The 72,089-nt window shown below is 40.9% G+C and overlaps 1 pseudogene and 2 gene segments (V, D, J or C); all 3 read left to right on the forward strand.

The window, feature by feature from the left end:
- Window positions 1-17,410: 17,410 nt before the first annotated feature.
- LOC120096972 (T cell receptor alpha variable 19-like) lies at window positions 17,411-18,778 on the forward strand. The segment is given in 2 exon segments: window positions 17,411-17,568; window positions 17,752-18,778. Coding segments are annotated over 2 exon segments (453 nt in total).
- A 10,365-nt stretch (window positions 18,779-29,143) lies between these two features.
- Window positions 29,144-30,033, forward strand: LOC108353000 (T cell receptor alpha variable 22-like). The segment is given in 3 exon segments: window positions 29,144-29,195; window positions 29,376-29,704; window positions 29,941-30,033. Coding segments are annotated over 3 exon segments (474 nt in total).
- An 8,841-nt stretch (window positions 30,034-38,874) lies between these two features.
- On the forward strand, window positions 38,875-39,432 carry LOC134482041 (T cell receptor alpha variable 23/delta variable 6-like; annotated as a pseudogene).
- Window positions 39,433-72,089: the final 32,657 nt, after the last annotated feature.

Consider the following 72,089-nt stretch of genomic DNA (forward strand, 5'->3'; position numbering starts at 1 on the left):
GCAAGGGGGTAGGGTAGTGTTCAGGGTCAATGCAGGAAGAATGACCATCTCTCCATCTGAGGATCCCCTGAGTGAGGGAGCTGAGTTCTCCTCTCGCCTGAGTCACAAGTGCAGAGTTGGACACAACCTGAGACTTGCAGAGTAGGAGACCAGGGTCCCAGCCTCAGGCACTTTCAGTGATATAACATGATCACTGAAGGCAGCAGTCAGAGAAAGTGGAATCTTGGGAAGTGCTTCATTCTTCTGGGATAGACAGTTGGCATTGTTTCTCATTTTGCAAAGGAAGGGTCTGATTCCAGAAGGACAACATTTTAACCCAACTCAAGATTCGACCCCAATTATCCTTCAGGAGCCTCCTCAGTGATGGGCTGAGGTGAGTAAGGTTGCCTGTGAGCTAATTTTCAGCAAATTCTTGTGTTGCTTTACATTGCTAGTCTCATTTCTCAATCAATTATATCTATAATAAAACTTTAAAGCACACTTCTCTGCTGTTAGGAATGCACAATACATTATTTCCAGTGGTCACCAAGTGCCAACTGCGCACTACCACAGTCCCCTGTCACTTTGATATGCAGCACTCCTGCATTAGTTTGCCCCATTCTGCTTTCTTCTTATGGGTGGAGAGGGGCATTTAACAGTCAAATGTAACACAAACCCTTATTATAATTAAAATATCTATTAAAATAAACATTGTGAGTGTCTGAACACATTCGTAATAGCCTCAGTGTACCCAAAATATTTCAATGTTGCTCTTTGAAAAAGAAATTAAAAAGCACTCTTTGGTATAATTTAAGAGAAAGCCTGGTTGTGAATTCTTTGCTCCTCCTTCCCTGTGATTTCTGTTATTCCAGGTCTCTGTCTGTCTGTTGTGTGAGTTATACCTGTGTCTCCTAAGCATGTTATCTCATTTGTTCCTGTGTCTATGAAGGTCTATCTCCCACAAAGGACTTCTGTTCTATATTGAACAGCACAGAAAGCATCACATGGGGAAAGAATGAGGGATACTTTACATAATTTTTAAAAGAATTTTACAAACATCATTGACTCCAACCTATACCAAATGGTCCAGATAACAAACAAGCAAACACTATTACATGATGTCTATGTGTTGTCTTTAATAGTCGTGGCAGATATTATTTTATGATTGATTTCAATGTATGTTTGCTATTTTAGGCACTTATCATCACAGCATACATACACACATGCCTTACTCTGGGTCAGGGGCATTGAAGTATACATGGTTTAATATCACAGCTGTGCATTAGCATACATTGTAAAACTTGACCAAGAGGGGAAACCAGAGCAAATAAGTTGGTTCTTAAACTGTTCTTTTAAAGGCAGGTTAAAAAAACAGGTTGAGTCTACTCTAGGGTAGCAGCCCTCAGCGAAAGGTCCAGTCTCTTAGACTGTAAGGTATTTTTATAACAACGCATTTGCCACAAGATATATTTCATCCATTCCAAGAATATGAAATCATTAAAAACAGTTAGATGTGTTTTACTTTCCATGATTGAAATGCTTCTCACGTTATTTAATTCATAGGTCAGTAAAGATTCTTCAGTTTCAGATACATCTGTTTCCTGGCATAAATATTTAAGTTGTTTCTTTTTTTTTTTCTTAGTGTTCTTTAGTCTCCTGTTATAGAGCTGAGACAATTTTCCTCAAAGATCATCCACAGAGCTAAAATACCACGGTCATCTCAAAAGGTCCCTCTCCACTCCACTGTGCTCCATCCAGACTCTCAGCCAGTCTGGGTTTGGGAGGAGCTTCAGGCTCTGAAGTCAGGGAGGGAACTCAGCAGGGTGTGGTCTGGCAGGGTTCCTGGGTGGAGCTGACTGGTTGCAGAAGGAGGACAGAATAGTTCAACAGCCACACTGACAGGGGTTGGTTACTTGCTTCTGTCTCCAGCAGCCACACCAGCACCATGAAGAGGCTGCTGTGTTCTCTGCTGTGTCTTCTGTGCACCCGAGTTTGCTGTGAGTCTGGCTGTCAGCATTCAGGGCACCTGAGAGGATCTGGCTCAGCACATGGAGGGGCGGGGGTGCACCTTAGGAGTCCTGCAGAGCTCCCACCTTCTCAGAGGACATGGGTGTACTCAGGGCTCTGTGGACACTGCAATGACAGTCATCTGTGTCTCTTTCTCTGTTTCTAATCAGGGGTGAAAGGACAGCAAGTGCAGCAGAGTCCTGTGTCCTTGGTTCTGCAGCAGGGAGAGACAGCAGAGCTGCAGTGCAGCTTTTCTACAGGTTTGAACAGTATGCAGTGGTTTTACCAGAGTCCTGGGGGAAGCCTGGTCAGCCTGTTTTACAATCCTTCTGGGACAAAGAAGAGTGGAAGACTGACATCCACGACAGTCACAAAAGAACGTCGAAGCTCTTTGCACATCTCCTCCTCCCAGACCACAGACTCAGGCACTTATTTCTGTGCTATGGATGCACAGTGCTCCCCACACACCTGCAGCCTGTACACAAACCCTCAGCTGGGTGGGTGTGGCCCTTTGCAGTCAAAAGAGATCAGGAAGCTGCCACAGAACATCTATCTAGTTCAATGTCTCTTTCCAGAGTTGGCAGTGTTTCTCCCTCAGTCAAGCTTTTGGCCTTGTTGGGTTCAGGAGTTTGGTGTTAATACTCATTTCTCAATATATGTTCCCTCCTGAAACACAAATGTTCATCTTGAAATGAACAGAGAATCTGATGGGAGGAATGAGTCAACATGAAATTTGGATACATCAACAAAGCTTGTGTGTGTGTGTGTGTGTGTGTGTGTGTGTGTGTGTGTGTGTGTGCAGCTAAGTCTCAGGTAAAAATATAGAGAGGGGGCAGAAAGATCATAAGAGCCAAAAGATTAGGAAGATCGCTGTGAGATTGTGCCTCCTTCTAACATCTGTTAACATCAGAAAGATAAATCTCACCAAAATGACTGCTCAAACACGAGATGAACAAGAATGACATCAATACACATTCTAAACTGAACTGGGGAAAGCCTGCAGCATTTAAGCCACATGTCCTGAACTCCTAAAAGTTATGGAGCAAAAGGATGATTGCAAAAGCTGTCATCTGACATTGATGTCTCAAGCACCATCACTCCTGGCCCCAGTGGCCCACAGCAAGGGCAGACACATGTGTCCGACCTACTGATGGAGCAGGAAAACATCCTCAGATGTTTCTATGCTGTTAAGTAGACTCGAGGGGCACTTAGGGTTATTTTCCCTCCCTTGGGGTCTTGTTCATATCCGTGGAGTGTCTCTGGATTAGCACCTGTGTACAGCACTCTTCTTAGAAACAAGCATGTTCATAAGAATGATAATTTCCTAATACCCCTTCCCTAACACACTCAGGGGAGAATGCCATGCTTGATGCTACAACCCTTGCCACAGCCCTGTGTGACTAGATAGACAGCCCATTTCCCAACACCTATATGGCAGCTAATGTCATCTGTACCTCTAGGTTCAGAGAACCCAACAGCCATGGGCTCCGTGGACACTGAATACATGTGGGGCATAGATATACATGGAGGCAAAAACACTCATTCATATACAAATAAAAATAAATGCATGTTTATAAAACAAAGCACATGGCTGGCCATCCACCTTTTACCACAGGCCCTTGAGTGAAACACACCATTCTTATTTTACTACATTTTGCCCTCAGACTGTGATCTAAATGTGTGAGTTTATGTCCACAGTCTTGTCTTCGCAGTGGGCAGCAGTCAACGAAGACATCAAACTGGTTAAAGTACTGAGAATGAAACACTGAGTGTGCAACCCTAATGAATGCCTTTACCAAGCCCACGAAGGTGCAAGGGGCATTGAGGAAGAAAGGGCAGAAAGAATGTGTGTGACAAAATGCACAGGGAGTGCTGTGAAATGCTGTCTTCTGCGCATGAGGGTCTGTCATACTAGTGAACTCACAGTAGCTATGGTTACATGCAAAACCTATACAAGACCAAGCCAACCAAAATTTGTACATAAATGGGAAAAAGGCCCAGTCCTTACTGAGGACCTATTGGGTGTTGATGTTTGCTGAGGGAGGAGATTCTTCTTTAAGGAAGTGGTTACTGGTAGATGTGCAGTGCTACAGTGGATTGCTCCACACCCATCCAAATGTGGACAGAAAGAATTGGACTTAGTGGGATATAGAAAGAGAAAAAGAAACAATAAAGTGGAGAGAGAGAGAGAGAGAGAAAGAGAGAGAGAGAGAGAGAGAGAGAGAGAGAGATATGTTTGGTATAGAGAAGGAAATAAAAGGGTTTATGAAATGCTCAAGGAGTAACAATAATTCTTAAAAAATACAAGCTTTTAAAATATAAAGAAAAACCCTGATAAATGTGTAGTTTAAGAAGGAAATCAGAACCAGAAGATAGGTGCACTGAAGCTGCAGGTCCCCTGAGCCCCAGACACTGCCGGAACCTGAAGGGACCGGATCAACAGTTCTCTGTACCCAAATCCCATGGGAGGGAGAGCTAAACCTTCAGAGAGGCAGACACGCCTAGCAAGTCAGAAGAGACTACACTCTGCCCACATTTCTGACTCCTGACTCCAGAGGGAAACAGCAAACACCATCTGGGACCCTGGTGCACTGGGGCTCCCGGAAAAGGCAGCGCAGGTCCTCCTGGTTGCTGCCCTCACGGAGAGCTCATAAGCAACACCCCACGAGAAAACTTGAACCTCGGGACCACAGCTAAGACCAACTTTTCTGTTCCAAGTGACCTGTCTGTTGAACTCAGAAAACAGGCCTACAGGAACAGCTGAAGACCTGTAGACAGGAAAAACTACAAGCCCAAAAGCAAAACACTCTGTTCCCATAACTGGCTGACAGAAAACAGGAAAACAGGTCTACATTACTCCTGACACACAGGCCTATAGGACAGTCTAGCCAGTGTCAGAAATAGCAGAACAAAGTAACACCAGAGATAATCTGATGTCGAGAGGCAAGTGCAGGAACCCAAGCAACAGAAACCAAGACTACATGGGATCATTGGAGCCCAATTCGCCCACCAAAGCAAACATTGAATATCCAAACACACCAGAAAAGCAAGATCTAGATTTAAAATCAAATTTGATCATGATGCTGGAGGACTTCAAGAAAGACTTGAAGAACTCCCTTACAGAAATGCAGGAAAACATAAATACATAAGTAGAAACCTATAAAGAAGAGTTACAAAAATTCCTGAAAGAATTCCAGGAAAACACAATGATACAGTTGAAGGAAATAAAAATGGAAATAGAAGCAATGAAGAAAGAACACAGGGAAACAACCCTGGATATAGAAAACCAAAGGAAGAGACAAGGAGCTGTAGATACACACATCACCAACAGAATACAAGGGATAGAAGAGAGAATCTCAGGAGCAGAAGATTCCATAGAAATCATTGACATAACTGTCAGAGATAATGTAAAATGGAAAAAGCTACTGGTCGAAAACCTACAAGAAATCCAGGACTCAGTGAGAAGATCAAACCTAAGGATAATAGGTATAGAAGAGAGTGAAGACTCCCAGCTCAAAGGACCAGTAAATATCTTCAACAAAATCATAGAAGAAAATTTCCCTAACCTAAAGAAAGAGATGCACATAAGCATACAAGAAGCCTACAGAACTCCAAATAGATTGGACCAGAAAAGAAACTCCTCCTGTCACATAATAGTCAAAACACCAAATGCACAAAATAAAGAAAGAATATTAAAAGCAGTAAGGGAAAAAAAAGTCAAGTAACATATAAAGGCAGACATAACAGAATCACACCAGACTTCTCGCCAGAGATTATGAAAGCCAGAAGATCCTGGACAGATGTCATACAGACTCTAAGAGAACACAAATTCCAGCTCAGGCTACTGTATCCTGAAAAACTCTCTATTAACATAGATGGAGAAGCCAAGATATTCCATGACAAAACCAAATTTACACAATATCTTTCTACAAATCCAGCACTACAAAGGATAATAAATGGTAAAGCCCAACATAAGGAGGCAAGCTACACCCTAGAAAAAGCAAGAAACTAATCGTATTGGAAACAAAACAAAGGGAAGAAAAGCACACAAACATAACCTCACATCCAAATATGAATATAACAGGAAGAAATAATCACTATTCCTTAATATCTCTCAACATCAATGGTTTCAACTCCCCAATAAAAAGACATAGATTAACAAACTGGATACGCAATGAGGACCCTGCATTCTGCTGCCTACAGGAAACAGACCTCAGAGACAAAGACAGACACTACCTCAGAGTGAAAGGCTGGAAAACAACTTTCCAAGCAAATGGTCTGAAGAAGCAAGCTGGAGTAGCCATTCTAATATCAAATAAAATCAATTCTCAACTAAAAGTCATCAAAAAGGATAAGGAAGGGCACTTCATATTCATCAAAGGAAAAATCCACTAAGATAACTCTCAATCCTAAATATCTATGCTCCAAATTCAAGGGCACCTACATACATAAAAGAAACCTTACTAAAGCTCAAAACACACATTGTACCTCACACAATAATAGTAGGAGATTTCAACACCCCACTCTCATCAATGGAAAGGTCATGGAAACAGATATTAAACAGAGACGTAGACAGACTAAGAGAAGTCATGAACCAAGTGGACTTAACAGGTATTTATAGAACATTCTATCCTAAAGCAAAAGAATATACCTTCTTCTCAGCACCTCATGGTACTTTCTCCAAAATTGACCATATAATTGGTCAAAAAACAGGCCTCAAAAGATACAGAAAGATAGAAATAATCCCATGCATCCTATCAGACCACCATGGGCTAAAGCTGGTCTTCAATAACAATAAGGGAAGAATGCCCACATATATATGAAGTTGAACAATGCTCTACTCAACGATACCCTAGTCAAGGAAGAAACAAAGAAAGAAATTAAAGACTTCTTAGAATTTAATGAAAATGAAGGTACAACATACCCAAACTTATGGGACACAATGAAAGCTGTGCTAAGAGGAAAACTCATAGCTCTGAGTGCCTGCAGAAAGAAACAGGAGAGAGCATATGTCACCAGCTTGACAGCACACCTAAAAGCTCTAGAACAAAAAGAAGCAAATACACCCAGGAGGAGTAGAAGGCAGGAAATAATCAAACTCAGAGCGGAAATCAACCAAGTAGAAACAAAAAGAACCATAGAAAGAATCAACAGAACCAAAAGTTGGTTCTTTGAGAAAATCAACAAGATAGGTAAACCCTTAGCCAGACTAACAAGAGGACACAGACAGTATACAAATTAACAAAATCAGAAATGAAAAGGGAGACATAACTACAGATTCAGAGGAAATTCAAAAAATCATCAGATCCTACTATAAAAGTCTATATTCAACAAAACTTGACTGTAGGAAATGGACAATTTCCTAGACAGATACCAGGTACCAAAGTTAAATCAGGAACAGATAAACCAGTGAAACAACCCCATAACTCCCAAGGAAATAGAAGCAGTCAATAAAGGTCTCCCAACCAAAAAAAGCTCAGGTCCAGACGGGTTTAGTGTAGAATTCTATCAGACCTTCATAGAAGACCTCATACCAATACTATTCAAAGTATTCCACAAAATTGAAACAGATGGAGCACTACCGAATTCCTTCTATGAAGCCACAATTACTCTTATACCTAAACCACACAAAGACACAACAAAGAAAGAGAACTTCAGACCAATTTCCCTTAGGAATATAGACGCAAAAATACTCAATAAAATTCTGGCAAACCGAATCCAAGAGCACATCAAACAATCATCCACCATGGTCAAGTAGGCTTCATCCAAGGAATGCAGGGATGGTTTAATATACAGAAAACCATCAATGTGATCCATTAAATAAACAAACTGAAAGAACATAACCACATGATCATTTCATTAGATGCCGAGAAAGCATTTGACAAAATTCAACACCCCTGCAAAGAATAGGAATTCAAGGCCCATACCTAAACATAGTAAAAGCCATATACGGCAAACAAGTTGCTAACATTAAACTAAATAGAGAGAAACTTGAAGCAATCCCACTAAAATCTGGGACTAGACAAGGCTGCCCACTCTCTCCCTACTTATTCAATATAGTTCTTGAAGTTCTAGCCAGAGCAATCAGACAACAAAAGGAGATAAAGGGGTACAGATTGGAAAAGAAGAAGTCAAAATATCACTATTTGCAGATGATAAGATAGTGTATTTAAGTGAACCCAAAAGTTCCACCAGAGAACTACTAAACCTGATAAACAACTTCAGCAAAGTGGCTGGGTATAAAATTAACTCAAATAAATCAGTAGCCTTCCTCTACACAAAAGAGAAACAAGCTGAGAAAGAAACTAGGAAAACGAAACCCTTCATAATAGATCGAAATAATATAAAGTACCTCGGTGTGACTTTAACCAAGCAAGTAAAAGATCTGTACAATAAAACTTCAAGACACTGAAGAAAGAAATTGAAGAAGACCTCAGAAGATGGAAAGATCTCCCATGCTCATGGATTGGCAGGATTAATATAGTAAAAATGGCCATTTTACCAAAAGCAATCTACAGATTCAATGCAATCCCTATCAAAATACCAATCCAATTCTTCAAAGAGTTAGACAGAACCATTTGCAAATTCATCTGGAATAACAAAAAACCCAGGATAGCTAAAACTATCCTCACAAATAAAAGGACTTCTAGGGGAACCACTATCCCTGAACTCAAGCAGTATTACAGAGCAATAGTGATAAAAACTGCGTGGTATTGATACAGAGACAGACAGATAGACCAATGGAATAGAATTGAAGACCCCAAAATGAACCCACACACCTATGGGCACTTGATTTTTGACAAAGGAGCCAAAACCATCCAATGGAAAAACGATAGCAAATGGTGCTGTTTCAACTGGAGGTCAACATGTAGAAGAATGCAGATCGATTCATGCTTATCACCCTGTACAAAGCTTAAGTCCAAGTGGATCAACGACCTCCACATCAAACCAGATACACTCAAACTAATAGAAGAAAAAGTGGGGAAGCATCTCGAACACATGGGCACTGGAGAAAATTTCCTGAACAAAACACCAATGGCTTATGCTCTAAGATCAAGAATCGACAAATGGGATCTCATAAAACTGCAAAGCTTCTTTAAGGCAAAGGACACTGCGGTTAGGACAAAACTGCAACCAACAGATTGGGAAAAGAAATCAGTCTGGAGGTTCCTCAGAAAATTGGACATTGAACTACCCGAGGACCCAGCTATCCCTCTCTTGGGCATATACCCAAAAGATGCCCCAACATATAACAAAGACATGTGCTCCACTATGTTCATAGCAGCCTTATTTATAATAGCCAGAAGCTGGAAAGAACCCAGATGCCCTTCAGCAGAGGAATGGATACAGAAAATGTGGTACATCTACACAATGGAATACTACTCAACTATCAAAAACAATGACTTTATGAAATTCATAGGCAAATGGAGGGAACTGGAATATATCATCTTGTGTGAGGTAACCCAGTCACAGAAAAACACACATGGTATGCACTCATTGATAAGTGGCTATTAGCCCAAATGCTTGAATTTCCCTAGGTGCACATAACACATGAAACTCAAGACGGAATATCAAAATGTGAATGCTTCACTCCTTCTTTAAAAGGGGAACAAGAATACCCTTGTCAGGGAATAGGGAGGCAAAGATTAAAACAGAGGCAGAAGGAACACCCATTCAGAGACTGCCCCACATGTGGCCCATACATATACAGCCACCCAATTAGACAAGATGATGAAGCAAAGAAGTGCAGGCTGACAGTTACCGGATGTAGATCTCTCCAGAGAGACATAGCCAGAGTACAGCAAATACATAGGCGAATGCCAGCAGCAAACCACTGAATTGAGAACGGGACCCCAGTTGAAGGAATCAGAGGAAGGACTGGAAGATCTTGAAGGGGCTCGAGACCCCATATAACCAGAGCTTCCAGGGACTAAGCCACTACCCAAAGACTATATATGGACTGACTCTGGGCTCCAACCTCATAGGTAGCAATGAATATCCTAGTAAGAGCACCAGTGGAAGGGGAAGCCCCTGGCCCTGCTAAGACTGAACCCCCAGTGAACGTGATTGTTGGGGGAAGGGCGGTAATGGGGGGAGGATTGGGAGGGGAACACCCATATAGAAGGGGAGAGGGTGGGGTAAAGGGGATGTTGCCCGGGAAACTGGGAAAGGGAATAACAATCAAAATTTAAATCAGAAATTCTCAAGTTAATTAAAAAAAAAAACAATTACAGTGGGGGTTGGGGATTTAGCTCAGTGGTAGCATGCTTGCCTAGCAAGCACAAGACCCTGGGTTCTGTCCTCAGATCTGGAAAAAAAAAGAAATGAACAGAAATAAAAATTGTTGGTAACATGGGGAAGTGAGATCCCCTCATGCACAGACTGTTGGGCAAAGAACAAATTATAGTTCTACCTTCTCCATAACGTTAGCTCTTTTCACATTTCTTAGTTTTCTATGGACAGGCACGGCTCTACCTTGGGTTTCATCTAACACTGACTGTCCTAGACTCTTCTCCAGCACTGTCTAATCACACCTGCCCCACTCAACAGTCCCTCCCTTTCCTTTATCCTCCCCTTGTTTTTATTTCCTTTCTTTCCCTCTCCCATCATTTTTTCATACACAGAATATCTTAAATCCAAGCTCGCACATTACTGACACACTGTGGAGGATCTTGCCCCCATTCACATGGCTCTGCATGAAGATCCCTTTCCTGCAGCAATAACAGAGTTGGCAACATGCCCTAGTATGGTGGAACCCTATCTGTCTCATCAGTAACTCTCCACATATCTGGAGAGGTAGCACTGCCCCACCATTGCTCGCATCATTATCTGTTACAAGGATGCAGGGGCTTCTGCGGGTAGATCTCAACCTACCTTGAAGGCCTGACTGGAACACCTGTTCTTCACCACCCCTACCTTTCCTGCCACAGAACCTGAAAATCTTAGATATGCGGTACTTGCAAAACCTAGTTCCGTGGCATTCATGTGCTGAAACCTGAATGCCCAGTACCTCAAACATGGCTGACCTTAGATATTTGTGTCTTTGTCAAAGAGGACTTAGGGACACAAACAAATGGAGGGGGAAATGACCATGTGAGAACAGTGAGAAGGTGATAATTTTCCAGTCAAGGAGAAAAGCCCCAGGAGAAGCTGAGGCTGCTAAACTTTGATTTTAAACACAAGGTCATCAGAACTATGAGACCACACATTTTTGTCATTTAACCTGCCCAGGCTATGGTATTTTGCTATAGCTGTGCTGGCATAAACAACATTGCGAAGCTCCAGCTGCCTGGATGTGAGCACATGGCCTAGACCCTAGTGTCAGATGCATTGTTGGCCAACTGTGACTTTTAAGTTCCTCACACAAACAGACACAATTAAGAGATTCCTTTTGTAGGCAGCTTTAATTTCACCAAGATGAAGAAGAAGGCAGGACTGTGGACTGAGGCTGCACATAAGGTCTTTTGTGAGAGGCTTTGCACACACGGCTTGGAGTCTGCAGCTCAGCCTACAGCCAATGGATCCTCTTAGAAATGGTCTGTGTTATGATTTGTGCTGTTCCTGTCTATGAGGCTGTTGATCCTCATTCTGAGACCCTGAGAATTTTGTGAAAATGGACTTTTAGACCCTCATCCTAGCTCCCTGGAAGCCAGTCTTTGCCTCGCTGCCTTATGCCGGAACGCTGCCATGTTCCTGCTATGAGGAGAATGGACTGAACCTCTGAACCTGTTGTAGATTTTGAGCGTAACCTATTGTTAATTTATTTTATTCATTTTCTACTTAATCTAATAAGCGTCTATTTCTTCTACACACCAGTAAGATACTTCACTTACACACAATATCATTCAAGCATTGGGCAGAACAATCTTTTTATCTTTGTTTTTTTTAGGAAATTCACAGGTACATTTTAATTTGTGTATTTTACTTATTATTAGTGCATGTCTGTGCCATGTTTTATGTGGAGGTCAGAGGACAACATCCTAGAGTTGGTGCTGTTCATCCATTGTGGGTCTATAGAATGAACTCAAGCCATCAGGTTTGCATAGCAAACACTACCCAGTGAGCCGTCCTTCTGTCTTCTCAGGTACACTTTCAGGAATTGCACTGAATTGCTTAGTGTGATGGTTTGAATATTCTTGGCCCAGGGGGTGGCCCTAGTAGGAAGTGTGGCCTTGTTGGAGTAGGTGTGGCCTTGTTGGAAGAAGTGAGAAGTGTGTCATTGTGATCATGGGCTTTAAGACCTTCAACCTATCTCCCTGGAAGCCAATCCGTACCTAGCTGCCTCTGGGACAGCTCTTCCTGCACCATGCCTGCCTGGACACCGCCATGTTTGTGCCTTGATGATCATGGACTGAACCTCTGAACCTGGAAGCCAGTCTTTATAATTTTGTCTTTTTAAGAGTTGCCTTGATCATGGTGTCTGTTCACAGCAGTAAATCCTTTACTAAGACCCTTAGGTACTCTAACAGGGCTGTTCAGGAGTATTCTGTAAATCCTGGCCTTCGGTATTCCTCTCCACTGAGCTCTCACCAGAACTAATCTATGCATTCTCTCACTCTGTGCCAGAAGAAGGCAAAGTAAATCAGGCTTGTTACTGCCGCAGCCAGCTCTGCACAGGTCTCCATTCCAGAACCCTTGGGTTCCAGCGGCAGAATGCTGTGCCCACCACCAGATGGCAGTGCATCTCCGCTAGAAAGATGGGAGTCGCAGTTAGGGTTGGGTGAGGGTGCTGAAGCAAGCCTGTCTCTGATTGGCTAGGCAAAAACCTGAGACTCAGAGGGACAAAAGATAAAATAATAAACTCATCATCCAGAACTGACTCCTCTGCCCTAGGAGCCAGGCTACACTTCAGGGTGCAGCACAGCGTTTCCTGTGGTGTCAATAAAGCAAGAAGAATGAACGAATTCCTGGGAGTATCTTTGGTGACTCTATGGTTCCAAGTGGCCTGTGAGTTGGGGCTGGTAGTGATAGGCATGAGGAGATCTGAGTTCAGAGGCCACGTGGATGAGAAGTGTTTATCTGGAAATCCAGTTTGAAAACATATCCACTGACTATTGTTCTCTGGTATGTTTCTATGTAGGGGTGAATAGCCAACGGGGAGAAGAGAATCGTCTGGCTCTGAGCACCCAGGAGGGTGACAATGTCACCATGAACTGCACTTACAAGACTTATACAACTGCTGTACAGTGGTACAGACAGGACTCGGGCAGAGGTCCTGCCCTGCTAGTGTTAATACGTTCCAATGAGAGAGAGAAGCACAGTGGGAGACTAAGAGCCACCCTTGACACCTCCAGCCAGAGCATCTCCCTGTCCATCAGTGCTGCTCAGTCTGCAGACACTGCTGTATACTTCTGTGCTACAGATGCACAGTGTGAGGCAGCCACCTGCAGCCCTGACACAAACCCTCAGGGCTGCTTCCTAGACCCCAACTGTGAGTGAAATACGGATTATGTCACTCCAGGAGTGTCTCCTGGTAACTGGAAAAAGAACCTCTTTAAATGTGTCGTTTCTGATTGTTCATCTTTGGCTTTGTAAGCTGGGTCAGAGGGCAGCAGGATGCTGAAATGACAGGCTTTGTTCTGCGTGTGTCCTCAAGCTCATCGTCATTGTGACCTCTCCAGTTTCTCCATGTAAAATCAGAGCCAGTGAGCCTGAGGTGACTTCAGGCTTAGGTTTTTAATAAGCCTGGTGTCCTTCTGCAGGATGAGGGAAGGTCCCATCTGTCCCTTGTGCAGCCCTGAGGTCTGGTTGGCCCCTTGAGAGGCCAAGATCATTCTTACATCTCTCTAGTTCCAGGTCAGTGAGCATGTGCCTGACATTACACTAAGAAGCCCTCCGCACGTTACCTCAGCCTCTCAGTTTACAACTGGGGCATGGGGCCACTGCGTAGCAGGGAGGCAAAGATTTGAATCTCTAAGACAAAGAAACAAACATCTAAATCTGGTTCTGCCTTTAAGCGGACTGTGGTTTTTAAGACCCTGATTTACACACTAGGAAAAGGAAAACTTATACAAAGTCAGTTCCCCTTCCAAGCAGGGGAGCCTGCTCCCCGCTGCCCCATTCTGATGTGCTCTATAGAAGGAAGGATACTGAGAAGGGGAGGGCATGTAAGAAAAGTGCTCTTAGTGATAAGAAATGAAATCAGTTTTGGCTAGCATATGAGCTAGAATAGCAGCACACCCTCAATGAGGAAATTACCTCGTCTAGGAAGGAGCAAGTAGGATCCAGGTGAACAGAAGTCTTGTGTGTGGTGACAAGATCCATCATCCATCCTTGCCTAGATCACAGCATTCACTCTTTAAGAACCAGTTTTTCCCATCATCTTATGACAGTCCCCATTCATCACAGTTACATACAATCCTGGAACCCTTCCAAGAGGTGGCAGCCCAAACAAAGCTTGGCCTTCCCATAGCAATCAATATTCAGGAAGAAGTACCACACACTTGGTTACAGATCAAGCTGATGGGAACAAATTTTCAGTTGAGGATACCTCTTTCCAGGTGATGCTAGTGTGTGTCTTGTTGAAAAAAATGCTACAGCATATAAATATATATATAAATATATATATATATATATAGCATTTATTTTACTAATTTATGTGTTATTAAGGTTCAGTGAGATGTTCCCATACATGCATACAGTATATCCACTGATCAAACCTCCTCTCTCCTCTGTATGCACACATCCCAAGCCTTCTAGGCTTTCAGGTGAACACAGGATACTTGTGTGCTTTATTTGTTTGTTTATTTATTTATTTACTGTTTAGTTTAGTTTTTTCAGGGTAGCACAGGGGTAGGAATTTAAGTCTGGCTTTTTTCATTTAATGTCCTCCAGGTCATCGGTTTTCCTGAAAATGACAGTTTTATTCTACCTTTTCCTGAGTAGTGTTCTTCTTTGTGATGCTGCACTTCTGTCTGCCCATTTGCTGATGGTAACCTAAGTTGACTTCCAATCTAAGCTGCTATGACTAAAGGTACATAAACCTGTGGGTAACTATGGCGTGCCAATTTCGTCTTCTCTGAGTTTATTTCCAGAAAGAGAATAAACACTAGCTTTGCTTTTGATTTTCTAAGCTTTTCACAAGGCTCGCTGCAGTGGTCCTCTTGATAAACACCCTCTGCCCATCAGCATTCCTGAATCCCATTACCATGCACCCTCATCAGCCCTCATGGCTTCCACACAGTGAGTGATCTGCTGTCTAATACTTGGTTTTGTTTTGCATTCCACCAAAGGCCAATGACACCAAGCATGCCTCATCTGCTTCTTGGCTGTGTTTCCTTCCTCCTCTGTTCAGATCTTTTGTCCATTGTTTAATTTGTAACTTCCCTTTTTGTTCTTGTTTCCAAATCACCCCTGTGACAGATGAATAGGTGGAAAATAAGTTCTCCTATTCTGTAGGTTGTCTCTTCAGTATAAAAATTCTTTGATTTCTAAATAAAACCTTGTTAATCTGATATAATCTGTTCCCTCATTTTTCACATAAAATTGTATTTCTAATTACTTGGACGACCAGTTTGTAACAGAGCATCCTCCTTGATTCGGGCCTTCTATTTTATAACTTCAGCAAACTAAGGACAAGTGGGATGATAACATTGACAATCCACACATCCTGGATGTTTCATAGCATCATAAGTTCATAATAGCACGAGTATGACTTTGGTTATGACCTACACAAGGGCAAACTCCAAGGAATTTGCATTAACAATGTCATGATAGTCTTCCCATTGGAAGAGCATTTTCACTATTTGTATGTATATACTTGAAATTCAATAGACACACAATGATGTTACAGGCACAGTATAGTTTCCTGAGGTGACCCTTTGTGGCTCTGCTACATAGTAAAATTTTGTGCAGGTTTATTAAAGAACTCTTGGGGTTAATTTAAAAATTGCAACCCCCCCCCATCAGAAATAGTCATGACGCAGTTAATAGGCAAAACAAGAGACAGACGAAAGCATCTAATCAAGGGGTCCATCCTGGGCTCCAGGGAAACGGTGACCAGACGTCAAGAGATCTCAGAACAGCCTTTGTCATGCTCACAGTGAGCTGGGAGATGTTTATAAAGAGAAGTAGTATAGACATTACATTTGAGGACTGGGGAAACATAGGAAGCCCTCTTTCCCTCACATGTCAAACAGTTAACAAAGCTAAAGCCCACTTTTGAAGACTGAGATACCCTGATAAACTCTGCAGAACGTTTTTGGTGTAGCATTCTTGCATTCCCATGCAGATCACAATGTTACAACTTAATGATCCAGGACAAATTACCACACATAGAAAGTCACGCTGCAGTACAGACAGGAACCACAAGGGGGAGCTACCCCTCTATGCTATTGATAAATACAAATTCACCCAGTGCCTCTAAACAGAATTCCCAGGCTGAGGGGAGTGATTGTCTTACTTAATATATGAGACGACAAATTTTTAAAAAATCTTGCAAATGATTTGATGCCAGTCATGTTTTTCTGCAAGAACCTTTGTTACTGCAAAAAGAAGCTTTTGATGAGGAACAGTGTGTGCGCGCGCGCGTGTGTGTATGTGTGTGTGTGTGTATGTTTGTATGTATCTATGTATGTATCTATGTATGTATGTGTGTGTGTTGTATGTATGTATGTTTGTATGTATCTATGTATGTATCTATGTATGTATGTGTGTTGTATGTATGTATGTTTTATGTTTGTATGTATCTATGTATGTATCTATGTATGTATGTGTGTGTTGTATGTATGTATGTTTGTATGTATCTATGTATGTATCTATGTATGTATGTGTTGTATGTATGTATGTTTGTACGTTTGTATGTATCTACGTATCTATCTATGAATGTATGTGTGTTGTATGTATCTATGTATGTATGTGTGTGTTGTATGTATGTATGTTTGTATGTTTGTATGGTTGAGGTTTTTGTGGGGCTCTTTTAGATGCCTCTGCCACTGTGCCCTCACTCATAGCACAGAAATATACTGCTGAATCCTCAATCTGCGTGGCTCTGATGATGAGTCCAATGGAACTTTTTGACATCTGGAAGTTCAGAGAATAACGACCCTCTGTTGCATTTTCCTTGTTGTAAGAATCCTGACGAATAAGGAAAACCATTGACTGAGATGAAGTTTTGCATTCTTTTTAAATTGTCAACCTTTTGTTTTTCTCTAGTGAAAAAAGGATGAATCTATAAAACCAGAAGCAGCATGGCTAGGTCATTCACATATTACTAGATTTCATAATAAGTTGCATGTCCTGCATTATCTATCTGAGCAATTTGAAAATTAGTTCATCTTCTTACGATGGTTTCCAGTCGATTATAATAAGATCGACAGGTCTTCAAAGCAGTCTAACATTCTCCCACATCCATACAGGAAGTTATCACAGGGCACAATTAAACCTGCCCCATAACTGACAGCGGTATTTCCTGTTGGGGTGGTTGCACCACACAGACCAGTAACTTTGCTTGTTCCTCTGAAGCACACAGTATAGGTTAAGATCTGGGTTGAAAGAGAACATAGAAAATTTCACTCAAGACAAGAGTTAACAAGATGCTGGTTCTAAGCCTTCTGGGAGCAGCTTTCAGCTCCATTTGCCTTGGTAAGGATGTTTCCCAGCATAGGGTCAGACCCTTATTCCTGAAGGTCACTGGGAGAGGTTATTGTTCTCTGCTGAGGCTCAAAAGAGAGAGATCATTGGAACTCTGGCTCATAAGCTACTTCATCCTTTGGACTCTCGCTGTTGTAGTTAAAGAGGCTGATATCTCTGTGTTTTGTCCTTTAGCAACCAGCATGGCCCAGAAGGTAGTGCAAACTCAGGCTTCAATTTCTGTGATGGAGACGAAAACTGTGGCAATGGACTGTGTGTACGAAACCCGGGACAGTTCTTACTACTTATTCTGGTACAAGCAAACGGCAAGTGGGGAAATGGTTTTCCTTATTCGTCAGGATTCTTACAACAAGGAAAATGCAACAGAGGGTCGTTATTCTCTGAACTTCCAGATGTCAAAAAGTTCCATTGGACTCATCATCAGAGCCACGCAGATTGAGGATTCAGCAGTATATTTCTGTGCTATGAGTGAGGGCACAGTGGCAGAGGCATCTAAAAGAGCCCCACAAAAACCTCAACCAGAGACAAAGGTTCTGAGAATATACTCCACAGACAGGAAGAGGCAAGGACTATGGTAGCACAGGAAAGGGTTTGGCAATAAACTTTAGTACAATTCATGTGAGATGTCCATTTTAAATCAGTTACCTGAGGTATCCATGTTCAGGGCTAGCACAGGTCGGCACTAAGTCCTCTGCATCTATCATGGCTTCCAATTGAGTGGTTTTGTGGGATCCTAAGTGTTCAAACAAGTGGGTTTCTGATTCTTGTGCCTTCCCTTGAATTCTTTTCTTTCTCTTGGTTTGTCTTGTTCAATTTTGATGTGATAGACTTTATTTTATCATTATGTTATATATTATTTTTTAAGTTTTGTTGTTTTTTTCTCTAATATTTTCTAATGAAAGGCAGAACATGAGTAGACCGAGATGGGAAGGTCAGTGGGGAGGAACTTGGAGCCAGATGCAGTAGTGAATGTCTGTAGTCCCAGAGCTCAGAGGTAAGCACAGACTAGCATTTGGAAAGTATTTCTTTGTCTACCCACAATTTGTATCTAAGCAAATCAACAGGACTCAGCCACTTGATTAAATCTGCCTGGGACAAAAACGTATATGTAGAAAAAAGTAAAACACAATTCAGTACAGCTTCATAATCTACTGTTGGTGTTATTCAGGTGGGAAAACTATTAAACTACTTTCAGATCAAATGAGTAATTCTACTGTTAAGTTTTTTAACTTGAAAAGTTGTTCTGTCATTTCTGCAGTATTTTTATGGAATGTCTAACTGCCAGACAAATTATTAAATAAGATGTCATACACTGACTTTTATCAAAGCTAGAATTGGGACCAATTAAGGCAGAAAAGTTTCTTTTAAGTTAGACCTCTTTCTATAATCATACTACAAAAGCCTTTGTGCAACAAGGACAAGTATAAAACTTCCACAAATGCCCTCTTCTGGGCAAAAATATAATTTTGAAATCTGCCTAAATATACCGATCTCATTTGGAGGCTTCTGCTGAGGGGACACTTCAGGTGGGTCGCCTGTCCAGGGTCTTCATTATAAACTGTGTAACTGAGAAGGAGTCAAGTCCCGGATGTCAGTACCATGCCAGCACACATCAGATAGTAGAAGGCAGTGTCTAAACAAGTGCGACTCAGGAGGAGAAGAAGACAGAGAAGGGGAGGAAGGAAAGGAGAGAAAAAGTTAGTATGGTGAAGGAGGTGGAAAAAAAAACAGGGGGTGAGAATAGGCGATAACACATAAGTAAAGTGATTTCCCATTGAATTCATGTTATGGTTCCTTTCACAAAACGTTAGAAATGTTGTTAGTATGTTAGGCTGAAGAAATGTGGAAGACGCCCAGATGATCATTCTGAACTTCACCAGGCATCTGGATTTTCCAGTGACCCCTCTTGTGAAAGATGAGAGTCGGGTAGTCATAGAGATCTTGAATCCTGGATTCCCCTTATAAAGTAATAATAAAAGTTCATCTTTTGGGGACTTAAGAGCCTTGTTCCTAGGTGGGGTCTCTTCAACATCAAAGCCTCAGCTAGTGCTGGGTTACAAAGGCCAAGCTGCACAGCTGCTAAGAGCAGAGAGAAAAAGAGTATGGCCGGCCAAGTTTTTATAAAAGATATGACCCTGGTTCTGTGTCACTTGGCACAGGACCCTGGCTTTCAGAGAATGACAGAGGTGACAGGGTAAACCCCGCTAATCCTCGGAGGTCTGTGATGTGTGTGTGTGTGTGTGGGGGGGAGGCAACAGTTATTAACAGTGAACAATTTCAATTTAAATCCAAGTCCTAACTGATTCAGGCTGCAAGCATGTAAAAGGTGGACAGGCCAACGCAGGAGACATAACAGCGCACATCTTTCAGGGTGAGGGCCACAGATCCATTATCACAGACTGCAGGAGGGTTATTCCAACTTCTGTAAGTAAGGTGATTGATAATGGCCGCCAGGCTCCAGACTCTGCTGCAGTCTAGAGATTCTGCTGTTATTTTAGGGGTTTCCTGAAATTACTCACCATCCACCCCACATCTCAGAGACCCTTTCTTGCTCATCATAGCTCCTCTTTGTTGCTACCGAGTCCTCTGGTTGGAATTTTTTGTTAGGTCTATGTTGCACTCAGTAACTTGATTAAAAACTGCCTGTGACAAAAATGTATATGTAGAAAAAAGGAAAACACAATTCAGTACAGCTTTATAATCTAGTGTTGGTTTTATTCAGATGGGAAAACTATTAAATTACTTTCAGATCAAATGAGTAATTCTACTGTTAGGTTTTTTAAAGGAAAGTAAAACTAGCCTTCCCTTGCTGCTTCCCTCCTCCAACTGTCTAGGGTCTCGCACCTTTGCTTACCCGGCTTCCTATTCTGCATCCAGTGGACTGGGATACGTTTCTATTTTGAAAACAGAATGAAGGTAGTTATTAAGCAGGTACTACATTTGATACAAAGCATTGCTCGTCCTTACCTATTAGCCTGTCCCTTGTCTGTCTGTAACCATTGTCTTTGTCTTGCCCTAGCTGAACCTGCCCACAACCCACATGCTTTACTCTGCTTGTCCTTTTTGTCATCTTGTTCCAGACAAAAAGACACAGGCTTAGTAGCTTGATGTTCCCCGACATCAAGTGACATGATAGTACACAGGAGACCTGAAAGACAAGAGGTACGTGCTCAGTCAGCAAAGGGCTTATGTGCAAATGTGAGTTCCTTACTTCAGTCCCCAGCATCACCTCAAAGTAAAGCTAACTAGTACAAATGGTTGGTCCTAAAGGCTTATACACACAAGCAACACTCAATGGACTCACCAGGTTATATTTATATATTTATTCCCATGTTATATATAAATATACAACATACATACAACACACATATGATGTGTATGTGCACGTGTATGTGCATGCTTACATGCGTGCTTGCATGCATGCATGCATGTGTAACAATAATAGTTGAATAAAAGAGGCTGTGGATTTGAGAGGGGATAGAGGAATACAAAAGGGGCTGGAGAGAAAAGAGGGAGAATGAAATGGTACAATGCTATGTTAATTAAAATCAAAATTTTGAAACTAAAGCTAGGACTAGTGGCAAGCTCTGGCAATCTGAACACTAGGGAAGAAGGGCACTGGTGCTCAACTGACCCGAGAGCACAGCAGAATCAGTGAGCTCAGCATCAGGGAGAGACTTGTCTCAAAAAAAAATGGCAGAGAGTGGTTGAGAAAAATCTAACAATTTCCTCAGGCCTCTACATACTTGTATCCATGTTCATGTGCACATATATGTACATGCTCATAAAACATACACACACACACACACACACACACACACACCACAGAAAGAGAGGGGGGGAGCACTTTGCATAGGTTTCAGTGATGTGGTTCCTTCTCATATTCTCAGCACACTCGAGGATACCCCCACGTCTAGCACAATAGCCAACCCAGGAAATATGATCTTGGAGTCCTGGATGAGTGACTCTGACTAGCTCATGGAAGAACAAAGCTAACTGTGGATAGCAGAGGCTCTGGGTACACAAAGAAGGAAGATATTTAAAAACAAACAAACAAACAAAGGAAAAACCCGTCTCTGCTAGACATCAAGTACGAGTGCAAAACAGACTGAGCGCTAGCAGAAACCAAGAAAAGACAGCGGTCGCCAGACAGTCCCCTCTCCTGCACAGAGCCTACTTCCTCCAGTTTTTAAAGCACAAAAACGTTACCCAAAGCGTCATCTTTTTCTTTCTTTAAAACTGAATATTTAGCAGTGCATTTACTTAATTGTGCTTAGTGAACCTTTTTAATATTTTATCCCCTTCATACACACCTCCAACTTTGTTCCCATGTCATCTTCTCTCTTACCATCAACTGTGCTTCTCCATCTCTCTGTTACGCTGTTAGTAGTACCTTCATCGCTTCCCTTCTCGCATTCATTTAACTTCATTTTGAACTTTCATTGCCATGTCAATTTAACTCTAAATTCCTGGGAAGTTTTATTTTATTTCTTTTGCTTTTGTTATGTTCGAGTACATTGCTCTTTTCTGCTTTCCCCCTATCTTTGCCTCCGTTCCTTTTTATTTCTAGAAATTTATTTACTCTTATTTCTACTCTTTCTGCCCTTCCCCCACCTCAACAGTAGGTTGCTCAATGCAAACTCTCAGAGGTTTCCAAAGCAACACATGGGCAAATAACATCACAGAAACATAAGAAATGTGAAAACTATAACTTTATACCCAAAGCTCATAACTCTTCAACTACTAATTTTACACCTGAAGGGTTCACATTTTTATATTTTAGATTTTTTAAATAAATGATAGGTGCAACACCTTAAGTTCCAGAAAATGACTGGTCAACTACTAAATTTAAAGATGAATTCAATACAGGGCATAGAGAATAAAGTCAGACTTCAGAGGGAAGGGAGTTGGTATGAGAAAAGCAGTTCTAAGAATGGAAAGACAATGTGGAAGAAAGATTCATGTTGCAATCAATGGCCCCAGACCCACGAGAGAATAAAAAGCCTTCATTGGAATTAATGGACTACGAAAAAAATAAAATTAAGTTAGGAAGGGAATATTGGGAGGCGGAGGATACAAAAGCCAGTATACAGATACCAGACACCTTCTGTGTGCAAGTAATAAAAAAAAACAGGCATAAAGTAAATCAAGAAAAATTATTTCACTATGGCTTAAAAAATGCATAAACAACAGGTGGAAGATCTCCCAAAGAAAACTTTAATGAAGGAAGAATTGAAAAGGACACTAGAAGGTTGTCTAGTTAAAGTTTCTATTGCTGTGATTAAACACTGTAACCAAAACAACATGGGAAGGGAATGTTTTATGTTTCATTACCTACGAAAATCAAGGCAGAAACCTGGAGGTAACAACATGCAGAGGCTGTGGAGGAGTTCTGCTTACTGGCTTGCCCCATGCAGTATGCTCAGTCTGCTTTCTTATTCCATCCAGGACCACATGACTGAGCTGGGCCCTCCCACACCAATCTTCAACCAAGCACATGGCCTAAAGACTCACTACAGATCAAACTATGGAGGTATTTTCTCAAGAAAACTCGTAAACCAAATCATTTAATCAATTTATGAATTAATGACCTGAATAGATACTCAAAAAAATACAAATAGCCAGTAAGTATTATAAAAGGTTTTCAATCACTTTAGCTCTCAGGGAAACACAAATGAAGGCTTCAGTCAAATGAATGTCACTTCAGCTAAGTCATTATTATAAAACTAACACAGACACCACTAAGGACGTAAGGAAAGAGAAGTCCTTATACATTGCAGAGGGGTTATAAACTGGTATGGTCACTGTACCAACCCGTGTGGAGGCTGCTCAAAAATTGAAACCAGAACGGCCATATGATCCAACCACGTGACTAACACATATATCCAATGGACCCTCAGACCATGAACCACAAAAATACCTGTACTTACACACTTCCCACCAACTAGGAGATGGGTACAACCCAAGTGACCTCCAATGGGATAATAAATAAGTTATGCATTAGCTTAGGCTGTACAAGCTGATCACTCGCCTTCCTTATGTAAAAGGTCAGTGTCCATATTTCTTGTTTTTCACTGGTATGAATATTAAGGTGATAAACGGATACATTAAAATATTTGTTGTATCATTTAGATGATAAATGATCTAAAAACTTCCACGTGGGATTAGAAAGTTCATGCTTCAGAGTTTCTTACTTTGAGTCGTAGGCCTAAGAAGAGCCCTCAGGGATGTCCGCATGGTTTTGAGTTTTATATTGTTTTTAAAACTAAAATGTATGGAAAGCCTTCTCTCTCCGAATTCCCTGTTACTACAATTTTATTTTGCTTTATAAACTTTATTAAAAGAAAGTCTTGAAAATAAATAAAAATATCACACACCAAAATTAACTAGACTCAGAGTCTACACAACTTAATGAACCCTTTACCCACACTTAGGATTGGCCGATGCCAATCATTACGACTGTAATTTTCCAAGAGATGATAAGGTGGCCATAAACATATTTTGGATTTAGAGGAAGTGAATAGCTGAGTTTCACAGACTTGTGTGGTCAACGTATTTTTCATTGTACACTTCGGTGTCACCAAGATCCTACAGCCTTTAGCTGCAGCTTTTTTATATTGTGATTTCTTTTTCGGTTGCTTAACTCAGAGTCAGTTTATTTCCCAACAGGTTCCAGTGTTGGGATCCTTATCTTCCCTCCCTGACTCCCTCCAGTTTTCTTTTCTGGTCTCGCTGTTCACTGTGACCACACCGTCCCCTCTGGTCTGTCTGAGGGGACTTCTGTCTTTTGTGTGCTGCCTTTGGCACAAAATTGCCTCACTGAATGGATCTATTAAGGCTTACAATAATTATTCTGATTCTTCTATAATTTAATTCTTCATAATTTAATTCACAACCCCTCACTAGAACTACAATCGTGGCAGTAGAAATGGAAGGTGATGCTCATGACTGCCGCCCTCTGCTGTTCAAGACTGGAATAGTCTCTTGTTGACAGCCCTACACTATGACAGGCGTCATTCCTAGGACTCAGTGACACGTCAGAGAAATGGCAAAGAGACGTTCCCATGGCTAACTTAGTCCCTAATCAGTGTGACACCTGTTGAATTTAATTCTGAATTAGTGCAGCAAACTTGAAATTGTAAGTTTCAAGCCTGCTATAATAGTTTTCATTTACTTGATTTACTTCTGTAATTCTTTTTTAGGTTCAATAACCCTTAATTGGGGTCTTCTTGTAACTGTACATTTTTAATGTTTCCTAGGGACAGGTGAAAAAAAAAGAAATCATGATGTAGTAGCATCAGTCGAATAAAATGTTATAGTTTTCTGAACTGTGATATTTCTGATAAATGCCTTTAATATATCAAGATATTGTATTTTTCACACTAAAATTTTTGTGCACATCTTCTGTTCACAAAAAATTTTAAAGTCACAAGTTTAACACTTTAGATTCTAACATTTTAGAATTTATAGCTAAATTTAGAAAATATAACTTTTCCTTGATACATGAATGTTCCAGCTACTTTTCCATTTGCTATAACAAACGATGGGCCGGAAGCAAGTTGTATATGAAAGCTCTTATTTCTGTTTAGAGGCTACAGGCCACCATTGAGGAAGTCAGGGCAGGAACTCCAGGCAGGCGTTAAAGCAGAACCAGGAAGATGTACTGCTTTTTGGCTGGCTTCTTGTGTTTGCTCAGCTCGCTCTCTCATACAAGCTAAGACCATGTACCTTCCCAGGAGTGGAATTGTCCACAACGAGCTAGGAAGTTCCAGATTAATCACCAATCAAGAAAGTACCTCAACAAACATGCCCACAGGCTAATCATAAGGAAGCAAACACTTAATTGGGGTTCTCTCATCCCAGGTGACTCTAGTTTGTGTCAAGTTGATAAAACACTGACCCATAGAATTGACCCTTTTTCAATTTGACACACAAAGGCAACACAATTAAAACATGGCCTTTCTTTTCTTGTTATTTCTAAGATCTCTTGCTAATATGATATAAACCACGGTATAACTTTAAAAGCCCTACATTTGTTGTTCGGTCTCTAAAATACTCAGACTCTCTTGCAGAATCAAAAATGATGGACCAGGGCACAGTTACAGTCATATCAAAGAAAATCCCAACATTCCCCAGTGCAAATCAAATAATGGAGCTAAGTATCTGGCCTCTGGAGTTCACTCATGGTCTTCCCGGTTCCAAAGAGACTGGCAGTTCAATTTCTCTGACTCTCCAAGCCACTGCAAGCTGTGCTTGTTTCATATGCTTATATGAACAAGCTCTTCTTCATACCAACTGCATTTCCTGGTGCTCCCCACAGAAGTCATGACATCTTTACTATGCTAGGAACTCCACTACAACTGAAGCTTCCCATTTACTAAGACCCTCTTACAGCATCTTCAAGGACTCTAACTCTACCTCAAATCACCAAGCCTCAAATTCTCTATATGACCTCTTCAATCACTATGTATTTTTCTGAAATACATTTATACATTATTGATGAAATTTGGCTGCCATCTTGAGATGCAGTTTGGGTCCCCTCTGCACCACATCTGTGTGTAAACCTTGAGGAAATACTTTCTAAATTTCACTCTAATTATTCTTTCCTCTTCTTAATCATAGGTGATTTTTAATATTCACTTAACCAGCATTAATTATCTTAGTAAAGCAGAAATTTCACTTCAGAGCTGATTCTTCTGTCCTACCTGACCAGAAGCCATAGATTCTTATCTCAAAATACCACACAAACATTCCAAGTAGAGTCCATGGGAGAGTCTTAAGCTTCCCTCAGAACTTTTCAAACAGGGATCATCACTAACATTCTTTTCTTCCATATTCCCACATCTCATTAAGCATGGTCAGAAGCTCCAAATTCTCTACCGTTCATATACAAAATAGTTCAAGACATAAAAATTCACATGGTCAGGTCCATCAGAATTGGTACCAATTTCTGTTCTAGTTACTGTCCCTGTTAACTGAGATGAAACCAACTTAGAAAAGAAAGGGTCTATTTCAGCTTACAGGCTGTAGTCCATCATTAAACAAAGTCTAGGTATGGAATCCAGGCAGAAATTAAAGAAGCGCCATGGGAAAATGATGTTTATTGGCTGGTTCCCCATGGCGTGCTCAGCTCGCTATTCTACACAGCCCAGGATCACAAGTGAGTCGGTCCCCACGCCTCAAGGGGGCAATTTTTGAGTTGAGGTTTCCCTTTCCCAAGTAACTCTAATTCATGTCGGGTGAGAGCCAGACAGTGAGAAGCACATCAAAATTTTAACTTATTTTGAAATTTGTTCTCTACAGGACACTGTTCTCTAATTAGGAAATGAGTTTTCTGTAGATTAAAGGAAAGATACAAAAACTTACTTTCCCTACTGAAGTGGTAATTTCTGGTTTCTTTGGAGACTCGACTGTGTCATGTGATGCTTTTCTGGAAACTGTCTTATGAGAGGATGTTTTGCTGAGACAAGTGTGTTTTTCTGGATGCCGTCTTGTGAGAAGGCATATGATGTTTTCCTGGAGCAGATGCTTGAGAGTGTGAAGGATGTTTAGGAAGAGTATAAATATAACCCCACAGACAGTGAGAGGATGCTCTCACATTAGTTTACCTTGTAATGCTTCACTGGTCGTTACTGAAAATGCTCTAGCATTGCTATGCCTTACATCACTTTGCTGGTCTCCAAAGATTTTTGATTGTCATGACTTCATAGAGAGAGATTTGCCAAAAAATGTCTCATAGTATTCCTGCTGTTTCTGAAGACTTGTGCTGATTTGATGGAGCCTTGTGGTTTCTTCTGGATATGGCTGCTGCTACCGTTCATGTTTGGGTGCTTGCTGACTGGACTGCAGCTATGGCTTGGATGGCAGCTACTGATTCATGTTTGATGTTTTGGACAGGACTGCTCATATTCTGACAATGAACATTACAATCTCCCCAAAGAACTACTTCTAAACAGCTGCGTATCTCCTTATCTGATTAACAATCTTTCACCCCTACCTTCGGTCAATGGCTTAGAAGGAAGGTTAAAGCATTTAAGAATCCTTATAAAGTAGGTTATGATAAATCTACGTCTGTACTCTACTGCAATGGCCATAGTCCTGACTAGGCATATTTTAGTCAGAGGATTTTTAGCAATGGAAGAAAAATCTCAGATACAAAAGGAAGATCATCGCCAAGAATTGCTCTTCTTGCTGGTCCCTTCAATCTCCCTGTAGTGAAGGAACCAATATCTCCTCAAGCTCAGAGCAACCTCTGTGCTCTTCTCTGGGCACTGGTGGTGTCCTGGTTATATTTGTTTTCTAGAGAATCCCTGACAGGAGTCAGCTGCTTTCTGCTCCTCTTGGTGACCTTGCTGGGCATCCTGAAGCTTGGACAGCTCTGTGACTGTCACTCATCTTTAGTCCATCTTCAGAGAAAGAACACTGTGTGGCTTCACTCTGAACAGAGACCCTGCTGTGGCTCTGAAGCTACACACAGCACTGAAGCTACAGGAGGGTGCGGAGCCCAGGGGCGCCCCAGCATGATGGCTGCACCTGTGCATGTGCAGCAGCTGCTCTGGAGCTGAGGGGCAGCTGCTCATCCCTAGTCCCTCAGGGTCCTTCCCTGCATGTGTGACACCCTCACCTGGGTTTCCACTGCCTCCTGAAGCTCACACCAGGAAGTCAACTTGTATCAGGCATGGGGGTTTTCAGACTGAGTGCAGGAAAGATAAAAAACTCTCCTGATCATTAGACTGAGGCAGCTGCATGCTTCTCTGCACTGAGTCATGAGTGCAGGCTGGACACAAACCACCTGAGAATTGATCAATAAGACATGCGGGCACTTTCAGGGATTTTGTCATGTTCTGAAAAACTTTAAAATGCGTACTTCCGTTGTTACAAGTGGGAAGTACACTGCTCTGTGCAATCACCAAGTGCAACAGCACACCAGCACTTCTTGCTCCTTTTCCTCTGGAGCTTACAGACAGGCTTGTTTTCTCTTCCCACTTCCTCCTCACAGGCCCTTTAAAACTATTTACCACAAACTTGGGTTGTAAAAGGAGTGACCAAATACACCTGCCTTATCTATTCCAAGAAAAGGAGATCATTAAATCTATATTACATAATAATTATTATCTTGTTACTCTATGTGATTGGAGAATCTCCTTTAAATCAATTTATAGGGCAAGGAAAACATTTTAGTCAGAGCATGCACCCATATTCTGGATATAATATTCAGTTGTTCTTTTGTACACCACTCCTCAGGCTCTTGTTGATACAGTCCAGACACTTTATTCTTAGGGTAAACTGGTCCCCTCCTCCTCAGAGTTTCCTCGATTGTCTTAGGTCCCAATATCATCAAAGAACCATCTCCCCTCACCTCCTCCACCCAGACTCTCAGCCAGGTCTGGTTTGGGAGGAGCTTCAGGCTCTGAAGGCTGGGAGGGAACTCAGCAGGGTGTGGCCTTGCAGGGCTCCTGGGTGGAGCTGACTGGTTGCAGGAGGAGGGGACACTTCAACAGCCACCCTGACACTACAGCCCAGGGGTTGGTTACTTGCTTTTGTCTCCAGCAGCCACACAAGCACCATGAAGAGGCTGCTGCACTCTCTGCTGGGGCTTCTGTGCACCCAGGTTTGCTGTGAGTCTGGCTGTCAGCATTCAGGGCTCCTGAGAGGATCTGACTCAGCACATGGAGGGGTGGGAGTGCAACTTAGGAGTCCTCCAGAGCTCCCACCTTCTCAGAGGACATGGGTGTGCTCAGGGCTCTGTGGACACTGCAATGACAGCCATCTGTGTCTCTTTCTCTGTTTCTAATCAGGGGTGAAGGGGCAGCAAGTGCAGCAGAGTCCTGTGTCCTTGGTTATGCAGGAAGGAGAGAACGCAGAGCTTCAGTGCAACTTTTCCACCTCAGCAACCCAGCTGCAGTGGTTTTACCAACGTCCTCGGGGAAGCCTTGTCAGCCTCTTTTACAATCCTTCTGGGACAAAGAAGAGTGGAAGACTGACATCCACGACACTCACAATGGAACGACGAAGCTCTTTGCACATCTCCTCCTCCCAGACCACAGACTCAGGCACTTATTTCTGTGCTATGGATGCACAGTGCTCCCCACACACCTGCAGCCTGTACACAAACCTCAGCGGAGTGGTTATGTCTCTTCCTAGTCACAAGACATCAGGAAGACACCACAGTATATGTATCTAGTTCAATGCCTCTTTCCCGTGTTTGTAGAGTTTCACCCTCATCTAAACTTTGAACCGCATAGGTTCAAAACTTTGCCCTTTAGCTTCATTTCTCCATATAAACTCCCTCCTGAAGTAGAAATTTTCAACTTAGAACTAACAGAAGCTGATGGGATTACTGAATCAATGTAAACATTTTAGCCACAGTGTGCTGAACTTGTAAAGAGTAAGGAGCAAAAGGAGAAACAGGCAAAGGCTGACATCCATGGAAAACTGCTGTGGACAGTGATGTAGCTTAGATGTGCCTCAAACACATTCAGTCCTGTGCAGAGTGGGTCATGGCAAGGATGGACACGTGCGTTTGGCCTATTGATGCACTGGGAAAGCATCCCCCAAACGCGTCTATGCTGTTAAACAGATGTGAGTGAGATTCACACTGTATTTTTTCCTTACCTAAGTTCTGTGCATATCCTTGGAGTTTCTCTGGACCAGGAATTTGCCCTATTCTGAAGAATGGCCCTGCATGTTTAAGAACATGTTCTTGGCTGAATGGATATTTATGAGTGTTGGGGTCCAGGAATTGCTTCACAAACCCCATGAACACCAATCTCAGTCAGACAGGAATAGTTCATTGAGCATATGCCAGGGTCACAGCCCTGATTAAGGAATTGAACCATAACACCAGGTGCAGGTCCTCCAGGACTTTTAAAGCCTTGGCACAAACACCTGTGCCAAGTTTTTCCACCAATCAGGATTTAGGGAGATTTCCTTAGGGACAGCTCATCGTTGTACACTGCTCCCATTGGTTGGGGTATTCAACTGTGGCATGGGACTTGGCTTTTCTAACATCCATGTCTTCACTTGTCTATCAGGATGGGACTTGTCTAACACTCATATTTCTTTTTGCCAAGTAGTATGTCAGTCCCAAGGAGGGCTTGGAAACTTAAACTTTACTCAATCCCTACTCAAAATGGAAATCTTATTTTAAATAGTTTCTTCTATCTCTTATGTTAGGGGTCCATGCCCCTGGTAGGCTATAAAAGCTAATACCGTAAAAGCTTACACACAGGTGCAGGAAGAGCTGCTGGGTGGTTAGTTTGGGTCCAAGTTTACAGTGAGTAACTATACAAACAGTTCTACTGATTCTATCATGATGGTTCCCAAGAGCTTAGAATGTAACAGAATAAGTAATCACCTTGGGCATTAGAAAGTTTTCTAGTAACAGCAGAGAAAATTTCCCTATAATGACAGCCTAGCCAGGTAACTGTTACCTAGGCCTTAACATTTTACTTAGGCCTTAACATTCCATTAGGCCTGTACTGGCTAGTTTGTGTGTCAACTTGACACAAGCTGGAGATATAACAGAAAAGGAGCCTCAGTTGTGGAAATGCCTTCATGAGACCCAGCTGTAAGGCATTTTCTCAACTAGTGGTCAAGGTGGGAGGACCCAGCCCATGGTGGGTAGTTCCATCCCTGGACTGGTGGTCTTGGGTTCTATAAGAGAACAAGCTGAGCAAGCCAGGGGAAGCAAGCAAGTAAGAAACATCCCTCCATGGCCTCTGCATCAGCTCCTGCTTCCTGACCTGCTTGAGTTCCAGTCCTGACTTCCTTTGGTGATGAACAGCAATGTGTAAGTGTAAGCTGAATAAATCCTTTCCTCCCCAACTTGCTTCTTGGTCATGATGTTTGTGCAGGAATAGGAACCCTGACTAAGAAAGGCCTTAATACTTTACCTAGACCTTAACAGTGAGATAGTGTTGCTACCGTCTATTTTCTTTTTGTTATTTTTTCACTGTTCCTATTTATTATTAACAGTTAAGTACTGGAGTCTCTGACTATTCTTGTTAAATGATCTGTTTCTACTGAAGCTCAGTCAGTTTTTGCTTTATGTATTTGGAAGTTTGTTATTAAGTACAATGTAAATGTTTTATCTTCCTAATGAATACCATTTATTTCACTTAAGACCCAACTGAGGCAATCACTCTGGCACTAATTTATGTTCCTGGCTTTGAAACTGATTATTTGGCTGCCTTCCTGTGCCCCTTTCCATACACTGCCTTCAGGTAGGGATATCTATCCCATGCTGTTAGCCTCACTACCCCCGACCAATCACCCTTAAGCTTCATCCCTGTTTGAGTAGCCTAGACTTCTCTTAACTGAGCTCTACCCAGCCCTGCCAACCCCTTCCTCCTAACTGTACACCCTTAGCTTCTACTTTAGGGAGTCACCAGATTTAAAACACTATCCTACCCATCACTGCAAGGCAATTATTACCCCTCCCTAATCGGAAACACTAGACCAGCAACTCCACACAATCCCACTACTTGCTAAGTTACACATAGTGTCTAACACACCTGCCTTCCTTCATATCTTTTGGCATAACCCCCATCAGGTAAGGGCAGCCACATTTTTCAAATAAACACATCCAGGCCCATTGAATATATTTGCCCACATCCTCAACCGGGGAGACTAGATTCACCCCAAACTCAACTCTGTCTATCTACACTAATGCTACCCACCCTCATTGTTCACACCCTTTCTCTAAGTAGACACTGGAGTCACCCTACCAACTGTACTCATCACTGAAATGAAAGAAATGTCCTCTCTGGGGAGGAACACTAGACCCACCCTTTCACTCACCTGAGGACTGTGTGCCCCACATCTTCCAGTCCTCTTTCTTCTCCCCCTTTTTATGCAGGGAATCCCAACTCACTAATATTCATTACCTGAGGTATCAGCAATTCTACCTATGCCAGTTTTTTGTGGTAAAGGCCAGAGTACCTATTCTGAACCCCAGAAGTTTCACTGTGAAATCCTTTAACCCTACAGAAATTCTGCTCCCATGTTGAGAAGTCTCGCTTAGCTTGAGCTGAGTTGGGACTACTTCTGAAACCCTCTTCGAACATTAACACTGATTTTCCCACAGACTGAAAACTAAACCCCATACAGCTATTTGGAATAATAGTAGACACAGCTTCAAACACCAATTTCATAGAATAAAGATAATATTTCTATACCAAAACTAAGTAGCAATGACCTAACTCCAGATTTCTGGGTACCATTGCAAATACAATTAGACTCTACCAAAAATTACTGCTACCATAAGTAACATACCCCAAGAAAAGTGACTTAGATGATGCACAGACATGTTTTCAAAATAGCAATAACCGATATGATCAAAGAACTCAAAAGAACATGGATAAATGCTAGAATGAAGCTCAAAAACATAAACAACTTGATGGAATATTGAATCAACACATGATATAAAATATAAAAATTTAATAAGTAAATGCTTTGAAAAAAACACAAATGAAACTGTAAAAATTCGGAAATATGTATATATATATATATATATATATACACACACACACACACACACACACACACACACACACACAGAGGTAAACTTCATAAATAAGTGGACCAATTAGAAGAATGTCAAGTCTTGAAGACAGAGGAATTGAATTACTCAGAAAAAGAAATGTCAAGGAGGAGGAGGAGGAGGAGGAAGAGGAAGAAGAGGAGGAGGAGGAGGAAGAGGAAGAGGAGTAGGAAGAAGAAAAGGAGCATAGTCTCCTGTCCACTCAGAGGGTGAAACAAAATGAGACAAATGGGTTCCACATGGCTCTGAATCTGGCAGGAATCCCAGGAGTGTTATAGCCCTCACAAGAGAAGTGAGGAGGTCTGGGCACCTTGTAGAGAACAGGTAACTGGGATCATGGGTCTCACATCAGCTACCATGGCAGCATCAACATCAACAGTAGATGTGGCAGCAGCAGCAGCAGCAGCAGCAGCAGCAGTAGCAGCAGCAGCAGCAGCAGCAGCAGCAGCAGCAGCAGCAGCAGCAGCAGCAGCAGCAGCAGAATCTTGAACCTGGCCTGCAGCAAGGCAGGTTCAAGGCCCAGCAATGAATGCTTTAGGAGAGAGAATTCTTCCCCAATATGTGACTGATTGCTCATGGTCCTCTCAGGGAGGTGTTGTGGTTATATGTTCCAGAGCAGGTACTGAAATTGGTAGGAAGTGACTTGACTCCTGCTGATCTCAAGTCTCGGAGATTCCTGTGGTCTGAGCTCACTCAATCTTACCAGTTGAGTGAGCCCTCTTGACCTTCAGAGGAGGAAGAAGGGAAGGATGAGGATATGAGAAGAAATAGACCAACACAGAAATTCTGGACCAATGAAAACGTATAAATAATGGATATAGAAGGAAAAGTGATTCAGATCAAATGCACAAAATATATTTTCAACAATATAGTAGATAAAACCTTTTTCAGTCTGAGGAGACAGATGCCTTTAAAGATCCAAGAGGCATATAGAGAACCAAATAGAACTATAATGATAACACTTGTATTTTATGACCACCAACACATTAAATTTATAGAACAAAGAAAATACATTGAAAGGAACAAGAGAGAAAGATCAAGCCACACACAAAGGTAAACTTATCAGAATAACAGTACATTATCCAGTGGAGATCATGAAACTCAGAAAGCATTGGTCAGATGCTCTACAAGTTATGAAAGCCCACAGATGCCAGCCAAGACTATACCCAGCAGAACTATCAGTCATAGTGGAAGGAAAAGGGAAAACATTCTACAATAGTCTTGAATAATATATAACCATTAAGCCAGCTCAAAAGAAGATGCTGGAGGTAATACCTAAGCTTGAAGAGAAGATTGGTTTCATCACATTGAATCAAAATATGTCTAACAGAAAGCCACAAGGGCAAAACTCACAGGAATTAATACAAATTTTCAATAATTTTAACATTTATGATATCAACTCCCTAATGATACAAGAGATACAAACTAAAAGATTAGATCAGAAAGTAGGGTACAACATTTTTGCTGTTTCTAAGGAATAAACCCCAGTACAGGTGGACACCATCTTAGGAAAGAAACATACCTCAGGACAGGTGGACACCATCTTAGACAAAAAGAGGGAAAAATAGTCTTAAGCAAATGGGACAATGAACAAGGATGTGTAGCTACTCTAATATCTGACAAAACAATCAGAAGACACACCCCATGGGTAGATCCCAATTTGGGTCAGTCACTGGATGACCTTTCCTTCAGGCTCTGCTCCAGTTTTGTCCCTGTTTTTCTTTTAGTCAGGAACAATGCTGGGTCAAAAACATTTCTTAAAGTGTGTTTCCTAAGACATAAAGCAGGATGCGTAGAGCCAGGGGTCTTAGAAGAGTTGGTAAAGTGGGGAGAATATGACCAAACACATTCTATGAAACTGTCAAGTAATTAAAATAATAGAAGCTGATTCTTTATCTCTATCAACTTTAGAGCCACCTTATGTCTGATCTAACAGTAGTGTAGTGACCACGGCTCCTTCACAGTTGTCATATAGCACGTAAGCTTTCTAACTTATTTGAACTTGTACAGAGAGGATTGTGAATGCCCCTAAAATGCTCAAGGTTAATGCTTATACTCCAGGTTGTAAATATTAAGATTCTAAGATTTGACTTCACGGTTTATCGGGGTCTTGACCTGAAAGAGACTTAGTAGAGATCTTTTGTTCTTTCTCTCATTGGTTGAGACTTTCTTCTCCCATTGTATTTATTATTCCTTTGATATCTATTACAATTGTAGCCTGATGGCCATGAACTCCCTCAGCTCATGCTTATTTGAAATGTCTTTATTTCTCCACCAGTGCTAAAAGTTAATTTTCAGAGTATAGAAATCTTGTTTAGCATTTATCTGCTTTCAGGGCTTCAATTATATCATTCTGCTTTGAAGGAGACTCTAATATTACTCGGGAATTTCTGTCTTTGTATAGAGTGATATTCCCCCTTATGTCTTTTTACATTTTCTGTTTGCTTTGTATTTTTGAAATCTTGACTAAAATATTATCTAGACTGGTTCTTCCCTGGTCATGGGTACTCAAGGTTTCAAGGACCTTTGGTTTCAAATATTTGCTTCTTTCTCTACATTTGGGAATATTTCTGATATAATATTTTGAATAGTCTCTCTATGCTATTAGTGTTTTTATCAGGTCCTTTCCCCCTCCCCATGATTTTGGGAGCTTAATCTCTAGAGAATTTCCCAGAAGTCTTAGTCATGCTCATTCTTTTTTTCTTTTAACTTCATAAGTAATGTTTGAATGTAGTATCCATCACCTTTCCCCCATCTGTAATATTAATCTCAGCAATAACCATTCACTAATACTTCCTTTATTCATTCATTCTGTTTGGTTAAGTATTTTAATAATGCCTTCCACTGAGTGTTTCCATTCATTATTTTTCATTTCCAACAATTTTTTCTTTTAAGGATCTTAAATTTCTTGCCCTATTCTAGTTCAGTTTTGCTGACGTTTTTCTTTTTACTGCTTCCTCCCCAGGTTCTGAATTAAGAAGGAGTCTAATCAGAAATGCAGTGCCTGAGGACCCACTGTGTGCTCTGTAAAAACCTCACTCACAGCAGGTATGGTACAGACATCACATTGCAAAAGGATCGTTCTTCCCAAACATGTCCAGTCATCTTAAGCAAATTCTCCAGATCCCTCTGCGGCTTGCCGCAGTGTAGGAGAGAAATTGTGACAGCTGCTCTCAACAGGACAAAATCTCTTTCCATGGATAGGAATATTGGTGCCAAAGGAAAAGTTAGTGAGATAACGGTTTCTGCGTAGAAATTCTAGGAAGCTCTGGAAACTGTTGAGTGAAGAGCTCTGTATTTGGCCACAGAGGGGCAGTGCTGTATCAGAGGAGATGAAGTGTGTTTCTCCTAAGTACTTATCAATGAATCAGTGAGATTATGTACTCAGACTGCATTTGCATATTTATTTGCATATATATGCAATTTTAAAGGGTCCATGAATTTGTGGAAGGGAACAGAGGTAGGGTTATGAAAGAGATTGGGGGGAAGAGAGGAAAGAGGTAAATTATATAAATACATTTTAAATTTTAAAAACTACATACAAATAAATCATCTCCTAACTTGCTTAAGTAGAATTAGAGAGAAGCAAATGACACACACCTATCTGGCCATCTAACTATATTGTGCTTGTTTATCCCAAACTCATAGTGTTGACAAAAGGACTTTAGAAGTGAACACTATTAGATTCATGCTATCCTTCGAGGCCAGTGCCACATCAACTTCTCTATTGTACATTTATAATGCTGACACCCATACCATGCCCATTCTTCTGCCATACGAACATGACCCATACACAGAACTATGTTATTTGTCCTTTCCACATGAAATCGACTCGTGGTTTGAAGCCATTTCAAACTCTTCTTCAATCAGAATCTTTTCTGACTGGATCAGGAAGCAGGGTCCACACCCTTTCCTTCATGGCCTTTGTCTAGACACACAGGTGCCTCAGGGAGCCTTCAGTTTTCTGTTCTCTGTAGAAGATTGGAACTGGGTATGTCATGAAAGACACCCAAGCACTGCCCATGCAGTGGGCAGCTGGGCACTCAGCAAATGCATAGCAGGTCTGCCTCATCTTCAACCTAACTTGCTTCTGTCTTCAGATCACCTTAACTTTTTTCTTTTCTAGTTTTCACACATAAAAACAAATTATGATCTATTTCTTTATGTGTTAATGTTACTTAACATCGTATCTTCCAGCTCTATTTTCCTACAAATGACAGGATTTTGTTCCTTCACATGGCTGAGGACACTCTCTCTTCTCATGTGCAGTATCTTGTTCGTCTGGTGATAGGTGGTACCAGGCTGGTTCTGCATCTTGGCTATCATGGCCTTGCTGTGGTAAAATGCATAGGTAGTATCTCCTAGCATTGAGAAATACATAGAAGTAGAATATCTCAATCATTGGTAATTTCCTTTCTTTTTTAATCTTTATTACTGTTTAAATTTTTTATTAAACTTTTAATAAAACTTATTTTGATCATAATTCAGCGCCTCTGCTTCTCTCCACAACCCTACCTACCTAAATTTATGATCTTTCTTCTTATCTCTATTTCCACTAAAAATATAAACATCAAAATAAACAAACAAAAACTAATAATAGAAAATATAAAAACAAAACAAAATGAGTCAAAAAGCCCACACCATAACAAAAACACAAATCAAAACAAAACCTCAACCATAGAGTCAATTTTGTAGGGCACTGGACTGACTATGGAACCTGGTTGATAGACCTGATAATACTCCACTGGGGCAAACTGAAATTAATTGAAAATATTGCATCTGTCTATCCCAGGATCATAGGACTGACAAATAAGACTTTAGAATTAAATGTTACCAAATTCAAGACCAGGGCCACATCAATTCCTCTAATGTACATTTGCAATGCAGTCACCCATACCTTGTCTGTTATTCTGCCACACTGATATGACCTGAGCCTAGAATTGTTATATATTCTTCCCACTGGGAAATCTACTCATGATTTGAAGAGAGTTAAAACATCTCAGTCAGGATCTTCTCTGACTGAATTGGGAGCATTGTCCACACTCATTCTTTCATTGTCTTGTCTAGACACACAGCTATTCATTGCAAAGAGCATCTTGGTTAATGGCGACATCCCGAATTCACTTCCCTTTCCTGGTGCTTGGATTTTCCTATTCTGACCCTTTGCATGTTTCCTGCAAGCTACTACAATCTCTGTAAATTCACATGCGCATTAGTCCTGTTGTTTACAGAAAATACTGTTCCTTGGAGTTGTTCACAACCTCTGACTCTTACAGTCTTTCTACGTCTTGAAAATAGATTCATTAACTTTGATGGGAGTACATTGGTGAGAGTGTCCCATTTAGAGCTGAGTGTTCCAAAGTCTCTCACTCTATGTACATTGTCCAGTGGGGCTTTGTGTTAATTCCCATCTGCTCTAAGAAGACTTCTTTGATGATGTTTGAGCCAAGCACTGATCTGTGGATGTATCAATGTCTATACTGCTTTGCTTAGTGGCCATAACAGCACACATTGTTACCACCCTGTGCAATGTCTTTATAAGGAAGGGATTTGTGATCCTCATGACTCAATTTTCATCAAAACAAATTTGAGCAGAACAGGAAGTGCTTCCTTTGTCAGAAATAGCCTTAGACTAGTGTGCTGTGAAGGGTGGAGCCTGCTGAAAGAACTGAGGTGCCTGTGAAGGTGGAGACAGTGCTCTGTGGGGAGAAAAAAGGCCACCTGAGTTCCCCACAAGCTTCAGTCTAGGAGAAATGGACAAGATCCTGACAGCATCATTTTACTCCTAGGCCTTCACCTGGCTGGTGAGTCATGGAGGAGAAACCCAAGGATATGGGATTAATGTGGAGGCACAAGAGAATTGGGGCACCAGGAAGTCATGATATCATAAGCAGGAAGTACATTCCTGGGAAGCTAACAACAGTTGTTATTTCTCTACACAGAGGTGAGTGGCCAGGAGGAGAGACGTGACCAGCAGCAGGTGAAACAAAGTCCCCAATCTCTGACAGTCTGGGAAGGAGGAACCACAGTTCTGAACTGCAGTTATGAGGACAGTGCTTTTGACTACTTCCCATGGTATCGGCAGTTCCCTGGGGAAGGCCATATATTCAGGATCCAGTAAAAAGAAAGATGGACGATTCACAGTCTTCCTCAGGAAAAGTGAGAAACAGCTCTCCTTGCACATCGAAGACTCTCAGCCTGGAGACTCAGCCACCTACTTCTGTGTAGCAAGGGCACAGTGCTCTCCACACACCTGCAGCCCAGACCCAAACCTGCAGCAGAGGCTCCAGCAAAGCCCTGCTGCGGGCTGAGCCTGGCAGAGATGCACAGGATTTGTCATGTGCAGGAGCAGGTGAAGAGGTCACTCAGTGAGTGTGAGGATTAGACCATTGGTCCAGAGACAGACCAAGCTGGAGTCATGGCTTGCTTTCTCTCTTCTCCCTCGAGAGCAGCTGGCATCTTCCATCCATTCCCTTAGCTAGTTTAGATGAACCACTTTGCTGTGTAGTTGTATAATTAGTTCTCTGTGTGATTGGTTTGTGGAAACTATAAATTACAGAGGCTGTCTCCCTGCACTCTTGTCAACAGTGTTCTGAATGTGTGGTGTTATAGTGCAGTGTCAAGAGACATTGACTTTGGTCTTGGGATAGAAATAATGTAGAATTTTCTTTTACCATCAATTTCCTCGGATGACCAGAGTAGTGGTGATTCACATGACCACTTCCTCTTGTTTTGCCTCTCATATCCTCATCTATCTCCAACAAATTCAAGTATGCAAAGCAGGAGGTTTTCACAAGGATGCAGTAGTGTCCACAATAGACAGATGACATCAGTGGGGAAGGAAGAGTTCAATTTCCTCATGTAGTGAAAATGTGTAACCTTCACTAAAGAAATAATTTCACATGTATATTTCATAGATGAAGAAAATATCAAATGGATGTAAAATTTCTATCATATAAAATCAGCTTCCATGTTTATGGCCATCTGCAATGCACAGAATTGAAAAAGGACCTCTCATTGCATAATACTTTGCTAGCTTTACTCATTTGGTGCTGTAGAAATAAATGCCAACCAGGTTTTTAATGGAAAAACTTTCATTGTCTTATAAGTTTAAATATTTTCTTGTCATAGAGTTGATGTTGTGGTAGCCCTAAACTACCTAGGAAGCTAAGTGAGGAGGAATGTGAGCCTAGGATTGGGAATCTAGCCTTGGCAACATAGTAGAACTCTTTCTCAGGAAAACAAAATGAACAAACGCACTGTGGAAGATGTTTAATGTAAGAATGTGAAGGCTATAAATTCTCTTACTCTCATCCACAGTGAATAGATTTTCAGTATCAAAAAGGGAAAATTACAAAGGAAAATAAAGCCAGTTGGCTTTTAGCCAAGAGATATATCTCAAAATACCAATAAGTGACCTTCCAGGGTCCTTCAAAATCTTCTCTCCTTATTTTAAACTAGAGTCAGAAATTGCAAACAGCATTTGTATCTGATTGGGGTAGGATTCACAGAACATAAAGACTGAGCTTGCAAGTCAGCAGGAGAGGCAAGGCATACTTATAGGTGTACCACACAGAATTTGGAAACTGGGTACCCTGAGGCAGAACCCTGAGCTTCCTCTGGATTGAAAGACTGGAAATTATTTAAAGAGAGCTGAGAGAGAGTTACGGCAGATTGATGTAGAATAGCATAACAATAACCATTTCCGTGTCTTCCTGTGCTGGGCAAGCAAATGTCTGCTTTTAGAGTTTGAGGTTTGACATAAATTCCTTTGCCAGATGCATTTTCAGCCTGCAGTCAATTGTGTGTGGGGGTCTCCATGCCTTCAGTGTCTGAATAAAGAAATATTATTTCAGGAAATTCTGATATAGTCATGGTTTTGTAAGAGAAAGGTGATTTACAGACGGATTTTGTTTTTCTGAAAACTCTACCAATAACTGCAGACCATCAACTGTGGCCATGCTCCTGTGACAGTGAATGGCATCACTGAACATTGAGATACAGAAGCTCCTCACTCTCATGCTTCTCCTCCTGACTCCTGCCAAGATCCCCAGAGCTGTGTCATCGGATAAGCCTTTGTTGGGGCGGTTGGCTCTCCAGGACCCAATGCAACATTTCAGTCTCACAAATCTGTTTTGATTTTGTTTTTCTGTGATGCTTTGTGGATGTGAATTCCCAGTGGTTTTGGCTAAGGAGGAAGGAAGGGTAAGGATTTCTGGTTTGTCTCTGCAGAAAAGCCAGGATTGGTGATCATGTTTCACCTTTACTCAGACTGGAGTCGGAACAGTTGAAAGTTGAGTGAGTATAGGCAATAGAGTGGGGACTCATGCGTATCTTCCCAACTCCCTTTTCCAGTCTACCAACTTCATGTTCTTTCTCCCTCTCTCAGCTTCAAAAAACAAAATAAAACAAAAGTATCACCCACCCCAAACAACAAAATCAAAACCCACAAAATAATAATCAAAACAACAAACAGGCCAATAAATTTAAACATGCCAAAACAAAGCAAAACCGACATGGCAGGCGTAATGGGAGGGGAAAACCTGAATAAATATGCTACATGAACAAAAGTGTTGATTGTAAAAAGAAAGAAGCTGTTGCAATTGATTCCTGGTGCTAAAGAAAACGACTTTTCTTCCATGTCGACCACGACATCAGTGAGGCAGCTCTGTCTCCTAACTCCATTTTATGTCCGTTTTCACATTTCTCAGTCACATCTGCCTTGACCACACACACATTGGGAATCTCTGTAACCCTGACCTTGGTCCAGACATATTAACCAAAATGATATGCATACTGACTAAATATGAGATAAAATAATTGAATACAGAGTCAAAATAAATGTTGGGTTGTGCCTGAAATTCCTACCCATGTTCTGTCAAAATAGAAGTTACAAAGTTACTAAGACACTAGCTGAACTTTGATATAACTTTTTCTTTATATTGTTTTTATAAAGAGGCTGTATGCCTGACCTTTGACACCTTTGACACCAAGAGACTCTAAGGCATTACCATTTTATTGGTCACTGGCCAAAAATGAAAGGGCTCTTATAATCTTGATTACCCTAATTAGCATGGTAGTCTGCATTCCACCTACACTACAGGGCAGGACCCCTAACACATAATGGATTCCACATACTCTTTTTATTTTTGGTTTGGTTTTCTCTTTTCACTGTTTTTTTAATCTGTTACATTGTTTTAAAAAAATAATGGTTTTGAGACAGAGACAGACAGAGAGAAAGAGAGAGAGAGAGAGAGAGAGAGAGAGAGAGATCATGGAGTTGGGTTAGGTAGAAGGAAGGGGGAAGGATTTGGGAGGTGTTGGGGTAAGGGGAAAATATGATTAAAAATATTGCATGAGGGGTTGGGGATTTAGCTCAGTGGTAGAGTGCTTACCTAGCAAGGGCATGGCCCTGGGTTCGGTCTCCAGCTCCGAAAAAAAAGAAAAAAGATAAAGAAAAGAAAAAGAAAAAATATTGCATGAAAAACTTGTTTTATGAGGGAATAAATAAAAATTAAAAAAAATTGTTCTGAGATGGCCCCTCAGGCCTTATCACAGATCACAGATTGATTTATTAACTTTGATATTTTAAGTTATTATTTTTATTTTAATTAAAACATATTTACCTCATTTTCCCCTTCTCTTCCCTCCCTGAAACACCTTCTGTGTCCTCCACCTCCAGCTTTACTAAAGCTTTCCAATAGTAACTTCAAATCCATGGCCACTGTTTCTATGGTTACTTTTTTACACACACACACACACACACACACACACACACACACACACCTCTAGTGTGTGTACATGACTATATAAATACAACCTGTTGAGTCTGGTGTTCCTTGTGTGACTTCTGTGCTGACCACTTGATGCTGTAGCATTCATCAAATGTTCCTCCCTGGGGATGTCCATTTGTCCCTGTACTCAGTTGTCTGCAGTTCTTTGTGTAGGGATGGAGCCCCATGACATTTATTATGTCTATGGGCACCATCATTGTTCAGGACTAGTTATGCAGTCTGTTGTGGTATCAACCAAGAACATCGCTTCCCTGTCATTTCTAACAGACAGTCTTACAGCAGACTTCCTGGCCTTCTGACTCTTAGACTTTCTTGCTACCTTCTTTTCTCCAGTGTTTTCTGAGCATTCAACATAGATGTAGATGTAGAGAGAGATTCAGCATCTTGCTGTAGATGTATTCAAGGGGCTGACTATCCCATGGCTTGTTCTCTATATTTTGACCCGGGGTGGTTTCCTATAACAGTCTCCATCTGTTGCAAAGGAAAGCTTCCTTGAGAAGTAGGAGATCTACACTTACTCATGGGCATAAGGAAGAGTGTTTAGATTACAGTTTAAAAGGTTTCTGGTTTAGTAAGGGGCAATAGTAGATTCTCCTCTAAGACCCATTATGTCATGAGGTCTGAGTAGTTAGCTACATTTTAATGCCAAGCTTTATTTCCCTCTTGCTGAGTGGGCCATAAGTCCCATTAGAGAGGCATTGTTTATAACCAATTTATTAGTGCCACCATTGCACCTTTGTAAGTACATTGCAGGGTTCTTCACTAATGTGATTCATAAGGATCACATCAAGGTAGAACTATTGGTGTCTTTCCCGCTTTGTCAACTTGAATGGCACCTTTTGATGTTATGAAAGTTAGCGGTAGCAGTGAGGTTTTCAGGTCAGATCCAGTTCAAGTCTTTACAGTCCTATGAACAACGTGCACTGTTTCTTCAATAGGGACTTGACTTCAATCTCTGGGATCCAAGGGCAACAGGAATAGCCAGCACTCTTCCTAGAGCCTCTTGGATTCCCATGATCCACATATGGAAAGAAGGTTCTCATGCCTGGCATTTGGTTTCTTATTAGATGATCTGTCTCTTGCGGGGGTATTGCCACCTTGAGTGTGATAACTTCCTTAAAAAATACAGAATGTAGTTCAGGTAAACATGAAACAATCAGTATCTTTAAGGCTATTTCAAATATCTTCAGTGGCATTTATACTCTCTCTCTCTCTCTCTCTCTCTCTCTCTCTCTCTCTCTCTCTCCATCTGTATTGAACTTCCTCCCCACTCTGAACTTAGCACACCATTATCCCAATTTTCCTGATTTACTAACTTCTTTTTATTATTTTTGAATATTAAGCTCCTTTCTTTTTAAAAGATTTATATTGGGGTTGGGGATTTAGCTCAGTAGTAGAGCGCTTGCCTAGGAAGCGCAAGTCCCTGGGTTCGGTCCCCAGCTCTGAAAAAAAGAACCAAAAAAAAAAAAAAGATTATATTGATTGGTTGGTTGGTTGGTTTTGTGTTTGTGTTTGTGTGTGTGTGTGTGTGTGTGTGTGTGTGTGTGTGTGTGTGTATGCTAGCACACACATCTGTGTGAGTACACAAAGACTTGTGTATATACATGATTGATCACTCCTGTGTGCATGTGAAGGACAAAAAATGGTGTCCAATCCCTCAAGGCTGGAGTTTGAGTTTTTGCAGGACACTTATCTTGTCAAATGTTCTGGGAGCTGAGCTTCTACCTCTATCATTAGCAGCAAGTGCTGTTCACTGATGAGCTGTCTCTCTACCAATCTTAAACTTTGTCTTCACTAGGAAGTATGTCTATCAATAAATCACAAGGAAAGACACAGGAGCATTTAGAATAAGACCAGTTGTTCAGCCCAGGACCCAAACCCAGTGTACTCCAAAGCCACATCTCAGAGGCTGTGGTCATGCAGCAGAACATCCACCTGCTCTGTGGAGAACTAGAGCAGGGACAGAGCCCTGCCATCCTGAGCTCCTCAGGCTGCTGTGGCTCCCATGGTCTCCTGCTAAGTACAGAGACTGCAGTCCAGGGCATGTGATCTCAGCTCTCAGCAGTGAAATGGACAGAGGAGGATACCTCAGAGTCCAAACCATAGTCCCCAATGTACTTGCTTTTTGATCACTTAATCTTATAGAGAGGCCTGTAACTGTTTCAGAGACCTTGTTTGCATTTTCTCTTTTGATTGCTTCTTGGATTAACGACTACACCTGGAAGATGAAGAGCTACATTCAGAATAGGATACAGCAGGACACAAAAATTCCACCACCAAGTCATCTGGAATTAGCATGTTTCTAAGTACAGACAGTTTATGTGTAGCATGGACATGTAATAGGTTTGAGTCACAGAGAGACCTGGCAAGCTTATTATGAGACCGTTTTGTAATTAAAAATACACAGAATTTAACAAGCAAGACGGAATCCTTCATGTCAGTGGGACAGAAACTTCAAGGACATGTAATAAGTATAGTTCTCTGTTTGGAGAGAAATGACATACCTTCTGAATAAAACTTGATGTTAGACTTTAAAAACCTAATCATTTTTTGTAACAGAGGGTTTTTTTTTATTGGTATAATGTCTGTCAATCTTCCCCGCCCCATCTCTGTATGTATGTTTCTCTGTCTCTGTTCATCTGTCTCTCTGTGTGCATATGTGTTTGTTTGTGTGTGTGTGTGTGTGTAAAACAGTGGTCAAATTGGGTATCTTCCTCTATTGCTTTCTACATTTATTGATTGAATAATTGTTAGATTGATTGATTGATTGATTGATTGGTGTCTTTGGTTGAGGCTTTCACTGAGACTGAAGCCCACCGACTGACTGACCAGTGAGATTCCAGGATTCTCTCGTCTCTGCTTCTTAGTGCTCAGACTTCAGGTGCACCCACAGCAACTGAATTCATGTGTGACTGCTGGAGATGACTCATGATTCATAACTGACCCCTGACACACTGAGCATCTACTTAGCCTCTAAAGATTATTATGTCATTCCTCTTACTATTTTACAGACTATAAACAAAGAGGGATCTTTAATAATTCTGATCTACTATCCTTTACCATGTGATTTAAAACTAACTTTGTTCATTGCAGAATTTGGATAGATCAACACACTCACTAAGAAAGGAAGATTATTTCAGATCCCAAAGGTTTATGGGGTAATTTATGAGATCCTTGAGAACGTTTTTACTTTATTAAGCTTAATATGACAACAGAATAGCACCCACGTGTGTAAAGCAGCTACACCCTCAGCAGGCAGGAGTTTTCTGGAGCTCGCTTTTCTAAGTGATGCCTCTTTTGACTACTAAGAAAAACAAGGAAGCAAGTAAAGGTCTGTGGTAAGCTACACATTTGATCACTGTGTACGGAACTTGTGGCCTATGTTCACACAAAACCCCATTTCCTGCTTGAGGAAAGATACACAGGCAGTTCATGTGCACACTGCCTGTTGCTCAGATTGAGAGCTGAGCTGAGGCAGAACGGACACACTCATGCAGAAGGACAAGTGCCACATGCCTCCTCGGAGCCTGCTCTGTGTGCTGGTGGTCTTGGCTTTGTCTGGTATGATGCATCACGTATAACTAAGAGTATCCAACAGGAAACAATGCCCCAGGAATATGACAGTTCCTATAGATACGAGGGGCAAAAAGGATTTGAGGGAAGCCATCACAATGTGTATTCAGTTAGCTTTCTCTTTGGGTCCTAAGGTGCCCAATTCCAACAAGGTTTGCTTTACACTGCCACAGGATAAGCTTTTAATTCATTCTTTTGATTGTTTTGCAGGATGTAATGTGGCCCAGAAAGTGACTCAGGTCCAGTCAACAGCAAGCAGGCAGGAGGGGGAAGACATCACCCTGGACTGTTCATATGAGACAAGTTATGTCGTATATTATCTTTTTTGGTACAAGCAGCTTCTTAGTGGAGAAATGGTTTTCCTTATTCACCAAATTTCTTCTACTGCAGAGGAGAGGAGTGGCCGCTATTCTGTAGTCTTCCAGCAATCACTCAAGTCCATCAGCCTTGTCATTTCAGCCTCTCAGCCAGAGGATTCGGGGAAGTATTTCTGTGCTCTCAGTGAATTGACACAGTGTTTGAAGTGACAGCAAAAGCTGAACAAAAACTGGGGCTACTTAAGCAGAGACCCTCTGAGGGAGGGAGCCCAGCTGAGACGCACACCTGCACATCCTGAACAAGAAGATCTCAACTGTGGATGCTCCGTCTGTGTCTGCATCAGAACTGTGTTTCTAAGTAAAACCTCAGACCATGCGATTGAGAAAGAATTATGGTGAGCAGCTTTCTATATTACATTGTCTTAAAACAGAGTTAAAAATAGACCACTGAGAATATGTGTAATATTTTCTGCACTTGGGAATCTTGCACCGCAATAATTTGAAGTTTCTCTTTAATTTGTTAACAGCACAAACCTCAGAGGAGGCATCTGGAATAGCAAAGAACATAATTTCCTGAAGAAAGTTGCACTCAGAGAAGGAGATCCAGCATGAATGTAGTAGTCAGAGACAGACTATAAGGATTTCTCTCCATGAAATACTGGTGGTGACTGGGTTACCCCACCAATCTTTATCTTTGTGTCTAGTACTGAGCCTGAGGTACTGAAGGTCAGCAGTTGGGGAGGACAGGTACATGAGCATAGCACCTGGCTGTTCTGAGATTTGTGAGAATTCAGTGAGACCCATAAAGCCAATGGAATCTAGAAGGATAAACTTCCCTCACCTCCTCAGTCCCTCTGGTTTGGGGGAGCATCAGAAGTCATGCCATTTGCCAACGTGATACACACAGACTCGACCTGAATAAAGAAAAGCTGTAGAAGTGAGGAGTAGAGAGTTAATGGTAAAGTGAGCTGGAATCTAATGGACATCAAATATTTATGGGGCCTGAATCTGCAGGGCTATATAAAAATAATTAAATATATCACACCTGTTTCTTGAGTCTTCTACAGCTGCCTTTTCCATGTCCACCCCCAAAACATAGCAACATGGAGAAGGAAATTCTGAGTAATGTGTTTCCAGATATGTTTTTAAAGATTATTTTTTAATATCATGTGTGTAACCTTTTTGTCAGCATGTATATATGTGTACTGGGTGAAGTCTGGTGCTCATGGAGGCCAGAAAGGGATATTAGATTCTGGAAATTGGCGTTATTGGAGGAAAGGATTTACCACGTGGATGTCAGGCACTGAATCTAAGTCCTCTGCTAAAGCAGTGACTGCTTTTAATTAGGGAGTGTATGTTCCAGGTCCTGTTTCTAGGTAATTTGCATAAACTGTACATGATAAAGGAGGTAAATAACTTCAATTCACCAATTAAAAACCATAGGCTACCTGGGGGGCATTAACAAAGAATACTATCTGTGTCTCCAGGAAACACTTCCCATAGCTAAGGACATCAAACACTGAAAGTCAAACCATAGAGATCAGCATCGGAAGTAATTGACAGCTGTAAACATGGCACTGCACGTCTCATATTTGACAAAGGAGACTTCAGGCCACAGCTAGTCAGAGAGCTGAGGAGAGCCACTGCATAGCCACAGAGGGCAAGTCTTGTGTATGTGAGTACACGGAGCATGGCTCCCGGTTCAACAAAATAAACTCTAATTGACAGAAAATGTCACATGTGTCCCTAATCAGTAATGATCTTAGACTTCAATGTTTCACTGTGACTTTGGCAAGTCTTCCTAAATTAAAAACCAACAAGGAAACTTCAGAGCAAGAGATTCTGCAAGTCCATCTCTGTGAATTTGGCAGGAGAATCCCAGGCAGGGAAGGGAAGCCAATGTGCACTCAGAGAACTCACTGAATGCAAGCGACAGAATCTTAGCAGACGCAAAATTTATGTTCTTTACTGTAAGAAGCAAAAGCCTGAGAAGTCAACAAGGACACAAATTTAAAGAACGTTTTAATGAATAAATAAGTGTAATATCCTATGAATTTGTTAGTAGTTGTCCTTTTTAACGGTTCCTCAGGAGTGGTATAGCTGGCTCCGCAGGTAGCACTGTTTCCAATTTTCTAAGGAACCTCTAGATGGATTTCAGAGTGGTTGTACCAGCTTGAAATCCCACCAAAAACGGAGAAGTGTTCCTCTTTCTCTACATCCTCACCAGCATCTGTTGTCACCTGAGATTTTTATCTTAGTCATTCTGACTGGGGTGAGGTGGAATCTCAGGGTTGTTTTGATTTGCATTTCCCTGATGACTAAGAATGTTGAACATTTCTTTGGGTGCCTCTCAGTGATTCGATATCCCAGGAAATTGGACACAGTACTACCTAAGGACTCAGCTATACCATTCCTGGGCATATTCCCAAAAGATGCTCCAACATATAACAAGTACAGATGTTTCACTATGTTCATAACAGCCTTACGTATAATAGCCAGAAGCTGGAAGCAACCCAGATGCCCCTCAACAGAGGAATGGATACAGACAATGTGGTACATTTACACAATGGAGTATTACTCAGCTATTAAAAACAATGACCATGAAATTCATAGGCAAATGGATGGAACTAGAAAATATCCTGAGTGAGGTAACCCAATCACACACAAAAAAAGAAACACACACACACACACACACACACACACACACACACACACACACGGTATACACTTACTGGTAAGTAGATATTAGCCCAAAAGTTTGAATTACCCAAAATGCAATGCACAGAACACATGAAGTTCAAGAAGAAGGATGACCAAAGTGCGGATACATCCATCCTTAGGGGGAACAAACATATTCACAGGAAGAGATACGGAGGCAAAGTTTGGAGCAAAGGCTGAAGGAAAGGCCATCCAGAGACTGTCCCACCTGGGGATCCAGTCCATGTCCATACAGCCACCAAACCCACACAATATTGCTGATGCCAAGAAGTGCATGCTGACAGTAGCCTGATATAGCTGTCCCCTGAGAGTCTCTGTGAGAGCATGACAAATACAGAGGCGAATGCTCACAGTCAATCATTGAACTGAGAATGGGGTCCCCATTAGAGGAGTTAGAAAAAAGGATTGAAGGAGCTGAAGGGGCTTGCAACCCCAGAACAACAATACCAACCAACCAGAGCCCCCAGGGACTAAATCACCATCCAAAGAGTACACATGGACAGACCCATGTCTCCTCTGCAAATTCAGAGGATGGCCTTGTTGGGCACCAAAGGTAGGAGCCCTTGGTCCTGCCAAGGTTAGACCCCCCAGTGTAGGGGAATATCAGAACAGGGAGGGGAGGTGGGAAGTGTTGGGTGGTTGGGTGGGAGAAAGGAGATAACATTTGAAATGTAAATAAAAAATATCCAAAAAATTATCACACAGTGTTTGTTCTGACAAAGAAAAAATGTTTTTGACCAAATCTACCACCAGAGGTCTAACTGAAGTATTTGATATTTGAGCTGAGCTCCTGGCTGACCTCTAGTGCTCATGAATTAAATTGGAAGAACACCTCGTGGTAGCAGTAGCTATCATTGCTGATTTGAAGTTAGAATTTTGTGACAATCATGGCAGGGAAGGATCCAGGAAGAAGGTTATATTTTATCTACAGCTGTCAGATACAATGGTGATTCATGTAGCAGTGCCAAGTATGCTTCATCTACGTTCTGCACTGGTTAGCAGAAGACTACTTAAGGTATGGGACTTGCCTTGTTGTCCAAGGTGGGGCATTTTTCTTGCTAAGTGAAATTCATGCTATATGTTGACATTCTTCGTACTACAGAAATATCCTGAGATCTAGGAACAATGCACTGATGGAGAAGAAGCTGCTGTAGGTGTAGAACTAGAGTTTATTAATGTAGAACTAGAGTTTTTAAAAGGTTACTCATTGTCAGAATCCGGATGTGCAGGGCCAGACATGCCTGAGGGAGAGCCAGAGATAGGACTTGCCAAACCAGCTATCAGCCCCAAGGACATTGACCATCTGTAGCCACCCCTTCCCCTTCCTTCACCCCCCTGAGTGAGATGAGCCACCCTACCTGCCTGCCGAGCTGCTAGAGAGCACGTACTCCTTGCTGATGTAATTTCGCGCCAAAAGTAACTGTGCACCATTTGAAATGACCAATCATGTGTAACCTCGCGAATGCTCCTAACCTCCCCTATATAAACCCCCGAGTCTGGAGGCTCAGGGTCGATTCCTCTGTCTCCTGTGTGGGATACATATCGACCCGGGATCCCGCTAATAAAGCTACCTCCTGCTGTTACATCAAGACGGCTACTCGTGATTCCTGGAGGCACCCCACCCCGCGATTGGAGCAAGAGACGCGGCTCCCCGTTTAGGGGTACGCTTTCATTGGTAGTGTATCCTAGTGAGCTCTTGTTGCCATCTATCTTCTGTACCCTTCCAACTTAATGGACAGTTTCCCCGTTGGTGGTAGGACAGGAGACTGATCACAGATATCTGTGAGAAGCCATGAAAGCTGACATTAGGATGCACTGTCAAACAGACCTCAGAAGACTCTATGAGTTTGTCTTATGAGAGACACTGGAACTTCAGAGCATGCCTGTTAGTCTATATGAAGTGCATGGTAAGCAAATCCAGTTAAGCTTTTGAAGTAGGGGCGCTTCTGAGCTGTGTGGTTTCCATGTGCTTTCTTGTTCAGTACTTAGCAGACATGCCAAAGTTGTTGAATCTTCCGTCCTGGAACAGCATAGCAATGTTCAGGAGAATAGGGCTTGGGTTCAAGTTCTGGACTTAGTAGCTGAGGGGACTTGAGCAGACTGCTTCATGAATTTTGTGCTTGATTTCCTCATTCCTGGATATGATTATTCTTAATATCTACTGCAAATTTCGCTATGATGGCTGCCAATTCTTAGTAACCCATGTCAAAAAGTGTAAAAAGTCAATTACACAAAAGGAAATTGTGTGTATGAGGAAATGAATGCTTGTCAAGTGCCACAAAATGCCCATCACAGCCTGGCTTTCCTGTGCTCTTGTTGTGATGTTGTCTTAATGAATGACACATCTGTGCTTCGCTGCAGTCCTTTGCAATTAAGTATTTGTTAGAGTTCTCACAGGGGGAGAAATTATAGTCACTAAGAGAATCTTAATTATTTTAGTCAATGTGCCCAATAATGTGTTTTTATGACATTTTCATCCAAATATATCATCGTTTGCTCATATTTACCTCAGCACCATCCCTGTTCCATCCCTACTCCTGCTAGTGTGATCTTCCTCCAAATGTTCCCAGTCTGCATTTGTCTCTCCCTTTTTCTCCATATATATGTATACATACATTATATTTACACATACACACATATATATACCTCATGTACATATACATCATATACATATGCATCATATATATACATCATATACATACACATATATATGTATAGTAATGCAACCTACTGAATCCATTTGGTATTGTTCATATGTACATTGTTTAGGCCTGATGAGATAGGATTTGAAAACCTATGTGGGAGTTTGTTCCTGGAGGAAACTGATTCTACCTCTGTTTGCAGCTTTTATCACCTTATTCTTTGTATTTTGATGAACCGTGAATATTTGTCCTATTTGAATGGGGACCTTCATAGATTTGTCTTTGGAAATTGTCTTGACTGTTAATAACTGCTGGGAGGTCCAGCCCATTATGGGCCAGATCATCCTAGGCAGATGGTCCTACATTGTCTAAGAAATCTCTGTGTATAGGTGACCTGCAGGCCAGATAGTAAACAGCATCTTTGTTCATGCTCTATCCTTTTGGCTGGAAAGTGGCCAGAGGTAATACTGGATAAAATAGCAGGCAGGGCTGCTTTCAAGTTTCTGCACTGACTTCTCTCAGGGATAGACTATCATCTGGAATTATAAGCTAAGATAAAGCTTTTTTCTTTCCCAAGTTGTTGCTTTGTTTGTTTGTTGTGGTCATAGCAACAGATACCAATTCCACTAAGTTTGGTCAATATTTATATTGGTGTGTGCACGGGAAACCTACAAATGCCTACATCTTCAAAGAAGTGTTATTTGCCATTCTCCAAAAGTTATCAGCTGACAATAGTCCTCTGCATGGAGTGAGGCCCACGAAGCAGTTCCCTATTCATGTGGCATATTTGGCTGGCTTAGTTTCATGTAAGGAAAGGTCATGTAAGAAATCACATATGCTAGGAATTCATAACTATGACAGCCATGTCATGTTGGAAAAACAGCAATCCCCAGCAATCCTTCCTATCTTCGGGCTCTCAGATCTCTGTCTGTATATCTACTTCCCCACCTCCCTGTCTGTCTGTCTGTCTATCTACCTAATCTATCTATTTTTTCACAATATTTTAAGACAGGGTTTTTCTCTGTTGCCCCAGCTGTTTTGGAACTTGCTTTGTAGATCAAGTTGGCCTCAAACTCAGAGATTAACCTGACTTAAGTACTGGAATTACAGGTGCGTGCCACCACCACCACCCAGCTTTGATATTTGTTCTACCTCCTTTTCTTGAATGTTCCGTGAGCCTTTATCAGAGAGGCTAATAAAAATGTCCCAGTTAGGGTTGAACACTCTCAGTTGTTTAGTTTTCGTTCTTTGATTTCTGCATTGAATGGTGCCCAACGCAAAAAGCAGCTTTTTGACACCACCGGCAGCCTATGGGAATAAACATAAACATTTTGTCCCAGCTTGTGTCTCTGTTGCTGTGATAAAAATAACATCAACAGGGGATTAGTCCACCTTGCCAATTCTAGCCTGTCCTACAAGGAATCTAAGGCAGAAACTCAGGCAGGAGGCCAGAACTGAAGCAGAGATAATAGAAAAATTTTGCTTTCTGGCTTTCTGGCCCACTCAGCTTTCTTAGAGAAGACAGGACCACCTGTCCAAGGAGGATATCTGTAGTGGACTGGGCCTGCTCACAGACATTATTAATCAAGATAACACTACACAGATATGGTTAGACACCATTCTGAGTGAAGAGATTGCTCAATTAAAGTTTTTTTCTTCCCAAATGACTGTAGATTGTATTGAGTTGCCTAATATAAATGCCACAGTGGAACACTTGTGTATTTGACATAAGCATACCAGTACTAAGTCATAACCTTTCCTTTCTTGGTGATTCCTAGGATTTCATGTTACTGCTACAATATATAACGGAGTATGACTTTAAAATGTTCACAGTCTTTAAACAATTCACATCTTCAGAGACCTTTTAAATCCTGTAAATATTCCAACTTAATATCTTAAGGATGGATTCTTGCACAATAAGAACAAATTAAAACAAGGGAACAGCTACAATCAGATTAAAGATAAGCCCACCAGCGTGAATGGTGTCTGGAACTCACCCATGATTGTCTGAGCTCCAAGGGGCTTGGCTATCTCCACTTCAACAGGTTTGCCATGCACAGGACATGTGGCTTCTTTCATAGGCTCAAGGTGTGCCCACCCTACAGCTGCCACTGTTCCTGATGACGGACTGTCCCACAGCCAAGTCCTAATGTCTTCAACATGTCAGAGTCTACTTCTGCTGAGGCTGCACCCTCATTAAAGGCCACTCCCTGCTGTCCACCATTGACTCCTTTAATCTGGGATCTCCAGTGAAATTATGTCTATACATCTTCACCCTGTCATTTTAATTGTTTGGTTCTGTAGTACATTTGAAATCTGTATTTTTTTTATTAACTTGAGTATTTCTTATATACATTTCGAGTGTTATTCCCTTTCCCGGTTTCCGGGCAAACATCCCCCCCCCCACTCCCCTTTCTTATCGGTGTTCGAAATCTGTAACTCCCTCACCATCTTTGTTGTTTGTGATTGTTTTAGCTCTCTTTGGTCTTTTGTACCTCCATACAAATTTTGTAGATCGTTTTTCTCTCTTTGTCTATGAAAAATGGCTTTGAAATTTTGTTTAAGGTTTACATGAATTAATCTTGTAAAACTTGCAATTCTTTTTTTTTATCATACCTTTATGAGATGTATGATTTATTTTTTTTCTTTTTTTTTTATTAACTTGAGTGTTTCTTATTTACATTTCGAGTGTTATTCCCTTTCCCGGTTTCCAGGCAAACATCCCCCTAATCACTCCCACTCCCCTTCTTCATGGGTGTTCCCCTCCCCACCCTCCCCCCATTACTGCCCTCCCCCCAACAATCACGTTCACTGGGGGTTCAGTCTTAGCAGGACCAAGGGCTTCCCCTTCAACTGGTGATCTTACTAGAATATTCATTGCTACCTATGAGGTCAGAGTCCAGGGTCAGTCCATGTATAGTCTTTGGGTAGTGGCTTAGTCCCTGGAAGCTCTGGTTGCTTGGCATTGTTGTTCATATGGGGTATCGAGCTCCTTCAAGCTCTTCGAGTTCTTTCTCTGATTCCTTCAACAGGGGTCCCGTTCTCAGTTCAGTGGTTTGCTGCTGGCATTCGCCCCTGTATTTGCTGTATTCTGGCTGTGTCTCTCAGGAGCGATATACATCCGGCTCCTGTCGGCCTGCACTTCTTTGCTGCATTCATCTTGTCTAATTGGATGGCTGTATATGTATGGGCCACATGTGGGGCAGGCTCTGAATGGTGTTCCTTCTGTGTCTGTTTTAATCTTTGCCTCTCTATTCCCTGCCAAGGGTATTCTTGTTCCCCTTTTAAAGAAGGAGTGAAGCATTCACATTTTGATCATCTGTCTTGAGTTTCATTTGTTCTAGGCATCTACAAGCATTTGGGCTAATAGCCACTTATCAGTGAGTGCATACCATGTATGTCTTTCTGTGTTTGGGTTAGCTCACTCAGGATGATATTTTCCAGTTCCAACCATTTGCCTACGAATTTCATAAAGTCGTTGTTTTTGATAGCTGAGTAATATTCCATTGTGTAGATGTACCACATTTTCTGTATCCATTCCTCTGTTGAGGGGCATCTGGGTTCTTTCCAGCTTCTGGCTATTATAAATAAGGCTGCAATGAACATAGTGGAGCACGTGTCTTTTTTATATGTTGGGGCATCTTTTGGGTATATGCCCAAGAGAGGTATAGCTGGATCCTCAGGCAGTTCAATGTCCAATTTTCTGAGGATCCTCCAGACTGATTTCCAGAATGGTTGTACCAGTTTGCAATCCCACCAACAATGGAGGAGTGTTCCTCTTTCTCCACATCCTCGCCAGCATCTGTTGTCCCCTGAGTTTTTGATCTTAGCCATTCTCACTGGTGTGAGGTGAAATCTCAGGGTTGATTTGATTTGCATTTCCCTTATGACTAAAGATGTTGAACATTTCGTTAGGTGTTTCTCCGCCATTCGGCATTCCTCAGCTGTGAATTCTTTGTTTAGCTCTGAGCCCCATTTTTAATAGGGTTATTTGTCTCCCTGCGGTCTAACTTCTTGAGTTCTTTGTATATTTTGGATATAAGGCCTCTATCTGTTGTAGGATTGGTAAAGATCTTTTCCCAATCTGTTGGTTGCCGTTTTGTCCTAACCACAGTGTCCTTTGCCTTACAGAAGCTTTGCAGTTTTATGAGATCCCATTTGTCGATTCTTGATCTTAGAGCGTAAGCCATTGGTGTTTTGTTCAGGAAATTTTTTCCAGTGCCCATGTGTTCCAGATGCTTCCCTAGTTTTTCTTCTATTAGTTTGAGTGTGTCTGGTTTGATGTGGAGGTCCTTGATCCACTTGGACTTAAGCTTTGTACAGGGTGATAAGCATGGATCGATCTGCATTCTTCTACATGTTGACCTCCAGTTGAACCAGCACCATTTGCTGAAAATGCTATCTTTTTTCCATTGGATGGTTTTGGCTCCTTTGTCAAAAATCAAGTGACCATAGGTGTGTGGGTTCATTTCTGGGTCTTCAATTCTATTCCATTGGTCGATCTGTCTGTCTCTGTACCAATACCATGCAGTTTTTATCACTATTGCTCTGTAATACTGCTTGAGTTCAGGGATAGTGATTCCCCCTGAAGTCCTTTTATTGTTGAGTATAGCTTTAGCTATCCTGGGTTTTTTGTTATTCCAGATGAATTTGCAAATTGTTCTGTCTAACTCTTTGAAGAATTGGATTGGTATTTTGATGGGGATTGCATTGAATCTGTAGATCGCTTTTGGTAAAATGGCCATTTTTACTATATTAATCCTGCTAATCCATGAGCATGGGAGATCTTTCCATCTTCTGAGGTCTTCTTCAATTTCCTTCTTCTGTGTCTTGAAGTTCTTATTGTACAGATCTTTTACTTGCTTTGTTAAAGTCACTCCGAGGTACTTTATATTATTTGGGTCTATTATGAAGGGTGTCGTTTCCCTAATTTCTTTCTCGGCTTGTTTCTCTTTTGTATAGAGGAAGGCAACTGATTTATTTGAGTTAATTTTATACCCAGCCACTTTGCTGAAGTTGTTTATCAGCTTTAGTAGTTCTCTGGTGGAACTTTTGGGTTCACTTAAATATACTATCATGTCATCTGCAAATAGTGATATTTTGACCTCTTCTTTTCCGATCTGTATCCCCTTGACCTCCTTTTGTTGTCTGATTGCTCTGGCTAGAACTTCAAGAACTATATTGAATAAGTAGGGAGAGAGTGGGCAGCCTTGTCTAGTCCCTGATTTTAGTGGGATTGCTTCAAGTTTCTCTCCATTTAGTTTAATGTTAGCAACTGGTTTGCTGTATATGGCTTTTACTATGTTCAGGTATGGGCCTTGAATTCCTATTCTTTCCAGGACTTTTATCATGAAGTGGTGTTGAATTTTGTCAAATGCTTTCTCAGCGTCTAATGAAATGATCATGTGGTTTTGTTCTTTCAGTTTGTTTATATAATGGATCACGTTGATGGTTTTCCGTATATTAAACCATCCCTGCATGCCTGGGATGAAGCCTACTTGGTCATGGTGGATGATTGTTTTGATGTGCTCTTGGATTCGTTTGCCAGAATTTTGTTGAGTATTTTTGCGTCGATATTCATAAGGGAAATTGGTCTGAAATTCTCTTTCTTTGTTGTGTCTTTGTGTGGTTTAGGTATAAGAGTAATTGTGGCTTCGTAGAAGGTATTCGGTAGTGATCCATCTGTTTCAATTTTGTGGAATAGTTTGGATAATATTGGTATGAGGTCTTCTATGAAGGTTTGATAGAATTCTGCACTAAACCCATCTGGACCTGGGCTCTTTTTGGTTGGGAGACCTTTAATGACTGCTTCTATTTCCTTAGGAGGTATGGGGTTGTTTAACTGGTTTATCTGTTCCTGATTTAACTTCGATACCTGGTATCTGTCTAGGAAATTGTCCATTTCCTGAAGATTTTCAAGTTTTGTTGAATATAGGTTTTTATAGTAAGATCTGATGATTTTTTGAATTTCCTCTGAATCTGTTGTTATGTCTCCCTTTTCATTTCTGATTTTGTTAATTTGGACGCACTCTCTGTGTCCTCTCGTTAGTCTGGCTAAGGGTTTATCTATCTTGTTGATTTTCTCAAAGAACCAACTTTTGATTCTGTTGATTCTTTCTATGGTCCTTTTTGTTTCTACTTGGTTGATTTCAGCTCTGAGTTTGATTATTTCCTGCCTTCTACTCCTCCTGGGTGTATTTGCTTCTTTTTGTTCTAGAGCTTTTAGGTGTGCTGTCAAGCTGCTGACATATGCTCTTTCCTGTTTCTTTCTGCAGGCACTCAGCGCTATGAGTTTTCCTCTTAGCACAGCTTTCATTGTGTCCCATAAGTTTGGGTATGTTGTACCTTCATTTTCGTTAAATTCTAAAAAGTTTTTAATTTCTTTCTTTATTTCTTCCTTGACCAGGTTATCATTGAGTAGAGCATTGTTCAATTTCCACGTATATGTGGACATTCTTCCTTGATTGTTATTGAAGACCAGTTTTAGGCCTGGTGGTCCGATAGCACGCATGGGATTATTTCTATCTTTCTGTACCTGTAGAGGCCCGTTTTTTGACCAATTATATGGTCAATTTTGGAGAAAGTACCATGAGGAGCTGAGAAGAAGGTATATCCTTTTGCTTTAGGATAGAATGTTCTATAAATATCCGTTAGGTCCATTTGGCTCATGACTTCTCTTAGTCTGTCTACATCTCTGTTTAATTTCTGTTTCCATGATCTGTCCATTGAAGAGAGTGGGGTGTTGAAATCTCCCACTATTATTGTGTGAGGTCCAATGTGTGTTTTGAGCTTTAGTAAGGTTTCTTTTACATATGTAGGTGCCCTTGTATTTGGGGCATAGATATTTAGGATTGAGAGTTCATCTTGGTGGATTTTTCCTTTGATGAATATGAAGTGTCCTTCCTTATCTTTTTTGATGACTTTTAGTTGGAAATTGATTTTATTTGATATTAGAATGGCTACTCCAGCTTGTTTCTTCTGACCATTTGCTTGGAAAGTTGTCTTCCAGCCTTTCACTCTGAGGTAGTGTCTGTCTTTGTCTCTGAGGTGTGTTTCCTGTAGGCAGCAGAATGCAGGGTCCTCGTTGCGTATCCAGTTTGTTAATCTATTTCTTTTTATTGGGGAGTTGAGGCCATGGATGTTGAGAGATATTAAGGAATAGTGATTATTGCCTCCCGTTATATTCATATTTGGATGTGAGGTTATGTTTGTGTGCTTTCTTTCTCTTTGTTTTGTTGCCAAGACGATTAGTTTTTTGCTTCTTCTAGGGTATACCTTGCCTCCTTATGTTGGGCTTTACCATTTATTATCCTTTGTAGTGCTGGATTTGTAGAAAGATATTGTGTAAATTTGGTTTTCTCATGGAATATCTTGGTTTCTCCATCTATGTTCATTGAGAGTTTTGCAGGATACAGTAACCTGGGCTGGCATTTGTGTTCTCTTAGGGTCTGTATGACATCAGTCCAGGATCTTCTGGCCTTCATAGTTTCTGACGAGAAGTCTGGTGTGATTCTGATAGGTCTGCCTTTATATGTTACTTGACCTTTTTCCCTTACTGCTTTTAATATTCTTTCTTTATTTTGTGCATTTGGTGTTTTGACTATTATGTGACGGGAGGTGTTTCTTTTCTGGTCCAATCTATTTGGAGTTCTGTAGGCATCTTGTATGCCTATGGGTATCTCTTTTTTTAGGTTAGGGAAGTTTTCTTCTATGATTTTGTTGAAGATATTTACTGGTCCTTTGAGCTGGGAGTCTTCACTCTCTTCTATACCTATTATCCTTAGGTTTGATCTTCTCATTGAGTCCTGGATTTCCTGTATGTTTTGGACCAGTAGCTTTTTCCGCTTTACATTATCTTTGACAGTTGAGTCAATGATTTCTATGGAATCTTCTGCTCCTGAGATTCTCTCTTCCATCTCTTGAATTCTGTTGGTGAGGCTTGTATCTACAGCTCCTTGTCTCTTCTTTTGGTTTTCTATATCCAGGGTTGTTTCCATGTGTTCTTTCTTGATTGCTTCTATTTCCATTTTTAATTCCTTCAACTGTTTGATTGTGTTTTCCTGGAATTCTTTCAGGGATTTTTGCGATTCCTCTCTGTAGGCTTCTACTTGTTTATTAATGTTTTCCTGTGTTTCCCTAAGGGAGTTCTTCATGTCTTTCTTGAAGTCCTCCAGCATCATGATCAAATTTGATTTTGAAACTAGATCTTGCTTTTCTGGTGTGTTTGGATATTCCATGTTTGTTTTGGTGGGAGAATTGGGCTCCGATGATGCCATGTAGTCTTGGTTTCTGTTGCTTGGGTTCCTGCGCTTGCCTCTGGCCATCAGATTATCTCTAGTGTTACTTTGTTCTGCTATTTCTGACAGTGGCTAGACTGTCCTATAAGCCTGTGTGTCAGGAGTGCTGTAGACCTGTGTTCCTCTCTTTCAGTCAGTTATGGGGACAGAGTGTTCTGCTTTCGGTCGTGTAGTTTTTCCTCTCTACAGGTCTTCAGCTGTTCCTGTGGGCCTGTGTCTTGAGTTCACCAGGCAGCTTTCTTGCAGCAGAAAAGTTGGTCTTACCTGTGGTCCCGAGGCTCAAGTTTGCTCGCGGGGTGCTGCCCACAGGCTCTCTGCAGCGGCAGCAACCAGGAAGACCTGTGCCGCCCCTTCCGGGAGCTTCAGTGCACCAGGGTTCCAGATGGCCTTTGGTGTTTTCCTCTGGCGTCCGAGATGTATGTACAGAGAGCAGTCTCTTCTGGTTTCCCAGGCTTGTCTGCCTCTCTGAAGGTTCAGCTCTCCCTCCCACCAAAACTTGCAATTCTAACAAAAACCAGAATGTACATAAGATAAAATCATAGTAAAAAAAAAAACTGGTATATTCTTAATGTGATTTCCCTTTTCTTATCTTTTCAGTAATTAGTGTTTGAAGGTCTTGTCTTAAATTTGGTTAATTTGTACTTAATTTTTCATAGGGTGACAGCCATCATTTCATTCTTCTACATAATCTGTTTTTCACCAGCACCATTTACTGAAGAAAATGTCTTTTCACCATTGCATGTGCTAGAGTTGTGTTGTTTTACTTCTAAATCCTAAAGTCCAATTCCACTGGTGTGTGTGTGTGTGTGTGTGTGTGTGTGTGTGTGTGTGTGTGACTTGAGTTTTGTAGCAGGTAAAGCAGATATCACAGGATATTTTCATAGATCCTTCAATTTCTACAAATGGAACATGTTGAAAAGCATGGTCATAGTTCGTTAAAGTTCTGGGAGAATCTGGCATTTGGTGTCCTGTCCTGACCATTTCTCTGTGTTGAGGCTCTGGTTGCTTGCTTTCATTGCCTACTATGGATCTATTTATGTGGTTTAGGTCTTCCTGAAGTAAATCCGGCAATTCATATATATATATGTATATATATATGAATATATATATGTAAATATATATATATATATCCAGGAAATTATCTACTTTTATATTTTCATCTACTTTTATATTTTCAGCTTCTTAGAGTATAGTTTTAAAATAAACAGCCTTAACAGCCCACAGGATTTATGTATAACTCTTATATCACCCATTTTACCTATAGCTTTATGAATTTGTGTTAGTCCATCTCTTGGTTAATGAGGATAAGGATTTTCAATCTTTTCCTTTAACAAACTATCTTTGTTTTATTTTTAATTTTTTGTCCTGTACCTTCCATTTCATTTTCTGCATTATATTACTTCTGTTCTATTACTTCTTCTGTTTTGAGGTTTTGCTTCTTTCTTTCTCTAGGACCTTGAGGTGCATCATTAACATTAGTTTGTTTAGTTAATGATTCTCCTGCTTTATTTTTATCTTGCCTATCTTTTAGTTGTGACTTGAGAATGTCATAATATATAACTTATGTTTAATCAAATTCAATCCTCATTCCCCAATTTCTAACCCTCTCCTATTCAACTCATAACACCCTCCCCATAAACCTCAAGTCCTATCTTTGTTTAGAGCTACTGAGTCTACTTAGAATTTTCAGTATGTGGATGAATGTGGAACCATGTCCTAGATCATTGGTAGATGTCCATGGCAACATGACTGAAAAATACTGACTCCATGAGCCTTTCCCCCATCTATTTGGTAATTTTGGATGATTTGATTGTATACATCTTGTGCATGTGTCACAGCCAATTATCCATTCAATCACTAATGGACCCTTACTCTGTTTCCACGTCCTAGCTATTGCAACCAGTGTAACAATGAACAGCGATAAACAGTTATCTTTGTAGTAAGGATATAGTGTCCTTTGAGAATCTGTCCTGAAGTGGTATAGCTGGATCATATGGTTGGGCTATTTTAACTTTTCTGAGTAACACCAACATTAGTTTCCATAGTGGTGACACTAGTTTACACTACCAAAAGTGATTAAGAATCCCCCTGTCTCCACATCATCATCTGTCATTTTTCTCTTTGCCATTCTGACTGGAATAAAACTAAACCTTAAAACAGTTTTAATTTAAATACCATCCTGAGTGAGGTAACCCAGTACAGAAGAACACACATGGTATGCACTCACTGATGAGTGGATATTAGCCCAAAAGCTTGGAACACCAAAGAAAAAATTCACAGATCATATGAAAAAATTCACAGGTCAAGAAGAAGGAAGGCCAAAATGTGGGTACTTCAGTCCGTCTTTAGAATGGAGAACAAAATACTCACGGGAGGAAATATAGGGACAAAGAGTGGAGCAGGGACTGAAGAAAAGGTCATCTAGAGACTGCCCCACCTGGGGATCCATTCTATAGTTAGCCACCGAACTAAGTCACTATTGCTGCTGCCAAAAAGTATTTGCTGACAAGAGCCTGATGTGGATGTCTCCTGAGAGACTCTGCCAGAGCCCTAATGAAATAGATGAGGATGCTTGCAGCTAACCACTGGACAGAGCATGGGGACCCCAGTGGAAGAGTTAGAGAAAAGACTAAAGGAGCTGAAAGGGTTTGTAACCCCATAGGAAGAACAACAATATAAACCAACTAGACCCCACCAGAGCTCCCAGAGACTAAAACACCAATGAATGAGTCCACATAGAGAGACCCATGGCTCCAGCTACATATGTAGCAGAGAATGGCATTGTCCAGCATCAATAGGAGGAAAAGCCCTTGGTTCTGTGAAGTCTTGTTTCCCCAATGTAGGGGAATGCCAGGGTGTTGAGGTTGAAGTGGGTGGGTCGGAGTGGGAACATTCTCATAGAAGCAGGGGAGGAGGAGGAAGTATGGGGGGGAGGAGATAACATTTGAAATGTAAATACATAAACTATCCAAGAAAAAAAAACAAAAAAAATTAGCTTTAATTTTCTTTTCCCTGATGGGTAATGATTTGACTATATGAAAAAATTTAGGTATATTTTTTCCTTTAAAAAATATCTTTATTTCAAATTCCATTTTTTAATTAAGTTGTGTCTGTCTTGCTATTTCGTACTTGCTTCAGCAGTGTGCATCTGAGAAAGGTGTTTCCATTCCCTAGGCTGCCTCTTCACTCACATGATGGTCTTCTGTGCAGTATAGAAGGTTCCAGTTTCACAGAGTCCTGATCATTGATTCACAGTCTTGGTGCCTGTGCTACTGGAGCCTGTTCAGAAAGTGCCTTTAAGTTGAAGCAAATTCCCTACTTTCCCTTCAGGGCATCAGGTCTTATGCTGAGGCTCTCAATACACTTGGAATTGAGCTTTGTCCAGAGTGACAACTAAGGATCTAATTATATTTTGTAGGAAAAAGCCTGTCTATCCTGGTTGTTGTGTTCTTTTTGAAGAATTCTTGAGTTTGATTTGAAAGTCCTTTATTGAGAAATTTTGCTTGTATGTGCATTATGGAAATTGGTCTAAATTTTCTCTTTTTGTTGATTGTTTTTACTAGATTTGGTATCAGGGTAATACTGCATTCATTAAAAGAATTTGGAAATATCCCTTCCTTGTGGATTTATGGAATAACTTGAGGAATACCAGTGTCAGCTCTCTGAAGGTCTAATAGAACTCTGCTGAATTCATCTGGCCTTTTGTCTTTTTCTAGATGGAGAAAGGATTTTGGTTGGTTGGTTTTGTTTTTGCTGTGTTTTGTTTTGACAAAGTCTTTCTGTGTTGTAGCACTCACTGTCCTGGAACGTGTTATGTAGACAAGGCTGGCTTGGAACTCAGAGTTATTCAACTGTCTCTGCCTTCCTACTGCTAGGATTAACAGCATGTGTCTTTTTGCCTTCCTCATTAGGGGATTTTAATTACAGCTTTCATCTTGTAGGTTGTAAAATGTCTGGTTCAATGTTTTTACTTCATCTTGATTTAACTTTGGTAAGTCTGAGGAAATTGATCTGTTCTCTTTAGATTTTCTAAAGAGGCTTAAGTATAAATGTTCATAGCACATTCTTCTGATTTTATGAATATCTTTTCTATCTGTTATAATATCTCCTTTTCATCTATAACTTTATTAATTTTGACTTTATCACTTTCTTTTGTTTAATTTTGACTTTATCACTTTCTTTTGATTAATTTGGGTAAAAGCATAATAGTCTTTTTAAAGACCAAGCCTGGGTTTAATAAATAAATTGCATTTCTTGCTTTTAATTAAATTCATCCCTGATTTTATTATCTCTTCCAATTTATTATTTTAGCGGTGTCATTTCTAAGAAATTTCTAAGGCTTTTCAGTATATGTTTAGCTACAAACTGGATATTTCTCAATTTGTTTGATGTAGGTCCATCTCCTTTGCTGGGTGTGGTAAACATGCCTTCAACCCCAGCACCCAGGAGGTAGTGGCAGGTGGATGTTTGTGACTTTGAGGCCAACCTGGTGAGAACTCACAACTACATAGTGAATTCCAGGACAACCAGGATTAGAAATAGAGAGACTGTCTCAAAAAAAGAACAAATAAATAAACTTCCTTCTTATAAATGCCTCCAGTGTGCCTCATAAATATTGTTTTGCTGTGTTTTCATTTTCTTTGAATTCTAGGGATTTAACATTTTCCATCTTGGCTCCATTGCCAGTTACTAGTGTGGTATTTAGTCTCCATGGCTTGTGCTCTTGCTGCAGTTTCCACTGCTTTTATCAGCCATCTTATTGCATTGCTATGAGATATAATACAAGATTTAATGACAAATGTCCTCCATTTGTTGTGACTTGCTTTCTGTCCTAATACACGGTCAATCTGTAAACATTTTCATGGGGCATTGAGAAGTACACATATTCTCCAGTGCTTGGGCTCAATATTCTATGTGATCTATTCTATTGGTGAGACTTCTTACCGAAGTCTCATTTCATTGATAGTTTATTTGTCTGCAACATTTCAGTTTGGTTTTCTTCAGCAATTGTATTATGTTGTTAAATTGTATTTTCATGACTTGGATAACTCCCTTATTTCATTCATTTCTTTGGTTTGTTTGTTTGTTTTGCTTTGCTTTGGATTTGTTTTGTATTGTTTTTTTACTGTATTCCTGTCTTTGTTCAGTTGTATAAGCACACTTAGAACCACTCTTTTGAATTCTTTCTCTGGAATTTCTTCCAGGCAATGTGTATGGGAGTAGTGATGTGTGGAGTAAACCTATATCTTGGTTTCACACTTGTTTCTGTGTTGGAATCTCACATCTAGAGTACATTGTTGGTTATGGTTCTTCCTTCTTCTTTTCCTTCCTTTACTACTCCCCTATCCCATGATCCTTGTTCAATCTGCCTTTCTTCTTAGTAGAGGCATGTATAATGTACAGGAAAACATTAAGTGTGAGTAATTTTCCTACATGGGTCTGGTACAGAATGTTCCAGAATGGTATGTGTTATCCCAAGCTGGAGCAGTCAGGTAGCCTGTTTGTTACAAAAGCCTGTGGCCTGGGCTGCTGGAACAAAATTCCTAGAGGTTTTAGATGGATCCAGTGGAGCAGGCTGGCCAGGGACTGGAGGATAGTTTCTGAGATGTGTACACCAAAAAAGGGAAACATCCTTTTCTGGAGGAAACCCATGGATTGTGTTTCTTGTTTACTAAGTTTCTGGGTGGAGTAGGCATGTAAGCATAGGAATCCATGTTTCTTACCTGTTGTAAGAAGCAGACTATCCTAGATTTCTGGAGCAAAATTCAAGAGATTCCTGGGAGCTGTTGGTGGGTCTGGTTCATGTGTCTGTGAAGAATCATGAAAATCATGAAGTTTAGTTCCCAGGTGGTACAAGTGGGTCTCACCAGAAGAGGGCTTCTCTGATATTCTAATGAAAGGTTTATAATTATAAACCTTTCTTTTGAAACTGGAAACTTCTGTAAACATTTTTACCAAAAACTTATATTGAGAAAGAGAGAGAGAGAGAGAGAGAGAGAGAGAGAGAGAGAGAGAGCGCCTGGTGGTTAACATTTGATGGATAAAATATGCACACGTCTTAGGAAGGTAACTATGCTCACCATCACACCATCAAAGCCCCATTCATCTTTACACAGAACATGCTAAATAATAATTAGGAAATAAATATCAGAATTAAAAGACAACATGGTTCTAACAGACATTCACCTAAAGCTTCAGAGTACACATTCCTCCTCTCGATAGCACACAGAACATTTACTAAAATAGATCACACTACTGGTAATAATTTTGTCCTTAACAAATACAAAAGAATTAAAATGAATGTTTGTTTCTTATAAGATTGTGGTGGGTTAGGATTAGAAGTTAATAGCAAGAGAAACTGAACAATTACATGGAGATGGGAAAAGAGCCGATGAGTCATTGAAAACAAACATGGAAAAACTTCAAAATTCTTAGAATAAAATGAAAAATAAATCACAAATTATAAAAACTTTTTAGGTAAAAGCAATTATAGAGACAGGAATATGGTTTAGTGTGTAAACTGTCTGCCGCTCTCACTCTCGCTCTCACTCTTGGTCTCGCTCTTGCTCTCTGTATGTGTCTTCAAGGGCCATTTGCTCAAAAGGGTTGCATTCACTTTATGTGTGTCCATCTCTATGTACTTGTCTTGTTTGATTGCTATCAGTTTTAAAATCTTTTCACTGTGTAGGTTCTCACTGGTTCCAGAAATTCCAGATTTGTACATCTTGGGGTGACTAGTGTCTGAACAGGCATTGTATCCTGGTTGGGCTGACAGGAGAACAGTGAGATCCATTAATGGAGTATCTGTCTCAATGTCTTCTAATTCTACATAGCATTAAATATTCTGTATGCTGGATGAATCTATCAGGAAATGTCTCAGAAATAATTATTCTAAGATCATAGAAATATATAAAACTGTGTGCTACAGGTAGATAACATTCAATCAGTTCTCAGCTCTGCATTCTATAATTGTAAGACAAATTTTGAATAAAAGCAAAAAAAATTAAATGAAGAAAAGTAATATTATGAAGGGGACTGGAGCAGCTGGTGCAGCAGAAAGGAGCTATCCACCAGGTGGCAGAGCATCTCCATGGCTGCAAACTCTCAAAGAGACTCTCTGCTTGCCTGTCATAAGAGCAGCCTGCAATCAGACAGATGAAGAAGCCTCAATGCTTTGACACAGAGCTGATCACAGAAGCATCCTGTCTGACTGAAGGCCACAGTCCAGAGGGAGAGCAATGAAGACATTGACTGGGTCTTTGTTCCTGTGCTTCTGGCTGCAGCTGAACTGTGAGTGAGAGCTTTGGGGGAACAAGGTGTTTGTCAGTGTTCATTATCAGTCTGTGGAGCAGACTCGCCTTTTCCAGATGTTCTGAAATCACTGTAGAAAGGAAAGCAATGTCTGGAGAATGACAGCCTCATGGTCTCCTGCTCTTTCCTTTTGCACAGGTGTGAGCAGAGGAGAGCAGGTGGAGCAGCGCCCGTCTCACCTGAGTGTCCGGGAGGGAGACAGTGCCGTTATCATCTGCACCTACACAGACAGCCTTTCCTCTTATTTCTACTGGTACAAGCATGAGCCTGGAGCAGGTCTTCAGTTGCTTATGGAGGTTTTCTCAAGTACAGAAATCAAAGGACAAGGATTCATTGTCCTACTGAACAAGAAAGACAAACGGCTCTCACTGAACATCACAGCTGTCCATCTTGGGGACTCTGCCACATACTTCTGTCCAGTGAGAGCACAGTGCTCCTCAGGCACGTCCTGTCTGTACATAAACCTGAGACCAGAGCCAGAGCCAGATGTATTTTCCTCTGTTGAGACCAGGAGTTTTCTGTATTTCATGCTTAGGAAACAGATGTTCTAATACATCTTAATATCCTGTTTCTAAAACATACAATGAGTGCTAGAGCATCTTGAAAGACTTCTTAGTGAGAATAACTAATTAGATGTCAAGACTCTAGAGTTGATCGACAGGTGCAATATAGATTGCCCCCACTCTAAAGACATCTCAGTGCAACTGGTGGAGAATACTCATAATGCAAAGGTTCTTATCTTTTAATAATGGTACTTAGTATGTTCACTAGTATATTAATGGACACTATAGAAAATCATTAAAATAGAAAGCAATTTTTTCAAGTATCAGAACTTGATATGTGTTTGTGTGATATGTATTTCATTTATATATAGCATATATTATTTTAGACAAACATTAGATATGATGCCCTATGTTGGCTCCTTCTCCTCCTTCTCCTCCTAGGTACATCCTCTCCTACTGAGGCCAGACAAGACAGACAAGTTTTGGGAACAGGATCCACAGTAGGCATCAGATTCAAGGAGAGCCACCACTCCAGTTGTTGACAGACCTTCATGATGACTAAACTGCACTTCTGCTATCTATGTGCAGGGGGTCTAGGTCCAACCGTGTGTGCCCTTTGATTGGTGCCTCAGTCTCTGAGAGCCCATAAGGGTTCAGGTTAGTTGACTCTGTTTTTCTGTTGTTGTTTTGTTTTGTCTTATATTTTTTGGAGAGACCTTGTGTTTTCTGGCTCTACCAGTCCTTCTCCTAACTCTTCCACATGACTCCATGAGCTCCATCTGATGTTTGGCTATGGGTTTCTGCATTTGTTTGTGATAGGTGGAGTCTCTCAGAGGACAGTATACTAGGATCCTGTCAGCAGGCATAACAGAGCATAATTACTAGTGTCAGAGATTGGTTCTTATCCATGGGATGGGTCTCAATTAGGGGGGAATGTCACTGTTTGGTCCCTCCCTTTGTCTCTGCTCTGTCTTTGTCCCTGAACATCTTGTAGGCAGGACAATTTTGGGTTGAAGTTTTTGTGGGTGGGTTACTGTCTTTATGCCCTGCCCCGACCCGCAGGGCAGTCGACCAGGGTCTGGGGTCCACCTAGGAGAGAATGGGGGACAAGAGACGCAAAGAACGGACAGCAAGTCAAGAAGTCTGATCAAGCTGACAATTTTTAATTTTTCTCAGACTGAAGATATACTGGTAGAAGCAAAATGTGGGGAGGGGTTGGGTGACCACAAAAAATGGGCCTGGCTTGATAACCAGGATATTGGCTGGGTAAATCGGCCAAGCGGGGGAACAGCAGGGTGGGTTGCTTAGTGACCTGACCATCAGTGCCTGACCACTGGTACTCAGTGATCTGACACCTAGATTTATGCTATCTATTGAATTGATGTAGAGCTGCAGGTGCTGTTTTGATCTAACCTAAGGCTATTGCTTTTTGTTCTATCATAAGGCTAAAATATAATTGCTTTTTAACCTGAAGACTATTGCTTATTATTCTAGCATAAGGCTAGAACACAATTGCTTTTTAACTTGAAGGCTACTTTTGCCATCTCGAGGCTGCTCCCAACAATGCCCCACTTGTAGTCCTGTCTGGCCACAAGAAGTGGCTGTTTCAGGATCCATATGCCCACTACTAGGAATCTCAACTAGAGGTGCACATATATACCCCCTGCTCCCCTCCCCCGTGCAGGTCTCAGGCACATTCTAAAAATACCACCCAACCACTCTCCACTCACCACCTCTGCCCAACACTGATTTCCATTCTCTTTCCCCACACCTGATTTCCCATTTTCAGCTCTTTTCCCTCTGTTCCCTCTTTTCATTCACCTTCAATATATATTTTATTTCCTCTTCTGAGAAAGACTCAATCAGCCTTCCTTGGATCCTCCTTGTTATTTGGACTCCTTGGGTCTGTGGATTGTAATATGGTTTCCCTGAAATTTATGGCTACTCTCCACGTAAAATGAGTACATACCATGTATTTCCTTTTTGGTCTGTGTAACCTCACTCAGCATGATATGTTTTAGTTCCATCCATTTGCCTGCAAAATTTGTGATGTCCTTGGTTTTAAGAGCTGAGTAATATTCCATTGTTTAAATGAACCACATTTTCCTTATGTATTCTTCAGTTGAGGGACATCTAGGTTGTTTCCAGTTTCTGGATATTACAAATAAAGCTGCTCGAATATAGTTGGGCAAGTGTTCTTATAGGGTGGTGGATAATCTTTTGGGTTTATGCCCAGGAGTTGTACAGTTGGATCTTGAGATAGAACTATTTCCAGTTTTCTGAAAAACTGCTAAATTGATTTACAGAGTGGTTTGACAAGTTTCCACTCCCAGCAGCAATGGAGGAGTGTTCCCCTTGTTCCACATCCTCAATGATCTTAGCCAATGATCTGATGGGTGAAGGTGGGATGTCAAGGTTGCTCTGAATTGTAGATTTCTCTGTTCTGTTTAGCTCTGTGCCTTATTTTTAAATTGGGTCATTTGTGTTGGTGTCTACCTCCTTGTGTTCCTTATATATTTTAGATATTAATCCTTTGTCAGATGCTGGGTAGGTGAAGATATTTTCCCAATACGTAGGGTGTCATTTTGTTCTATTAAAGGGGTCCTTTGACTGACTGAAGATTTTCAGATTTATGAAGTCCCATTTTTTTAGTTGTTGATCTTAGTGCCTGAGCTATTGGTGATGTGTTCAGGAAGATGTCTCTTTACCAAGAAGGTTAAGGCTATTCTCTACTTTCTGTTCTATTAGATTTAGTATATCTGATTTTATGCTGTTGTCTTTGATCAACTAGGATTTGAGATTTGTGCAGGGTGATAAGTAGGAATTATTTGCACTCTTCTACATGAACACATCCAGTTAGATAAGCACTATTTGTTCAAAATGCTCTAGTTTTCCATTGTATCAATTTGGCTTCTTTTCCAAAAATTCAAGTGTCCATATGTGTGTGGGTTTGTTTCTGGGTGTTCTATCTGATTCCACTGATCAACCTATCTGTTTACAAACCCAAACCAAGCAGTTTTTATTACTATTGCTGTGTAGTACAGCTGGAAGTCAGGGATAGTGATATCTCCAGAATTTTGGTTTTTTTTTCTTTTTGCAGGTTAGTTTTATCTATCCTGTTTCTTTTTTCTATATAAGGCTGAGAATTGGGGAACAAATTTTGATGTTCCTGTGTGAAAGTGTGATGATACCTCTATTTTATCCAATACATAAAACCTAAGTCTAAATGGATTCTAGATTAAAAACAAAATAGCAAAGCTATAAACCATATGTTAACAAACATGGTGTAAATTCTTGTGAATGGTCTAGGCAAGTCTTAAATATTTTACTGGAATGGGGAAGAAAAATGAAAACAGATAAAATGATCTTTATGATTCAAAATACATTAATGATAACATGAAAATGGTCCCACAATGGGAACAAAGTATTTACAATTCATTTATCTGATATCACACTTCAAATCACCATTCATAAGCCTCTACATACCTTAGTAATAAACAGAGAAATAACCTAGGTTTTAAAATGAGCAGAAAAGGGGAACAGATGGTCTTCTAATGATTTTATGGAAATGCTTGATAAACACATAGAAGAATGTTGAACACGGTGAGTTTTTAAAGAAGGACAAAATTCCAACAGTATACTGTACAGGTGGTGGTTTGAATAGGTACCCCCACCCCCATAGATTCATGTGTTTGAATTTGGAGTGGCACTAGTAGGTAGGCACTAGGAGGAAGTGTTGCCTGGTTAGTGGAAGTATGGCACTGTGGAGATAGGGCTTTGAAGATTTAAGTTCAACCAGTCTGTTTTCGTTGC

The sequence above is a fragment of the Rattus norvegicus genome, chromosome 15 (genome assembly GCF_036323735.1).
Source record: "Rattus norvegicus strain BN/NHsdMcwi chromosome 15, GRCr8, whole genome shotgun sequence".
NCBI classification, from domain to species: Eukaryota; Metazoa; Chordata; class Mammalia; order Rodentia; family Muridae; genus Rattus; species Rattus norvegicus.